The sequence below is a fragment of the Callorhinus ursinus genome, unplaced genomic scaffold (genome assembly GCF_003265705.2).
Source record: "Callorhinus ursinus isolate GAN/ISIS: 27379988/994484 unplaced genomic scaffold, GSC_fseal_2.0 scaffold20, whole genome shotgun sequence".
Lineage (NCBI taxonomy): Eukaryota > Metazoa > Chordata > Mammalia > Carnivora > Otariidae > Callorhinus > Callorhinus ursinus.
Window position 1 is genome coordinate 16,668,293 of NW_027397082.1, and position 60,571 is coordinate 16,728,863.

The 60,571-nt window shown below is 36.4% G+C and overlaps 1 protein-coding gene across 2 annotated transcripts; it reads right to left on the reverse strand.

The window, feature by feature from the left end:
* Positions 1-1,044: 1,044 nt before the first annotated feature.
* Positions 1,045-59,551, reverse strand: SLK (STE20 like kinase). 2 transcript variants are annotated; one of them, XM_025880528.2, is made up of 19 exons: positions 58,793-59,551; positions 37,712-37,876; positions 35,942-35,990; positions 35,445-35,594; positions 29,224-29,296; positions 28,864-29,058; positions 28,213-28,294; positions 26,677-26,805; positions 24,958-26,331; positions 22,445-22,575; positions 22,101-22,224; positions 19,644-19,823; positions 17,181-17,273; positions 9,990-10,119; positions 8,957-9,081; positions 7,807-7,995; positions 7,126-7,251; positions 5,861-5,974; positions 1,045-4,742 (listed from the first exon to the last, which is right to left on the reverse strand). In XM_025880528.2, the coding sequence occupies exons 1-19, from the start codon at positions 58,940-58,942 to the stop codon at positions 4,596-4,598; spliced, it is 3,726 nt and encodes a 1,241-aa protein (XP_025736313.1). In that variant the 5' UTR covers positions 58,943-59,551; the 3' UTR covers positions 1,045-4,595. The 2 variants fall into 2 exon arrangements, with proteins under 2 accessions (XP_025736313.1, XP_025736312.1); XM_025880527.2 differs by lacking the exon at positions 17,181-17,273 and having other exon boundaries at positions 58,793-59,550.
* Between the last annotated feature and the right edge of the window lie 1,020 nt (positions 59,552-60,571).

Sequence of the window (60,571 nt, forward strand, 5' to 3'; positions counted from 1 at the left end):
ACCCAGTGAAGCACCAAACATTCTGTGTGGTCCGCTGGCCTCCTGTTTCACACCCTGACAACCACCTCTTAGGACTCATCATGGGAATTCTGAAAAAGGAGTTCATAAGGCCTTCAGAATTTCAAACTTTTCACTACGTAATGAAAACTTCTTGGGTAAAATGAGTGACTATATCACACCTTTTAAATTGTTTAACCTAAAAGCTGAATCAAGTTATTTTTGTAATAGTAGCTTTAGGGGCTCAAGTATTAGATCCCCTTTAATGGTTCTTACCTTTATTAATCAGACTTGATCCGAGGGTTCCTTAGTTACTACACTTACCTTTCCAAGCTATCCGGAGTCTTCAGAGTCCTATGCGCAACTGAATTAGGATAAAAGTCCAAACCTGCTACCTTCTCTGGACAGAATCAGAAAGGGGATGGGCAGACATGAGACATATCCTCAGCTGGATGGCAATGGATCTGAGCCTCTTGTTTCACTTAAAAAAAAAAAAAGTCAAGAATGAGCTTGATAGTATGTGATGTTCCTGGGTTAGAAAAGGATACACTATGCCTCCCTCCAGCCAAGCTGAACACTTGCCAAATGACGGTGCCTAGTGTCTACTGAATCTTTCATGAACATATCAATGATGAAAAGAGGTTATTTTTAGCAGAAGTGAGGTCATATGGGTAAGTGAAATGTTTGGTGAGAAAAATAATCCATCCCAAGGGAAGAAAAATTGAAAGTATGTCTATTTTTAATATATATTACATATATAATACATACATGTAATATATATATTTTTTAATATATAATTTATTTTAAGCACCACCCAAAGGAGGGATTTGTATGCTGAAAGACACCGCCCTCCGAGTTACCAGTAAAAACTACATTCTTGTGTGTGGTGACGAGTCAGGTAGGAACACAGGCAAGTCTGGAAGGGTCCGAAGGCCTGGAGGGCTGTGAGGGTTATAAATGAAACTAGGACCAAAAAAACGCTGCAAAATGTTCTCATGAAGGACAACCCAGTATCAAAGATTCTTAATAAAAGACTGCTTCCCAGAATAGATTAAGAAATAACTTTATTTTTCTTTTGTCAATCCCATGATTGAAAAGACATGTTGCTCCCAAACAGACAAGAGGCATAATCAGAAACAAAATTCTTCCTGAAAATTTAGCTCATGAAGTTATTACATTGCAAAAATCAGCAAAGAATCACCAAAAGCTGCAGCCAACATTTAAAACTGGTGTAACATTCTACTCAAGCTTAGCAGAAATTTTAAAGCCATATCAAAACCATGTCAGCCACAGACTAGCAACAATGGAGGCATTAACTGTTGTGCCTTCAAGAAAAGCATTTAAAATATCCCATTTCCTATAAAAGATCATCTCCCCAAAAAGAGTGATTTATTTCATCGGCAGCCTCTCAGAACTGGTAAGTAACTCTCCTTCCTCCACCCCAGTTCTAGGCTTTCCTTTAATCAACAATATCTAGGACTCATCTTGGACAGAATTTGGCTTCTCAGAAGAGTCTTTGTCATGTAAGCACAGTGTGGGGAAGTGTGTAGTTACCAGGGAACTAACAGAGTACAAAAGACAGTCACTTCGGAATTCGCTGATGCTCAAGAAATCAGAGACCCTCCATTAAAGAGGGTCTCATATGCCTGAGAGCTTTGTGCTTGAGGAAACATTACTTAGAGGTAGCTCTGGTTCTGGTTTATATTCGATTACAATTTGCTGTATCCTGTCACAGGAAAGTTCTAATATTTTCAACGAAGTATAAGCACTCTCAATTTCCTCTTCATCCCCACCCCCCACAGCTCCCCACTGAAAAGGGTAGGAAAGAGCTTAAGTGTGACTCCGTAAAGAAGAGCAGCTAACTCAGCAATTCACACCCAACTACGACTGAAGGACAAGGAAAGGCAACCTGGTGCGACCAGCTCTGCGGGCTAGGCCTGCAGAAGTGCAGTGTGTGGCGTGTCCACCGCGCGCAGGGAGAACAGGGAGGCTGTCGTCAGGGCGCACGTGGAGAATTTCTTTTATGCGTTTCATAGCACATTCTGCCACAGCAACAAAACCACCACATCAGCAATGGATCTGATTGTACTCTTTCAAAGAAGTCTGTGCCCCTCCCCAACTCCCCAACTACACTTCACGCAAGAACAATTAGGGGAAAAAAAAAAAAGAACAAATGATCACTGTTATCTATTTGAATATAGGGCCCAAAAGACGTGAGCACGGATGGGTAAAAACAGCATATTCTGTAACAAAACACTTTTTGAAAAGATTTATGTAACTTTGAGCATTAAAATGAATGTTTCACCTCTACACATGTATCATTTTGCAGTCCTAACCCCACATGAATATGGTCATATTTGAAAGAGAACTCCAGCATGAACACTGAGTCCAAAAGGCAGTTTTAAGGGTTTTCCAAGATTTGCTAATAAACTTACCAGAGTGTCAACCGTTCTACTCTGAGCCTCTTTTCTTTATTCAATACTCTCATGTCAAGTTGAAAGGAATAAAAAGAATCAAATATTCAGACCAAATTAATTATGTGCCACAAACTATTTAAGACACAGGATTATCCTTTAAAAGATACTGAAAAAGTGTACACTACCTGAAATATTAATTTTTTATAAAGCCAATGAACTGAAAATTTCAAAGGAGAGATTGGTATGAGAACCTTCCTCCTCTCTCCCTCTGTAAATAAATCATTAAATACATTGGGTAACATTATACTGTCATTTTTATAACAATATAAACAATTTCCATCATCATCCTGAATATTACTTTATAAAGATATATACTTTAAAAGGCTTTCAAAACATTTCAACCCAGCATTTGAGAATAAAGCATTAAAAGAGTTTTGTATACAGTAACACATTCAATGTGATAAGTGTATGAATTTACAACCATATATTTTATATATATATGTATATATATGTATATAAAAAACAAACTTGGCCAGAAGTTAAGGCTACCTACAGAGTTGTCCAAGAAATTATGCTGGTCAAAACAATTACAAAATTAAAATCACATGCATTTTCAAATCATCTAAATCACTGACAAAATAAGGTTCGCATTCAAAATTTTCAAATTAACTGCAAGAAAGTGCTACAGATATTTACATTTTCTTAATATGAATCAGTGTTCCCACAAAATTACACTTAAGTTTTTCACCAGCCTCAAATGTCAAATAACTAAAAACTGAAACGTCTACAATTTGGTACTTAGTACTCTTAAAAGAGAATAGGTTGAAAATGGCAAACAGCAAAGCATCATTTACAAACGGGCCATCTACTCAGCCACCAGAGTACATTGCATAATACTATTTGACCTGACTAGAACTTGGAATTCCAAGTCACAAGAGGGACCAAGAGTGGACATTTCATTAATAATTACATGTATCAGCAACCACATGATAAAGGTTTCAGGCTTTTCCCACTCAAATCAAAGTAAATAATTTAAACATGGGACTAAATAAAACCAAAATACAAATGACTTTCAACAACAACGAAGTCATTTCTGACATTGCCTAAATATTTTATTTGAATGCTTTTTTAAAAAGTATTCTGAACAAATGCCTCTTTTAAGATTAATGTCAGAAAATACATTTATAAGTATAACAGAGCCTGCAGGCCTCAGGCAGAGTTTTCAATGAACAAAATGTGCTAGGATGGGAGAGGTCACTTAACCAGATCACGGATTATTTTAGGCAATAAGCTAGGACCCTAAGTCTATACTTCTTTCAGCTTGGTGAGTGTTGTATTTCCAATTTCAATATCTAAAAACTACCATTTTTTAAATCTTTCCAATTTTGTACAACATATATTTTAGGATGAAAATTTCTATCAAATGGTAATAGGAGCAAGATTTAAAACACAATAATGCTTAATGCTAAGGGTGTTTGTCCCTGTTGAATCAAAAAAGGAAATTCTACTTTAGACTCAACTGAAATTTAGTGTTTTAGGCACTATTTTAATAAAATTAGCACCCTTAATTATTAGCTCATGACTAAACAGGTGATTAGACAAATTATTTCAATAATGTTTCTTTTTCAAAAGTCTGTTGCTATTTAAAGACAAAATAGATTTATTTATTCAATCAATATGGTATTTTGAGCAACTCATAGCTTTGTCTTGAGAGCTGATTCAATTTCCCTTTGGTAAAAGGGAAATTATTCCAACTCTCTATAGCAGAGTTGCAGCTCTAGAATTTAGGCATCACTGAGAAGTTAGGCCAGGTAAAAAGATATTCACTAATACTCAAAGGCCTAACAGCTTTTTAAAAAAAAAAAAAAAAAAACTTCAAACACCATACTAACAGTTTTTCAGGTAACAGTATCTAAAGAACACAATTTTTAAGATTAATATACAAAATCACCTTAGGGAATTACTGCAAGATGCCACTTTGCCAACATGGCCCAGCATCTGTCTTGGTTCCTTTCCCTTCATCTTTGCTAAACAAACAAACAAAATAAACAAACAAAACACCTAGAAGGTGAGGCAGGTGATTGTCTTCATAAGCTCTCTGATATAGATTGTGGCAGAAGATGAAGAGAACAGAATGACATATTTAAAAAGCCAAACCCAATCACAGAACGTTTCCTATTGTTATGACCCAGTGGAATGCAAGCTAGGAATAGGGTAGAACTTGGAAATCCGGCTCTGTGTTGATGGGTTAAGGCATTCAGACTCCCCGGTCATTTTAAAGAACACCTCCTGTTCCTGCAGTTTCCTGGCAAACTCTTCTTCCAGTGTCTTAAAAAGGAAGGGAAAAAGAAATTATGTGTAAGTATTACAAACAGAATGTACTGACAGCCAAGAAAAAAAACTATTTGCTCAAAATGCTCTCTCTGTATGTTATCCTAAGGAAGACCAGAGTGCTCAACAGTTAGATTAGGCTGTGCACAGCCCTGGATTGCAGCCTGTGGCTCAGCCATACGAATGTGTAACTTGGGTCAATGACTTAACTTCTATTACAGGATCATCTCATTCTCCTGTTATAAATTAGGTAGAGTATCACCTACCTCACTGGGTTGCAGGTGAAGATTAAATCATGATGTACTAAACACCGACCAGGCACTCAATAGATGGCACCTACTATTAACTACTACCCTTCCCTCCCACATGGCATTTTCTGTTTTTTATTTTCATTTTTGATGTGCATGTCTTTTCTTCCACACTGAACTATAAGCCATTTGAAGGTAAGCCCTAAACCAGACTCAGCTTTACACCCCCACAATACAGATGGTATATAGTAAGTGCTGTAGTCAGGGTTCAATGACTATTGCCACTGCTATTACTGTTTCTTGTTTTGTTATTATTGGTTCATGCTCTAAGCACCCATTTCCCACCTGGATGTTCCATTCCTTCTTATTTCACTCGGGCCTCTGTTCCAACATCATCTCACCGAAGGTTCCTTTTTCTGATGATTTTATATATATATATATGTATATATATAAAATAGCTTCCATGTCCACCTCAGACATTCCCTATCCCATCACCTTTGTTTTCCTTCATAACATTCTTCACCACCGGACACAGTTGTTTATTGTCTGTCTTTTCTCACAAGAATGTATGCTCCTTGAAATCAGGAGCGTTATCTCTCAGTTCACTGGTATATGTCAGCTTCTAGAATAGTCCCTTGGCCTCAACACTGTGCTCCTGTCTCCTGTCCTTACCTCCCTCACAGCAGTGTTCCTATTGAACTGTAACTGCTTGTCACTACATTCTGAACCTTTGGGGGAGAGGGACTTTGTCTCTTCATCCCTTATTTCCTGTCTCTGACACTGTACCTGACCCATACTAAACAGCCAATAACTGGGTGGATAAATGGATGAACACAAACATATTTTATCTAAAGCTTTTAAAATTACCTTTTTTCTGGGTCTCAATTTCTCTCTCCATTCCTTTAATTCTTGGCTGTGTTCCTCATCTAACTCCTTCAGTTTCTGAGTCTCATGCTCAACCAATAGGTGGCATTTTTCATTCTGAAAATAAAATTTGGATTAAAAATTTTCAGATCAACTAAGCAATTTTTCACAAATGTAATTATCTTCAAATAATAAAGCATTCATTAAACATCAAACTATTTTTTTTTTTAGATTTTATTTATTTTTTGACAGAAAGAGATAGCGAGAGAGGGAACACAAGCAGGGGGAGTGGGAGAGGGAGAAGCAGGCTTCCCGCGGAGCAGGGAGCCTGGTGTGGGGCTTGATGTGGGGCTCGATGTGGGGCTCGATGCCAGGACCCTGGGATCATGACCTGAGCCGAAGGCAGACGTTTAACGACTATGCCACCCAGGCGTCCCTAAACATCAAACTATTACTGAGGTTCAGGCTCTCCTCTGAAAACCAAGGGCTCAAATGAGTTATAGCTTCATTTCTGCAGGTTTAGAAGCTAGATCTGTTACCATATTTAGAATTAGTTTGATCCTGTTTTTCCTTTCTAAGAAGGTTTGCTCATAAAATTGACACTTCAAAGGGCACCTTATATGGATTTTACCCACTGGTACTAGAATGTGGGATTAGGAACTATTCTACTCTAGTAAATTAAGCAAATATGTAGAGTATCCATAATGTTTACACTATCCATAGTAATGGATAATAATGTTTACACTATTCTGAAATTTTAAACATTTTACGCTGTATAATAGATGGGCTGCATACTCTAGGTAAGGCCCCAAAGCAGTCCCCCTAAAGTAACCTTTAAATTTCTTGGGAAAAAATTCTCATATATTTATCACTTTTTTCAAACACCTAGAAGAAAATGAACTATTTCTCCCTAAATAAAATTTTAAATTCAGAATCTGATAACAAAACCATCTACCTCATTTTGAAAACTTTGTTCATTTTCTTTGCGAAATAGACTAAAAATACTCAATACTGCTTTTGAAAGACTCAACTTCTTAGGCTATAATTTAGCCTCATGTTTCTATTAACTATGGTTATATAAAAGCTACATAAGTGCCTATGATACTAACCTGATCTTTATTTGGGTCTATACAGAAAACAAAACCTCTCAATCCCAGCATTTTCATGAGTAAAGTACAGTTTATTTTGGTTAGCTACTGTTCTCTCCAAACCAGCCACTCGTGCTGCCCCGTTGCCACCAGCTCAGTTTTCATGATCCTGTATCTGACCTGCAGCTGATGCAACTCGCGGACGTTGGCTTCACATTGCAACTGAAGATCCCGCATTTGATTTTCGTGTTTCTGATGCTGAGCCATTCTCTCATTTTTCTGCCTCTTTTCTTCTTGAGCAGCAAACTATAAATAAAAGAAAATATGGTTAACAAGCAATGTAATTTCTGCATCTTCCAAAGGAGTAATTAAGGAATTTAGCAAGACTTAAAGTACAATAAAAAACTGAAGTTGCAAGTAATAATATACTGTGACTTGAGCTGGAGTCTACATTATGGCTTTGGTGGGGAGAGAGGGTGCTTCTGATTAAAACCTTATTCCTCCCATCTGCTTAGTGACTTCAGTTCATTTGTGTGTGGGACCTAAGACTATAGAAGCAAAGTGAAGCCCTATGTTTTTCAAAAGTTGTCCAAGTCACCTAATTCCCAGGACTGGTCTTAGGACCAGTCTAGCCCAAGATCTTGTGTAGGGCATGGGGCAGAGGGCTTTGCCCTCTGTGGCCACCAACCTAGGAACACTAAGTTGGTATATGCCACATATCTAGCCCCAGCCCATAAAGCCAAAGAGAACATCAACAAGCCCAAGGTGGCTTGAAATGTTTACAACATAATTATGTGACACTTCTAAAGGACTTTCACATTTTTTAAATCTAAAAAAGAAGAAACTAACTGGCTTATTTACCTGTTTAATTTTGTCACGGTCCTGATCTGGTGTGGCCGTTGAGTTAATTCTCAAGCTTTTCTTAAACATGGCCATTCGAGTCTTGGCTTCACTGCGCTGAATCTTAGGCAGTCTTGCTCTTTCTTGAGTTTGTCTGTTTTTTAATTCCTCAATAAGTCGTTGATTGTAACGCTGCATTTGTTCTGTTTCCTAAGAAAGTATCAAACAGAGTCCAGTGATGTAGGTATAATTTATTTTATTTTTATTATTTTTTTAAAGATTTTATTTATTTATTTGAGAGAGAAAGAATGAGAAACAGAGAGCATGAGAGGGAGGAGGGTCAGATGGAGAAGCAGACTGCCTGCTGAGCAGGGAGCCCGATGTGGGACTCGATCCCAGGACTCCGGGATCATGACTTGAGCTGAAGGCAGTCGCTTAACCAACTGAGCCACCCAGGCACCCGATGTAGATATAATTTAATACTCAGTACTCACATATATGCGCAAACATGTCATTTTGTTGTTGTTTCTCAAAATTGCTCTTTCCCTTGTTGCATTATCAACCAGCAAACTTTTACTCAAAATATAATTTATAATAAAAATAAAGCTTTTAGTAATAAGGATCTTTTTTTTTTTAAGATTTATCTATCTATATTAGAGAAAGAGAGCACAAGTGGGAGGGGCAGAGGGAGAGGGAGAGAGAATCTCAAGCAGACTCCACGTTGAGTGCAGGAGCCCGACATGGGGCTTGATCCCACAACACCGAGATCACGACCCACAGACCTGAGATCACGATCGGAAACCCAACCGACTGCGCCACCCAGGTGCCCATAATGAGTCTTATATTAAAATTCTTTTACTAAGTCAGGGAGTCCACATTTTTAAGATATTTGAACCATAAATGGAGCCACAATAGCTACCTTTGAGAGACAAGATGAAAATTATAACATAGAAGAGAACTTAAAGCACTGTACTAGTCACCTTCCATGAAATTCATAGAAAGAAGTTTGCAGTCATGATAAGATACACTTAATTACTCCAAACTTCACCAAATAAATTTTAGGATTAAAAAAAAGAAAATATAAAATTCATTCTCTAAGAAATAGAAGTTTCAGAAATAACTCTATAAATTTGAAATGAACAAAAAGTAAACCAATCTTCCTTTCATTAACCTTCTCATGACGCTTAAGTAGCTGATGTCTTTGCATGAAATACTGATCTTTAAGTTGCTGTTTGAGCAGCTGGTGTTTTTCTTGTAAGTGTCGTTCTTCAAGCTCCCAAACTGCAGCTTCTCGAGCTAGAAGAAGAAAGCAATTTTCAAAACGTCACTTTGTTCTTTTTACACATGTACTTTGGTCTTCATTTTAATATTTACATTAAAAGTGTTCTATATACACTAACTTATACACACAATGACATTCTTTTTTTTTTTTTTTTAAGATTTTTATTTATTTATTTATTTGACAGAGACACAGCAAGAGAGGGAACACAAGCAGGGGGAGTGGGAGAGGGAGAAGCAGGCTTCCCGCGGAGCAGGGAGCCCGATGCGGGGCTCGATCCCAGGACCCTGGGATCATGACCTGAGCTGAAGGCAGACGCTTAACTGTCTGAGCCACCCAGGTGCCCCCACACAATGACATTCTGAAGTATAAATGAAATGCTGCCAGTGCACAGGTAATATTCATCACCACTTACCATTCTAATGTCCTATAAACAGAGTGTCCCACCCCCAACACCAAAATTCCTTTTAATTATCTTAATGATAAAGAAAAAAATCTTAACTTTTTATTAAGGGAAATAAGTGCTTAAAATCCCATTCCACTGTGTAGCCATTAAGTATACCAACAATTATAAGGCATAATGAGTATACCAAAACTATTCAGGTAAAGTTCTAGCATCATCTGAACAAAAAGATGTTTTAAGAATTATATGCTTATTGTTTACTTTTCCTCTCATAAAGGCATTTATTCGATGTCTTACAGTATTTAACTTTATAAAGAATTTAAAAATTTTAAATTCTTAAAATTTAACATAGTTTTTCCTCTTATTAACCTCAACTTTATCTTTCTACCACTCTAGCAAAGGAGAGCATTCAAATAATTTCCAATTATTTGATATTACGGATATCAGACATATCCATATGTCTCAGCCAATGTTCTTCAGGTATCATTTTATATACACACATATGCTCGTAATTTCATATACCTCTCATGAGTTGCTGTTTGTTATTCAGGCACTCTCTTTCAATATTGGCTAGCTCTGCCTTCTGCTGTTGGATGATCTTTTTCAGAGAGCCATCTAATTCTTGTTGTTGCTTCTGAACAAATTCCTGTTCCTATTAGACACAGTTAACCATCAGTTAATAAGCATCTACTGAGTGAAACATCCATTTATCTATATGACTATATTAGTGGTTAACAAGATTTCTAAGCCAAGTTTCTAAAAAAAAAAATCACCAATTATATAGCATATATAATATAAATGTATTAGTAACTCAATTCAAGCCCAGAAAAAAAAGTACTAGAATACATAATATTCTAAACTCAGTATTAAAAATAACACACAGAGGTAACCCTCTCAGGTCCCCTCCCTCTTCAGGAGCTCTGTACTATCACTCAGTAAACCTTACTAAGTTCTCAATAAACTTTGCTTTGCTGCCCACCAGAGGAAAAAAAAAATACACACACAAGACTACAATTCACTAATTAAAATGCCCTATTACACAAACAGCTTTAGGAAAATAACAAATTTAGAGCTTCAAAAACTGACAATTCATTACACTGTGGTGTGGATAAAACAATAATAAACAAGAAATGCCTTTTAGGAAAAAGAGAATAAAGAGCAAATAAGTAAAACACATATCAGAATTTTAAATATCTCTATTTTTCCAAGAAATAAAGAGTCAGGAAGAAATACCATGGCTACACTAACAGAGAAAGATAGTTTCTATATCTATACTATCTGCCTAAAAATAACAATAGTTTGTAGACAATGAGAAATAGTACATTGCTAGAGAAATGTGAACTAAGAAAAGTGAGTTACGTTTTATAAGTACATATATAAAATTCCTTAGGATCAGAGAATTCTACCAACATGTTTGGGATTCACTCGTTCATTCAACAAATATTTATTGAATACATACTATTTGCCCAAGTGCCAAATTTATGCTTTAAAAAAAAAAAATCCCTCAGTAACTGTGTAAGAAAAGGAAATGTTAAAGTGACTTATGGTCTTTGTGCTAGATCACACATGGAAGAAATACTATCCAAATTGAAGAAATATGTTGAAATAATATGGAAAAATAAGTTTTGCCAGTAAACATTTGGCTCTCCATCCCTCTTGGCAGTTAGAGCAGTCTGTGATTAGCAAAAGGGATATTCTGATCAATTTGAGTGTGGATTTAGAAATTTAGGATTGAAGCAGCACTCCACCTATAACCCCTCCTCTTGCACATCCTAGAGAAGATAAAAGCCCAAGATCCATTTGGATCTATTCTTTATGCCTTGGACAGAGTCTGACAGGATCTGGATCACTACCAGCCTGGTCTTCAATACATGAAGAGTGAGTCTAGCAGTGTTCCTCAAGGTGCTTGCCTTACTACTATGTCTCTGGAGGCGAGTATCACGTTTTACCATTCGTGATGGCCTGTTAAAGTAATCCGGAGCTATAAATACTACTGCTTCATCTGTGTCAAAGTTTGTACTTTAGCATAAATACAAATATATATTAGCAGAAAAACTAATGAATTGCCTCCATAAAATACAACTGTGAATTGACTACAGTCACCTACATAACTTTATCACAGAAAAAAAAACCCACAATGAATATTTAATTTCAACTATTTAGAATAAGGCCTTTTGAGTTTTTTTTTTTAAAGATTTTATTTATTTATTTGAGAGAGAGAGAATGAGAGATAGAGAGCACGAGAGGGAAGAGGGTCAGAGGGAGAAGCAGACTCCCTGCTGAGCAGGGAGCCCGATGTGGGACTCGATCCCGGGACTCCAGGATCATAACCTGAGCCGAAGGCAGTCGCTTAACCGAGCCACCCAGGCACCCAAGGCCTTTTGAGTTTTAAAGAGATGCAAAATCTCCATGCCTATCTTTTAGGCAACTATAACAAAGTTGCTTAAGCTTTATATTTTCCTACAGTAAATATCACCTATAATAAAAATTACATTGTTTCTCTAATTTCATTGTAAAATTTCTATATGCAAACTTGTATAATAAACTTAATATAGTCTGCAGCTATATCAAAGGGTTTTCTTTTGTTCAACATTTGTACTATTAATTTGCATAAAGGACTTTTAAAAAATATCTGTGTAGACAGAAACAATGGGCCCAATATTTAATTACTCTAAATATAAATATTACATTTAGACTCAAATCAAATGCAAAAGTGTAAGATGGGGGTGAATAAATATTTATGTGAAAATTAAAAAGGGCAAATATAAGCCAGTGCCACTAAAAAAGTGAATGCAATTTCCTGTCAATTCAATTCTTGGTTGTATTACTATAATACATGTATGTCTACATTAAGCAAGATAAGAGCTGGGTTCAAAGAAAACCTTTACTAAGTACTTAGTAAATGTTGGACACTGTACTAGTTATGAGGTTACTAAAATTAAAAAAAGACAGTATTGCCTTTAAGGAGCTTCTAGTGGTTCCAAATTGGTTTTGTCTGTCCATATAGCGAGCAGTGGGCCCCTTCCCTTAGTATCACATTTTCAAAAGTTCAAAAGTAAACCACAGAAAACCAAAAGCTGGATTACAGGGTCTAGAAACCATGCTACACAATGAGCAATGGAAAAAACTACAGAAGTATGCAGCAGCTAATACATACGGGGAAAAGAAGAGCTGAGACTATTATATAGAAGGAGGCAGAATTAGCATGTGCTGGTCCAGATAGTAAAATAAGGTTTAATAGGTAAGAGTCAAGGTAGGCTTCTGTACTGCAAGTGCTTCCAACAGTGAGCGTTAACGAAGACAGCAGTTGTCTTACAGAGTCACAGACTTAAATAATTAAGCAGTCTGGATAATTACGTAGTCAAAAATACTGTGCAAATAATTTTCTTTCTTTCTCTCTCTTTCCTTCCTTCCTTCACTTATTCATTTATTTAAGTAATCTCTACACCTAATATGGCTCAAATTCACGACCCCAAGATCAAGAGTTGCACACTCTTCCAAATGAGCCAGCCAGGCACCTCAAATAATTTTATTAAAGCTAAAATTTACCTGAAAGGTCCAGGTCCCTCACATACTAACTCATATATTTTATTACCTCAAAAGAAATGAAAATTTAATATTATTGAGCTTTCATTAAATTTCCTAAATTCCATTAAGTTTCCTAACAAAAGCCAAGTATAATATATTCACATTGGAATTTTTCATTAGAAATTACTCTTAGGATCTAAAAGGAAAGTGATCTTACATTCCAAAAAGATTGAACAAATTACATTTACCCTAAAAAAAAAAAAAAGATGTAGTTGATCACCAAAAGCAACAAATAATTTTAAATGAACACATAAACTGTAAAATGAGTACCCTTTCAAAGTACAAGTTTAAATGCTAAGAAATTTTATCATATTAATCAGATAACTATAAACATTAAAAATACAACTTTGGGTTCTAGAAAACTATAGGAAAGGTTTATGATATACTGGGCTATTTGTACAAAATTTGATTCTAACTCAAAAGAAAAGCTAAAAATGGTAATGATCAGAAAAGTGATAATTCATAATTTCTCCCTCTCATTAAAAAAAAAATTAATGTTTTGCCTACTCTTTAGAAAACTATAGAGCCCAGCAGCTGCCAATAATAAAAAAAAAAAAGTAAGTCTAATTCTAGGAGAGGGGAAGGGAGGGGTTGAAATCAAGCTGTATTCTATCTACTCCAGTTGTGTATATCAAACATCACAAACAAAAATTACAGTTAAATAAGCTAGTCACTTCCCTATAGAAACTGTGAGAAAGAATACAGCCTGGAATTCCAGACTTAATTTAAAACTACAGCAAGGAGAAGAGCAACTCACTATTCATTATGGACAATCTGAATAGTGAAAACTAGAGTTAAATGGAACTACAATCACTACTTTTAATATGGCTTTTCTGACCATATCCATAATTAAAACATGTATGTAAAACATAAATGCAATCAAAATGTCACTTCACACAAAGATAAAAATCTAATCACAGCATTCAATTTCTCACATGTGCAAAGCTTATAAAATACTACTGGGAAGGTTTTTCTTGAAAAATGAAAATCTCAAAATTTGTGGTGAGGGTAGACAGAAAAAAGAACACTATTATAAATGTTCTAATTCCAGCTCTACCATTAATGTCTTTTTTGACTTTAAGTAGACCACTTAGTCTTCTGTGCCTTGATTTCCTTACGTGTAAAATGGATACACTCCATCCCTGTATTAGGGTGGTGGCAGTGCGAATCAAATGTGAAAACTCTTTGAAGAATACTATACTATAAAAAGTTCGTTTCAGGTTATTACTATATTGTCATTACTGACATTATCATCTATCAATCTTCTAGATTTTAACAAATGAAGCGAACAATGAAAAGGCACATGTGAGCTGAAGAAAAAGCAGATAAAACAAAAGAAGGCATCCTCCCACAGACACGTGGGACTTACGTCCTGCAACGGGGCCTTGAAGACTGCACAAGATGACAACTGAAAAGACTGAATCATGACCTGAGCAACACCCTGTGGATTAGAATACAATGCACCTCCCAGGTGAGAATATAGCTGATGACTTTTTATAAATGGAAAGAATAATTATACAAATGTTGAGTTTCAGGAGGTGTAGAACAAGTTACTTAACAGAAAGGTCTCTTTCTCATCTGTAAAAGGAAGGTTTTGAATTAGATCAGTGGTTTTTGAACTCTAGTTTGTATTGTTGTTTTTTAAACCAGTCAAATCCTCTTTTAAAAAATGTACCATAATATTTATGAAACAGATGAAATGTCGTGCTGTGTGACATGAAGCGGAAGCAGGGCCCTCAAGCCCCCACAGTCCTCTCTTTTTGAAGGATTCTCGAGGTCCTTCTTCCAAACTCAAGAGCTCCTGGGAGTACAGTTTAAAAACCACTGAACTCGTTGATCAAATACATTCTGGCCCCATGACTATATAACTATTATTCATAAATTCTCAAAAAGTTAAAAATAGACTCTGCAAAGTTACTGTTTTAGCACCTTCACGAAAAGCAGTAGCACAAGAGAAATACTTTTTAATTTGTTAGATTACTAAATTCTTCATTAAATTTACAAAAAGAAATTTACTATTGCTTTCAGCTTTAGTTGAAAATATAGGCTAGTCCCCAAAATTTTATGAAAAGTCACCAACAAAGGTTTTTTTTTTTTGAAGATTTTTATTTTTTGAAACAGAGAGAGAGACACCGTGAGAGAGGGAACACAAGCAGGGGGAGTGGGAGAGGAAGAACCAGGCCTCCCACCGAGCAGGGAGCCCTACGTGGGGCTCAATCCCAAGACCCGAGGATTGTGACCTGAGCCGAAGGCAGACGCTTAACCAACTGAGCCACCCAGGCGTCCCATCAACAAAGTTTTATTAAAGCATAGGATCACCTAACTCCTTCAACACTAAATTCTCAATTTCAACTCTAGCATCTGAAACATTTACCTTTTGGAATTTAAAAAGTCTGTATTTCTATAGGAGGAAAACTCATATTGTTCTTGTTTGAAATCCAAATTATCCAAAATTAGATGTGTGGCAAGTAAGGACTTCCTCTTCAACTACTCACAACATGACCAACAACCACTGGACTAAGCTGACAGGAGTTTAAATTAGACACAGAAATAACAGTTTAGACATGAGAGGCAGTACGGTGTGGTGGTTCATGTGTGCTCTCATTTCCTCCCCTGAAGAACAGAAGTAGTAAGAGTAACTACCCTCATATGTTGTGAAGCTAAATGAGTTCATGCAGGTGAAGTACTTAGAATAGTGCTTGACACATGGTAAATCCTATTTGCTATTATCACTTTATTTTTTGAAAAGATTTTATTTATTTGACAGAGAGAGAGAGAGAGAGCGTGCGGGAGAGGGAAAAGCAGACTTCCCCCTGAGCAGAGAACCCAACACAGGGCTTGATCCTAGGACCCTGGGATCATGACCTGAGCCAAAGGCAGACGCTTAACCAACTGAGCCACCCAGGCACTGCTTACTTTAACTAGTAATCTCCAAACCAGGCCAAGACAAAATTTTTCACTGGCTCAAACCAAAAAAAAAAAAAAAAAAAACCAATTTATTAAAATAAGCTAGTTTTGTTAAAATTTTAAATTCCAAAATATTTTCCTTATTTTTCATGGTATTAAAATATTCTCTCCTTTAAAATGATGGTGACAAGTAAATAGCACTTTAAAATATCCTTCTAAAAATAAAATATCCTTCTGGACAAAAAGAAAAAATTTTTAAAATGTTATTCCATTTGTCATGGTCCCCAGTGGTTTTTGTTTCTTCTATCTTTTTTCACGGGTCCGTAAAAGTTTGGGAAGCACTTTTTAATCACATAAAACCACATTAAAATGATAATGGAAAACAGTCATTAACATATAATCCATGTCTCTTCTTCCTTTGACATATGTAACTACAAATTGTGCTCACTTCTCTTTGCTTCCAAACTGAGTGCAAACTTAAAAGAAAAATGACTCCTAGTATAAATGACCTTGTAGAGTCATATCAGATAATTCTAGAAAAATCTGCTTAAAATACTATCTTGTCTAGTTTTATAAAGAATTCACCCATCTTAATAGGCCCAGCCTTATCATAACCTAGAATCAAGTTTATACAGGCAGTATTTTTTAACTGCTGGATTCTGAATCAAAAAGAAAAAACAACATACTTAATATTCAAAATCTGGTTTTAAGTTACTTACGTTGTTAATATTGTAATAAACATTAGATCTCCATTTAACATTACCATTTACCACTGCTCTTTTAACTTCCAACTATGTAAAAATATTGGTCTTTTAAATAGGCATTCTTGTCATATGCACAAAGCCTATACACTCATCTTCTATATTTTGTCATAAAGTCTTCTATCAAACACTGACATCTTCTACCACTGACTACTTAAAAATATAAGCTTCCATCATTATTATAGTAAGAATACAGTGGATTATACATTAACACACTTGTTCATTTCATCTGGAGTCAGCCTTCCAAACATTCCACTTAATTTCATATTAGCAACTTAAATGTCACCATTAGTGTGATTTTAGTTCTATATAAAGAATGCCCTGGGAACCTTTGTATAAGCAGAAGTCAACATCATATAATAAGTACAGCAGGAGTTTGCCCTTACAACCATGGTTTACTGAGCTGTGAGAATAATGCTGCTTTCTGTTTTTAGTAGCATTAAGCTGCTGCTGTTACCTGAGCATGCTGGCTTTGTGCAAGCTCCTCTTTCCTGCGTTTCATGAGCTCTTTTCTCAGCTCTTTGGGTGCTTTCTCCACTTCATTTATAACCTACAGTGTATAAGCATGCAGGAGGTGGGGAAATAATACTTTCTCCACAGCAAGCACTTATGTGAGCAGACACACTACAAGTCAAAGATTAAAGCTGTTAAAAAGTTCCTTTCAACATGCAAGAGCATAGGTGTTAGTTCGGTAAAAAAGAATGAATGGACAGAACATGCTTAATCTCAGTGCAGAAAGGGACATCACACCATATAAAGGTTAATTAGATGCCTAATTATCCCTACATATTATTCTCTTAAAGATCCAAAACAATCACTAAAGGATTACTAGCAGCACTGATTATGAACTAAAGATGATAAACTCAACTGCCCTTCTTGAAAGATCATAAAACTATAAACATATCTACTGACACTGTTTGAAATGTTGAAAATAAGGAAAGTTAATGCCATTTATAAAAGTGCAAAATTTCATAATTGGCTTCATAAGACCAAAGAAATCACTCTACATTCATTTAATGAGACAAAAAAAAAAGAGAGAAATAAATGGACACTATGTTTTCTTTTCTCATAAAACACACCATTTTATACATGGTGTGATAAAAATGAACACATTTGATGATTTTGTGTTGGATCAGAATAACACTCTCCTTTGCTGACAATTTAAGCCAAACTTAATTGTCAATGTCAGTATTATAAGCACTCACAAAGTAACAGTTCACTATGCTAGGATTTATTACACCAGATAAAGTATGTAAGATGAAGTATAATTTAAAGCTCCTTCTTTTAATCATTTCAAAATCCTAGATATGTATTCCATCTAAGCAGATCTATAGTCCAACTATGAAAAACAATCATGTGTTTACAAGTAGAAGCACCAAAAGCAATCAGATTCCAAATCACCACATGCTACTGATGGTCTGTGAAAGAGACTGATTTTGATTGAAGAGGGTGTATTTAAAATTCCCCATCAGTAATCCCTCATGAAACCAAATCACCATTAAAAGGAAGAGACTCCCCAAATGCAAGAAATTTAGCGATAAAGAAGAAAATACATTAATATAATTATTTAAAATATGCATATCACGACTCAAACATGTTCACCAGCTAAAAATCTCCGAGCCCAAAACAGTAAAAATAACTACAGACTTTTATATATTTAGGATTAAATCATATATTTACCTATAAATTTTTAAAAATTTAATCTCATATTAAAAAATAACCTCTCAGTAAAAACTATCCATAGTTTCAAGAGAACTGATGGAGCCCCAGTCAAGTCATACATCATGGTATACAGAGCATCCCTAAATAAAATATTAAACAGTAAGAAAACTAATTTTTAGAAATGGTAGCTACATCAAATAAAATTATATACCATTTCATTATTTACCTAAAGAATTTATAGAACGCATTGTATTTATTAATGTTAGATCCTATGCTTTTAAAGTAGATCCTCAAGTTCAGCAATATCATTTCAGTTTTATGCATAATTAAATGTTAAAGCCAACACGAACCTGGGTATTTTAGATGTACAACAAAAGTGAAAATGCATTTGCAGGTTTGGTTGAGATTTTTATTCCAATTCTAATAGAATTAATCATACTTATTGTCCCTGGGGTCTTTTATATCATGAAAAAGTATATTCTTCCCCCACACCTTTAGTGTATTAGTATAAATCATAAAATCATATTTGCTAATATGTAAAACTTTTAATTTGGGAGAGAAAAACATTAATATATAAATCCTCTTTCTGAATCAATGACAATCTTTCATAGTAAATAACAGCACAGATTCTATAACAAAATGGAACAGTTTCAGGAAAAATTTAAAAATTCATTGTAAAGAAACCACTTTACGCAGATATTTTCCACATGTGATTCTTTAAGTACCTCTCAATTTGATGGATTTACAGATATAATTTCAAATTTCAGGGTACTCAGCTTTTGTTTTGGCACAATGTTCAAGAAAGGCAAGCTAACCAAGAAAAAAATTTTAAGTATGAATTAAATATTACAAATAATAAGATGAATTATTGTTGCCACCTGCAAACACAACATAGTAAGTTTTCTTGAAAGAAGCAATTTCTACAGAGGCCTTAACTATTGCATTAATAAAGGAAAAATGGTAGACTGGAAGGAAAATGAATTAGACTTAATTTGAAGACTTGGTTCAAGGTTTAGCTGGACATTTAATGGTAGTTTGTGAACCTGAACAGACCATTAAAAACCTCTTCTATTCCAGTCTTCTTGACAGTAAAATGGGATAACACCTGACCTTACTACTACCCTACATAACCGCTGGGAAGACCGAAATAAAGAATAAATGAGCACTATTTAACTCTCAAGTATTATTCCTAATTCTGTAGTTTTAAGTGTACATTAAAAAAACAGCTTTCGTAATTAAAAGCAGTAGTTACACTTACCTCCTTCTTCCGGTTCTTTAACATATTCTGGAATTTGGACAACTCTTTCTCTTGTTCTCCTTTAATGCGTTTGGCTTCATCTCGTAAGCGATTTGTGTGTTCTTGTTCTAGACGTTCAATAGTCTGTTTCTGCTGTTTTTCTAGATTCTCAATTTCTTGATCATATTGTCGCTTTTTGCTCTGTAAAACAATGTTGCTCAATATCATTTAACTTTTCTATCATTCATATTAACTCATTATAATGATAATGTTTACTAAGAGTACATAACCAGCATTTAAATTTAGTGATGTGACACACAACATCTGCAATACTGAAAAAGTTGAATGCACTAAAATACATTAAGGAATTTTTTTAAAAGGTGAGCATTTTGGGGCGCCTGGGTAGCTCAGTCGGTTAAGCATCTGCCTTCAGCTCAGGTCATGATCCCACGGTCCTGGGATTAAGCCATGCATCAGGGTCCCTGCTCAGCGGGGAGTCTGCTTCTCCCTCTCCCTCTGCCCCTTCCCCCACTCATGCATTCTCTTTCTCTCTCTCAAATAAAATCTTTAAAAAATGAGCATTTTATTTTTTTCTAACACAGAAAATACTTCTATTATACAAGGAGTAGAATGTTCAAAATTTTTAAACCATCAAGACAATACCCAGTTGCTATGAAATACTAAAGTTAGAAAAATTTCAATATTTATCCAATAAATGTTTGATAAATCAAAGGTCTTATCCAAAGTCTATTTTAATAATGTACCATTATTTATCATATTCAGATTTACTCTTCCTCATTAAGATTCTTTTTTAAAGATTTTATTTATTTGCGAGAAAGAGAGACAGAGAGAGTGAGCAAGAGCACAAGTGGGGTAGGCAGACAGAGAGGGAGAAGCAGACTCCCCACTGAGCAGGGAGCCCAACATGGGGCTCAGTCCCAAGACCCTGAGATCATGACCTGAACTGAAGGCAGACGCTTAACCAATGGAGCTACCCAGGTGCCCCATCTCCTCACATTAAGATTCTTAAACTTCCTATTTCACTGAGACAAATCGTTTGAAATTATAAATCTGCTTGCTTTCAACAAAAGATTCCTATTTAATACCTGAGTATTATATAATTTTGGATATAGGTAAAGTTAAATATTTATAAAGGGTATTTTAAAAACATAAGTAAAGGGGCACCTGGGAGGCTCAGTTGTTTAATCATCCGACTCTTGATTTCAGCACAGGTCACAATCTCAGGGTTGTGAGATCAAGCTCCACATCGGGCTCTGTGCTAGGCATGGAGCCTGCTTAAGATTCTCTCTCCCTCTCCCCCTACCCCTCCCTTCAGCTCTAAAAACTAAAAATTAAAAAAAAAAAAAGGAAAAACATTTCAGAAAATATTTTGGGGGAAAAGAGATGCAATTTTTATAAAGTTCTTGAAAATAGAATGTTGAGTACTATAAAAATAGTCAATGAGAACAAAAGTTCAGTATTTTCTTAAGAATTCTCAGTTATGGGGGTGCCTGGGTGGCTCAGTCATTAAGCATCTGCCTTTGGCTCAGCTCATGATCCCAGGGTCCTGGGATGGAGCCCCACATGGGGCTCTCTGCTCCATGGGAAGCCTGCTTCTCCCTCTCCCACTCCCCCTGCTGGTGTTCCCTCTCTCACTGTGTCCCTCTTCGTCAAATAAATAAATAAAATCTTCAAAAAAAAAAAAAAAAAGGAATTCTCAGTTATGATCCAACAAATGTAATCAACAATGCCACACTTCACAGAAAACAATCCTTACTACTTACAATTATAAGAACCGCAGAACTATAGTCAAAACATGAATACTGTAACCTCTGAAATGATCTTTTTTCTAACCTTCATTAAGCTAGATGTTTCAATAAATTACTGAAATTTTATAACACATTACTTATTCCTTTTCCAACTTTGGACACAAGGTAAAAATTGAAAGACTCCATGACAATTACCCTTGGCTAGTCGGCACCAATTTCTCTAGCAGCTGTGAATAAGGATGTGGAAGCTTAACTATAGGAGCCAGAGAAGTAAGCATGTTTTGAACAGGCCCCAAGTAGTTCTAATACTCAGACAGGCTTGAAGACAACTATCCTAGACTGCCTTAAAATCCTGGATCCTAAATCTGAAAGGTCAAATTGTAACACTGAAAAATTATCCAGAAATAGGCACACCTAAGAACTTTATAGACCATCTACTGGCTTCATGATTCAGGTCTTCAGGATAAATTTTAATCAAAGAAAACTGGAAGACAGCCATCACACTGTAAGTCAGTGACAGGAAGACTGAGATAGAAGACCCTTTCATGCAAAAGGAAAAAAGACACACTAGAACACCAAAGAGATAAAGGCCAGAAATACTAACAAAGCCAGAGAAAATCTCGTAATCAAAGAACAAATTCTAAAGGTGGGTTTTTTTAAAGCACTAAATTTCAGTATTAACAAAATCGTACAAAATCTAAGACCTTACCATCATTTCTTGCTCAAAGCGCCGGAAAATTTGTTCTCGCTGTTGTTGCAGCTTGCTATTGAGCTGCTGTTGAGCTCTCTGCTCTTCTTTTTGAAGGAATCTTAACTCCCGAAGCTCCTGACGTCTGATAAAATTTAACAGCAATAACAGGGAAGACAGCAAAAATTACACCTTTGAAGTAATGCTTTTTAAGAAAAAAAAAACTTTAACAATATTTTCAAATGTTAAAGTAATAAAAATAATCCAAAATTAGCCAAGACTTTACTCTTGTTTCTCTATTCTTCATACTTTGCAGAGACTGAAAGGAAGTCACAAAACCAGTTTTAATTATGTTCTCTACTCACCTAAGAAACCTCAACTCTTCAGTTTTGGAATCACTATCTGTAACTATCTTTGACGTTGTTACACTCACTTCTACACCATCAACAACAAATTTGCGTGTTTTCTTCAATGTCTTCTTTTGTCTTCTTGTTTCCTGAGTGAGATTTTATTTTAGTTAGGCTTTATATGGAAAATACTGGAGACGGAAAACATTTTCTTCTTAACAAAACACAACACAGAACTGTGCATGTATAATTTTTATGACACCACATCATAATTAGGCACAAGTGGTAAAAAACAATTCACATAAATGTCTCATTAGTATAACTTTTACATATTAATCGTTTTTCTTCCTCTTCTGATCTTAAGTTCTCAGATACCTCTGCTTTTCAGTTTTAGAACCACTAAGAAAACACTTAAAAATAAATGCCTGGGGCTCATCCCTTAAAGAATCTAAATTAACAGGGTGGCTGAGAATTTGCATTCCAGAAAGGCTCCCCAGGTAATTTTTACACACTGCCAGGACTGGGAATCAAATTCCATTTCATCAGCAACAATAATATCAACAGCCCCCCTCCATTTCAGAAAAAGAGATGGACTTGTGATTTTAGAGTTATTAGAAAGATAACACTTCTACTGCCTGATAGCTATTGTCTACCATTCTCTATCAAGACCAAATTCCATTCCTCAGCTGGTATCCAAATGCTTTTTAAATCCAAATAGAAATAACAGAAATATAACATTCCAAAAAATACAGTTGGAATACCTAAGTATTGAGAACAAATAATTACTTGGTTTTGATCTGGGGGGAAGGGTTTGAAAGCAGAGGGAGCAAAAGTGGAATATGAAAATACTAAATTCAAAATGCATTAGGATTTTAGTTTATCTCTGGCACTTTCCAATCACCTTTCTGCAACCTCTCAGTGTTCGACTCTCCAGGCTGCCAGTATACTCATGCTCCTCTTCCTAAGCCTGGACTATGGCACCCTATCTAGCCAGGCTTCCCCTAAAATCTAAAGTGGGCATGCCACCCTGTAAATCCAAATTTTCTATTTCTTCAGTTCCTACTCAAGTATCTACAATTAATATCACCTTAATCCTCAAAAAAAGTATTTCGATTTTTTTTAAAAGGCATTAAGTCAGTTCAAATTAACGGAATTTAACTGAAGACAATCTAGGCAATATGTGTAATAATTTGGTACACACAGGCAGACTCATCAGTCGTGCCATGGAGTCTTGTGCCTAAGGTCAGTTTCCTAAGTTGTTCCTGCTTTGTACAGTCTTCTCTTCTGCCGTCAATCCAGAGTATCTAAGCAGTCTATGGCTCACCTGTATCAGAATTCCATGGGATCTTCTGTTACAAATAATGATTCTTGGGCCCCTACCCCAGATCTCCACATAGCTCTCCCTGAAACTCCTTTTTAAAATAATTTATTCGGGGGGCACCTGGGTGGCTCAGTTGGTTAAGCGACTGCCTTCGGCGCAGGTCATGATCCCAGGGTCCTGGGATCGAGCCCCACATCCAGCTCCCTGCTTGGCGGGAAATCTGCTTCTCCCTCTCCCACTCCCCCTGCTTGTGTTCCCTCTCTCGCTCTCTGTCAATTAAATAAATAAAATCTTTTAAATAAATAAATTAATTAATAATAATAATAATTTATTCGGGGCGCCTGGGTGGCTCAGTCGTTAAGCGTCTGCCTTCAGCTCGGGTCGTGATCCCAGGATCCTGGGATTGAGCCCCATACCGGGCTCCCTGCTCAGTGGGAAGCCTGCTTCTCCCTCTCCCACTCCTCCTGCTTGTGGTCCCTCTCTCACTGTCTCTCTCTCTCTGTCAAATAAATAAATAAAATCTTAAAAAATAAATAAAATAATTTATTCATGCTGAGTATACTTGACATATAATAGTATACTAGTTTCAGGTGTACAACGTAAAGATTCAACATTTGCATGTGCTGATAAATGATCACCTTTAGCACCATTAAGTCTAGTTAATATCCCTAATCATGTATACCCCTGGTAACTCTTAAGCACATTAAGATTTGAGAATGGCTCTAAAGGCCCCAAGTGTTCTCTGTTTTAGTTTTTGATTTTTTGTTTGTTCTCCCACAGTGGTTCTCATGGCAGTATTAACTATGGCTGAGGAGGCAACAATGTATGGGTCACTGGTAAATCAAGGACCATTTATACTCTAAATGTGCTTAAAAAGAGATCATTCTTTCAATTCCTCAATTCTTTCATATATAATGGATTCTTCCTAAAATATATCTAAATATGTGCAGTAAGAGAATGCAAACAAACCAAGTAACTTCCACTGTTTACATCAAGTTGGCAAAAATAGATAGGTATTACCAAAAAATTAAAAGATTATATCCAGCACCTCTCTCCTTGATTCTTTATAGTTGATTACCTTCATGGGCCTTAAGAATTTTATAGGGTTAGTACTACACTGATTTAGTGCTATTTTCAGAATATCTGTTTCACATATACTGTAAATTGCCAAAACGACGAAATACCCAAACAAGGGCCCACATATACTTACTTGTAAAGATATTGATCCACTATCTTTAGTTTTGCTTAGGAAGCTAGAGATGGATAAATTCAAGTCAATGCTGCTATTATCAGCAGTGGAACCAGTGCCTGAATCAGTATCATTTTCCTTTTGATTCTCGGATTCTGGAAGCAGCATGGTTTCAGTTTTTGATAAAACACCTATTTCCCCTTTATTTTCTGCATCTTCAGAGTTGATATTAATACTGGGTACTGGGACAGGCTGAGGTTCACTGGGCTGTGAAGAGGGAGTCACTTGAGGTTCTGTTTTAATTGGCACTTCACATGGAATTGCTTTTTGCTCTGTATCTATCTGAGCAGTGGCTTCTTGAGCATTCTGAGTTTCACTTCCTAAAGCCTTCTGGTCAGTGTAAGTTACTACACGTCTGACCTCTCTTTCTTCAGTGCTACTGGACTCAGTAATTTCCTCACCTTCATTTGTCCCAGATTCCTCATTGGTCTTCACTATGTTCTCCAAACTGTTGATTAATTGTTCCTCATCTTTACCTTCCACGGATTTCTGATCTATCTCATTAGTTTCTACTACGTCTTTAATAGGAACTTCCTCAGTACCACCAGCCTTAGGACCCTCTGTGGGCTTACTTACTAATTCCTGGTCTACTTCAACCACTTCTTTCCCATCATTACTCTGAGCATCCTCAGCATTGTTTTCAACTGCCTTCTGAGCAACATCTCCTGCCTCATTTGTTCCTATCAAATGGCTTGTATCGCTGATCACATCTTCTAGAATTTTGTCATCTTTTCCCAATTTCTCTTGGGTGACTTCCTTTGTAAGCGCAACTTCATTTTCAACTGGCTGAATGTGTGCCTCTTTTTCTCCAGTCTCTTGAGAAACTAAATCCATTGTTTGAATGGTGTCTTTAATTTCTTCAGATTTCATAATCTTATTTTCAAATATCTGTTTATTTTCCTGATCCCTTTCTTCCACAGGTTTCAGAATCTGTTCAGTATCTGTTTCTAAAGTTATCATTATGTTATTCTCTTTTCCTTCATTGACTGAATTAATGTCCACTGTTTCTTGGTCTTCTGTGTCAGGCAAATTTTCAAGCCTGGGTCTCTTCTCCTCTCTCCCATTTTCCTCAATTACTGTCGTTCTATTTTGAAGTTCAGCCACAGCTTCTAAGTGAACATCATTACTATGTTCATTAATACCCTCTGCAGCTTTTTCAGGTTCATCAGTGGCGAGTTTTTCATTAAGAACTTTGCTGTTAAATTTATCTTCAGAAGCATTACGTTCTGTTTTTTCTGAGACAGATTCCAAAATACAAGCATTTTGTGAAAGTTTATCTTCTTCAGAGCTGGCAATACTGAGGTCAGATGAGGCACGCTTACTTGCAGGTATTGGCTAAAAAAGATTTTATACAATTTTAGTGTTAAAACATAACTTGAAGATGGGGATCAAAACAATATATATTTTGTATCTAGATAAATAAATGATTTAAATAATATATAATGATTTAGTATCTTAATTAAAATCTGATGAGGTTATAAAAATAATTTAAAGAACTGACAAATCTTCAAATAAATATGACAAAAATGGATAGCAAAGGGGAAACTTGTTAATCTTCACCCTTAAAATTGAAGATTTTATACTGCTACCTCCCAATTCATCTTTAGACACAGGTGCAATTCCACCTCAAAACCTGACTCTAAATATTACCTAAATAACATTTCCTTTCTAAATACTGACCAAAGAATTTTCTGTTTCTTCATCATCATCTTCCTCTTTGCCATCTTCAACTTCTTCTGTTACTTCAGCCTTTGCCTCTGCAATCAGCTCTCGAATTGGTTTGTTGGAATCAACGGTAACAAAGGGATGCTGTTTGATCATTAAGAAGAGCATACTTAATAACAGCTGAAATGCTTGTTTATAAAATTTCAAACACATAATACACATGTCATTATGTGGTAAAAATATAAACCCGTAGGTAACAAAAATATAAACAACTTCAAATAATGTTACATCTGGGCAAGGAAGGAGGAGAAGGGGACTGAGCAGGAATAGGGCTGCCTGCAACTATGTACTTTTTAAGAATCTGAAGGAAATATGTCAAAAAGAGTAACACATTTCTGGGTAGTAGGTACATGTACTTTTCTGTATGTTTGAAATTTCATAATCTAAATTGAATTTTAAAGCAAGTTTCAAATTGTACAGTTTTAGTTCTTAAAAAGTAACAACAATATATATAAATCCTGGATAAAGCCTCAATAAAAGAATTATAAAAAGCTTTAGAGTTCTGTTAAAAGTGTCTGCAAATAAGGGCACCTGCGTGGCTCAGTCGTTAAGCATCTGCCTTCGGCTCAGGTCATGATCCCAGGGTCCTGAGATCGAGTTCTGCATCGGGCTCCGCGCTGAGCGGGGGGGCCTGCTTCTCCCTCTCCCCCCTGCTCATGCTCTCTCTCAAATAAATAAAATCTTTTAAAAAGTGTCTGCAAATACCTGCTTTTTTGACAAGGTTCTAATATTCTTAAAAGTAAGAAGCCATTTTACTCATTTTTGTACACTCAGCAGCACTTAATAGTGCCTGTCACAGACTAAGATCTTCTTAAGGGGGGGGGTAATAAAATAATAAGAGAAAGTGTGTTCTAGGGATGTACCTCTTGCAAAGAGCAAGGCAACTTCTTCTTTTTTCTCCTGAGATAAACAGATCAACCTAAAATACTAGAATGCAGGAGTTACAAAGTAACCCAATCTAATAGGTAACTACCTCAAGATTTGTCATTCTGTTTGTCTACCTGTAATATTATATAACAAATTTCTCTTTCAGATATTACAAATAGGTCCTGCTATAAAACAAAATTATCCAATCACTTTAACACCATTTTTCAAAAAAAAAAAAAGTCAGCAGTATTTACTGAATATTTATCCTTACTGTAAGAGATATAAAAAAAATTAATTAGCTCATGAACCCTGCCCCCAAGGGGCTTACTATCTAGTAACTGGAGAGACAAACTGGAAATAACTAAGTGGAAATAACTAAAAGAATAAAAAGAATACAATTAAATGGAATCAAAAAAGCACAAAAGGAATGACTTATAAGCTAAATGCCTTTTGGTAATGGCAGCACGTATGTTTATAAAGCAAATGTTTACTACTACAATGTATTCTGAGTTTCCACAGGGAAACTCAAGTGAAAAGACAATACGCTGAATGAATCTGAAAGTGTATTCTTCTTAAAGAGATGTTAATTACATGGTCACGGTCGTCATATCACCCTTCTCTTACCTGCAGTAGCTGAGATGTAGTCCACCTGGAATCCACATTCTTTTCCAAGCATTTCTTTAGAAAGTCCTTAAAATTTGAAGACCTGCAAAATAAAATTTTAACAATGATATTTCTATTTTATTCTCTGTTATTAAAAATCAAACAAAACTGATAAGTTATGGTTGTTTTATTATGTATGTTAATACTATTCAACATAAGAAAACTAGTTAATGAGACTAAGATTTCATAATAATAAGATGAATATTAAGATATCATCTGTAAACACAAAATTAAATATATATGTATGTAGAGTCATAGTTTTAGACATTGAGACATAGTCATATATTCACAAGTATGCAAAAAATCACAGAAACTCTATTAAATTCCACAAATATACATCAACCACATATATCTCACTTTCTTACAGTACAGAAAATACTGTATTATATACAGTTGTTTCATGTAGACCTCAAATCACTGATACCTTCAAATTTATGGGAAAAGTTAGTTATAAGAGTTTGTATGGTCCTTACGTCTTAAAAAAAAATTACCAAAAATCAGTTTTCTACTCATAGTCTTTGTACCAGTAACTAAATTTAAATACCCTTGAAAAGCTGGGAGAATAAAACATCAAGTTTTGCTTCGTAAAAGGCTTCATTTAGAATATTTTACCATTTTGATGGTTGTGCTAATGTAGGGGGCTCTGATTTTGCTATTTTTAGCAGCACTCGCATTGGATTTAATTCATGATGAGGTGGTTCTATCTCAGCCATTTCTATTAAAGTGATACCCAGGGACCAAACATCAGCTTTGTAGTCATAGGGTCTGTCCTTAGATGTTTCACACATGACTACTTCAGGAGCCATCCTATGAAGACAGAGAATTAAAAGTTAAGATGTTTAACTTAAGAATAACGATTGCAAGCCACATAAAAGAGAGACAGTATAATCAATTATGTGGACAAAATTAATGCGTAATAGGTGATAAGAGCTTCTGACATAATACTATAAATCCATAAAGCTGAATACATACCAATATGGTGTGCCAATAAAGGAATCTCTTCTTTGAATTGTCCTTGTGTTTTTAGCTGATACTCCGAAATCCGCTTGAAATAAGCAATCATACAAAATATTAATAGTTTTTTAGCAAAGTTCACTGTATTTAACATAGGGAAAGCATTTCAAATCTTTAACAAGGCCATTCTTATTGAAGGGTAAACAAAACAGAAAGAGTAATTTCTCTACCATCCTAATTTTGAACACACTCTTTCTACCACAACCCCCCTCCAAAAAAACTGCCAAAGAAAATATCCTATCATTAATACACTTAATACTACCATCTTTATACATCTTCAGATCATGAATTCTTCCGAATTGATAAAAAAAAAGTAGTAAATTTAAAACAGACCAGTCTACCCACTTCAAAACAAATGCCAACTAGTGGTACATGCTATAATTAAATTGATAGACATAAACATTTTTTTCTCTAGTGTGAAAAGCAGAAATTACAAAGTAGCCTTGACAGCCTATGTCTTGCTAATTTCTTCATAAAATTGTATTACAAAGAAAAAAAACATATTTTCCGATTTAAATTATAGAGAACAACATTATAGCTTTATCAGTTGTCAACCCCACCTTTTCAGCTTAGAGAACAATTAATAGCAACACAAATTTGCTCTTGCTGCATAATTACCTCATACCATTTATACATAACTTTTAAGTTTCAGGTTTGACATGCCGTAATTCTCAAAATGAATATCAAAAATCTAATATTTGATGCTCAAACCGCAAGAAGTGGCACAGAATATATACTCAATAAATGGTAGCTACTATTAGTAGCCGTATCTATAATTTTAACCTTTGTGCTCTTTTGTTGGTAGAACTCTTAACGCTCATAAAATCCTGACTGTATTCTAATTATTTGTGTCTATTATATGGTGGGCGTTTTTTTTGGACCACATAATGCTCCCACTTAAAAGACAGTGGTAGCTACCTATTGCCTGTGGAATGAATTTTAAGCTTCCTAATGTGGTGTACAAAGTCCTTTATTACATTAGTTATTTCATTAATGTTTTATAATGAAATTCATAAATGAGTAAGCAAATAAAACATATTAAAGTTGGAAGATATATTTGTGGAAGATACAATGTAAATAGATTTATTCAGGACTCTTCACCACTATCCCTCCCCCCCGACCCCCAACCTCCTCAACTTACAACTTCTCTTATGTTTTTGGGAGGAAGGACTTGAGACAATTTAAATTCCTGCCAGAAGAGGTTCTGTACTCAGGTAAATTCAGCTCAGTACTTATTCTAGTGTTTTTCTAGAGCCTATTAATGCTCTTTTCAACTCTCTCCCCTCAGAATATGACTGGGGAAGGAGGTCCAGAAATAGGCCTAAACAACAACTGTCCCTTGTCAACATTCTTATCTCTCTAAGCACCTGAGGTAAACTAAAGATGGACAAAAAGGCACCTTAACTGCTGTGCAAAGGGGAAAATTAAAGTTGCTATGTGCTTTGTAGTTCTCCATATAATGATGCAGCATGTATATGTTGGTCTGTTTAAATAGCATTTTACACATTTATTTCCATTTGCAACAATATGACCTGACAAAATCATCATAAAAATTTTGTTACTGTAGTGTATTAAATAGTTCTTGAGGATAGTATGGTGCTTTACATCTGTGTACATGTAACAGGGTATCACAGAAATAGAAGATTCTCTAAGTATTTACAAATTAATAAAACAAAATTGCAACTGTTTCAAATGTCAACCAAGTCAAGACTATTTTGGCATTCCTAAATCGTCAATAATTTACTTACTTTTAAAGGTATGCACTATTTTACACAAAAGTATGTTCCTATATTGAAGATTCTAAATACATTTAGAGAAAAATGTGCACCAGAATGGATCAAAATGATAATGTACTATTTTTAAATGAGCTACCAGAGTTTAAAAAATGATATAAAACATAAAAGAGTAACATACATCAGAATTAAAAAACCTCAATTATGAGGTAACAGAACTCAAGAAAAATTAGAAAAATCATTTTAGAAACAAAGATTAAACTAGGAGAAATGCAAGAGCAAATAAACAACAAATTCACACCCATTACCACTTTACATTCATTAGGATAGCTATCATCAAAAATACAGAAAATGACAAGTGTTGACAAGGATGTGGAGAAATTGGAACCCTTGTGCACTGCTGATGGGAATGTAAAATGGTACAACTACTATGGAAAATGGTAGTTCCTCAAAAAATTAAATACAGAATTACCACATGATCCAGCAATTCCATTTCTAGAACACCCCAAAGAATTGAAAGCAGGGAGTCAAACAGGTATTTGTATACCCACGTTCATAGCAGCATTATTCACAAGATCCAAAAGGTAGAAGGTAAAGTGTCCGTCAATGGATGAATGGATAAACAAAATGTGGTACATGTAAGAAACAGAACACTGTTCAGACTTTAAAAGGAAATTGACATGCTACAACATGGTTGAACCTTGAAGACATTATGCTAAGTAAAATAAGCCGGTCATAAAAAGACAAATATTGTATGATTCCACTTACATGAGGTACCTAGAGTAGTCAAATTCATAGAGACAGAAAGTAGAATGGTAGTTGCCAGGAGCTGGGGGGAGGGAGGAATTGGGAGTTAGTGTTTAATGGGTACAGAGTGTCAATTGGGAAAGATGAAAAAAGTTCTAGAGATGGATAGTGGTGATGGTTGCATAATGATGGGAATATACTTAATGCTACAGAACTGTACACTTAAAAATAGTTGAAACAGTAAACTTTATATTTCACCACAATTTTTTTTAAATGAAGAAAGATAAAAGAATCTGGGAGAAAGTTTTTAAATATTGATGACTGGAAAAGCCAACAAACAAATAAAAAAAGTCCCTAAAAATGATAGTCAATGCAAGGGAACAGAACAAATACTCAAACCTGTAATTCCAGAAAACTTTCCTGGAAAAAAAAAAAAGGCTTCTATATTATAAGAACATATTAGAGAAAAGTCTAGTCAAATTATTGGTCCTTGAAGAAAAAAAATTCTTTGGCATCTAGGCAAATGAGCACATGACTTGAAAGAGAAAGAAAATCAGATTATCATCAGACTTTTCAACAACAACACTTTATAACAGAAGAAAACAGAGTAACATATTTCAGATACTCAAGGAAAGAAATGTAAGCCAAGGATCTTCTATCCAGCAAAACTGACCTTCAAAGTATAAATATGGGTAGGTAGTACTGTTGTCATTAGATAAGAACTGAGAGCCCCTCCAGAGTTATCTACCAGAGAATAAACTTCAGACAACCAACATGACCAGAGATAGCAACATAAGGACTAGTGGTGAGCATTAAATATAGAAAAGGGAACTAAAATAAGTAATTATGGGATGCTCTAAACCTATCATCAATGTCCTTCAGAACCAGGAGTCTCAGGATAGAGGGAGATACACATGTAATACCGAAGAGGTTACGTTAAAAACAAAAACAAACATCCTGAATTTGATTAGGAAATACATAGGCACTCATGAGAGCCTAGCTCTGTCCTCTGGAAAGGCCTAGAATGATGGCCAATCTAGAAACTGTTAATCACTTCTAAATTCAGAAGTAGTCTTGAAATACCATATCCTACTAAAAGAAACTAGGGCTTCTTAAAGAAATGGCTAAATTACAGGTTGGAGGCAGGAAATACATGAGATAAGCCTGAAACACCTCAACCTAATATATAGTAACAAAGAAGCTATCAAAGGTTACTAAAGTCATGTCAAAAGGATTAACATACCAACTTGAAGAGGCTACCATTGATCAAAGATGGTATAATGTGAGCTTTAATAAGGATAAAAATTATAGATTTCAAATCTATAAAATTAAATTCATGAATTAATAATATTTTTAAAAATACCGGTTACCAACTGAGGATGAGAGAGAACCAATTCATGGTCTTTAAAGCTACATAAATAAAAAGAAGGAATCAAGCATTTTTCCTCTCTTGTCCATATGAACTATACTCCTGAGTAACCAAATAGTTGAAGGGAGGTGTCATCTTATATAATTATCCCTAATTTTACAATGATAAATAAAAATAATGAAATAATTGGCAAATAATTATATCAAAATTATAATCAAAAAAATAAATGAAAACAAAGTGATAGAATTCATTTTGCAACTCAAACCAAAGAACAGATCTAGGCATTAAGCATCAACAGCTGCAATCCAAAAAAAAAAAAAAAAAAAGCAAAAGGCAGACATGTGCCTCCCCAGTGAAAGGACACAAAACCACCTAAATACAGTCTGGCCAAAGAATCAAATTTGAGACTGATGAGGCCTTTGCATTTATCTGAAAACCTGAAGGAAATATAGAGAGAAACTTACTAAAAATGATCATGAGTATGTAATTAGCAAAATGCAGGTTGAGGGAAACTCTACAGGTGCAACACCCAGGTCTCATAGTTCAGTGCTTCTCAACCTTTTTTTCATCATCATTCTCCTATGGAGCCTTTTTAGACACTTTTTTCTAATCCTCCCGTTCCCCATGAAATTTTACCACAGATATACTATCTGTTTGTGTACTGTGGGCCTTTGGAGGATTATTAAACACTGTAATATCTAAGATCTTTTTTGCCCCCTAAGAACCAATTTTGGCCCCCATGAAAATGCATGCCATAAATAAAATGTAAAGAAAAGAAAGAGATGGGGGGGAACCTATAAATTAAGAGACTTAGAAGAAAAATCAGGTTTTAAATATGGGAAAGTCTAAACTCTAAAGTCAAGAGATGAACACTGGATGATAGAGCCATAAAGAAACGCATGGAAAAAAAAAAAAACTCAAAGAAGTGATCACTATAAAGGTCAGCATAAAGGTTACCTGTGGAGAAGAGAGGGACAGTGATTAAGATGGGACACATGGAAGAGCCGTTAGTTCTATTTCTTGACCTAGGTGGTAGTTACAAAGCTATCATCTACAAAGTTACGAAATCACTAAGCTACACAATTACTTGTCTGGTTTTCTATATCTGTATTATTTCACAACAAAAAGGTTAAAATTTAGTATATCAAATTATACCTGTTTATTTTTTTAAAGGTTTTATTTATCTATTTGTCAGAGAGAGAGAGCACAAGCAGGGGGAGTGGCAGGCAGAGAGAGAAGCAGGCTCCCTGCTGAGTAAGGAGCCCAATGAGGGACTCTATCCCAGGACCCTGGGATCATGACCTAAGCTGAAGGCAGACACTTAACTGACTGAGCCATCCAGGCATCCCAATTATACCTGTTTAGATGTCATGAAAAAAGTGAAATGATTATGATCAATGGTATCACAAGATGGCCTGTGAATATATTTTATCTTTTCATCCTCCCAAATTACACAAATTTATTTTTTTTAAAGATTTTATTTATTTATTTGTCAGAGAGAGTGCACAAGCAGGGGAAGCAGCAGGCAGAGGGAGAAGCAGACTCCCCGATGAGCAAGGAGCCCGATGTGGGACTCAATCTCAGGATCTGGAGATCATGACCTGAGTTGAAGGCAGACGCTTAACCAACAGAGCCACCCAGCCGTCCCAACAAATTTAGACTTCATTACAAGATTTTTTTAAAAAATTCTTGTCTTGGATACACTTAAAGAGGACTGTATCTTCCATTTGTATGTGTACATTGGAAATTAATCAGTTTTCCATCTAAAATCTATATTTACTCCTTATGAAGTTATCATTTATTTCCTCAGTGTAAAAAACAAAATTAAAAATTCTAGTCCTTTATACTTACTTTAGACATTCTTTCCAGGCTTACTTTGTTAGTTTAGCCAGGATACCATATTTATAAAATGGAGTATAAAACTAAACATGGGAAAAGAAAAGCACTAGACATGAGTTTTGGAAATGAAGATAAAACTAAGTTAGCTCTTTTATGTATTATCTCATTCTAAATGTATTGTAAGTATTAAGTCTACAAACAAAAACTTAGGAGTAAAAAGAATTAACTGGTCTTTCTAAAGCTTGTCTTTTTGAAAATGAAATCCATCCTTTCTTACCTTCTTTTTAAAGTGTCTTTATATTAGTTGCCTATACTTAGGAATTCTGGGAGTTAATGAATTATTTATCCAAGGCAGTATTTAAAAAATTAACATGGAGTAATTTCTCCATGTTTTACACATCTGAGTCATAACAAAACAATATTAAGTCACGTACATACAGGGGAAAATCTCAGCACAAATTCAAATGTTTTATTTAAGGGAAGAAACTTACCCAACTTAATATCTCCATCTAAGGTAAAAAGAATGTTGCCAGCCTTTAGATCTCTGTGGATTATTTTATTATCATGCAAGTAGTTCAAGGCCTCCAGAGTCTGTTTACAAACTACTTGTATTTGGGACTCAGTTAATGGTCTCTCGAGTTCTATAAAGAAAAGAGTAAACAAATCTGCATTGTTATACAGTGAAAACACATCAGCAAGATGTATACCTTTACCATCAATGTCAAAGATCATATTTAGTAAATTATTTTAGAAGAACTAAATATTCGACAAAGATTACTTTCTTCACATATTATATTCAACATTTCATTTCAGGATTTTGTTACAATTATCTAAGAATATAAAATGTAATTAGGCTGATTTCTTAATTTATTGAGCTTCACCCAAGATATCTATTCAAGATATATATATATATATATATAGGGCTAAATGTTTGAAATCCTTTAAGTATAATTTAAGACACAAACATAAAGAACAAAAACATGTTTACCAAGCATCACAGCATCCACTGCTCCACCTGCACAAAATTCAATGAGGATCTGCAAGCAAACAAAAAAAGCATGTGTCTAACATGACACTGAGTTTGAGTACTTTTTCTTCAATTTAGCAAAAAAGCTAAAGGAATAACTAGGCTATGGAAACAATATTATGCTGATATCCTTATGCCATAAAGATTTTCTGTCAAAAGAGTTAAGAGTCTTAATGATACACATTTTGAGAAAGCACAAAGAGAACACATTGTAGACATATGTGCATTTTTTAATCACCATTTTTAGTGTCCCTGCTTCTCTAAAATTACTAGGTACACAATTTTTATTGAGGACAGTATCATATAACCATTTCATCACCACCGAAAGATTTTATTACACTCATTTTTAATGTAACTACTATGATTTAAGTGACCAAATCTATTTTTTAACTTTACTAATAGGAATAAATCCTCAAAATACTTAGACTTCTTTTAGTTAAAACACACACACATACACACACACACACAAAAGCTTCAGATCCTAGCTCAATTATCACATTCTGATGGATGCCTTCCCGGATCTCCCTGGGACAAACCACCATGTACTTTTCCATCTTACCCCATCACAGCTGTAATTTTATATATATAATTCCTTGAAGTATTAATTATAGATAATTAATTCTACATCTCTCACTAGCCTGTCCCTCACAGATGTCCAACTTTTTATTTTGCAACAATTTCAAGTAAAGATCTTACCTGTTTACTGTCCAGGAGTTCACTTTCATTATAATCTCTGAGAACACTCTACTAGAGCCCTGAACAACTATATTACAGGACACCACACAAAAATAATTATTAAAAATTACTTATCTTGTCAAATTATATAGCTTGCTGCTTTTTTCCCCTTTGTATATACTCTATTTTTTATAGGTGCTTGCCAATTACAAATTATTTTCAAATTCATTATATCATTTGAAAAATAATTTGGAAGGTAGATCACTCATCTTATAGATAAGTAAACAGACTCAGAGGTTAACTGACTTATTCAAGCTCCTACCTAGCAGCACCAGGATCAAAAAATACAGGGGTTTCAATTTCCAAAGTACTACTTGCACTACACTACCTACTCTTCTCTAACACTTCCATCATAACACTTTTCTTCAAGGAGTAAAACAAAAACTCCCATTTCAGGAAGGCGTCTTGGTTAAATTAGTGTCAGCAGAGAGCAAATGACTGACCAGTTATTATAATAAATATAATTTTATCTCTATATGTATTTGTGCCTAATATTTTCTACAAATGAACAAAATTTATACATGCAGCCTTAGCCACCGTATCATGTACCAAAGGTGAGTCTGATAATATAGAAGATAAATATTTAATTTCTAGTAAGTATTCTATAATTATTACATGATTTACAAAGAGTTTAGCGTAAGAAATTATAAACAATTTCTAAGAAAACAAACGAAATTTCCAAAAAAATTTTTAAGTAAATAACTAAATCTAAATTACAAACAAGACCATTTAATTTCATAATTTAGGAAATTTAATATTCTTAACCAAGTTCTTCCATTTGGGTCCAATGTCAATCATGAAATATTGTACAACTGGAAATACACATCTGAACATCTGTTGAAGCTAAGGATAATTATGTTGTTAATGACCCTCTCATCAGATAAATTCAAGTAACAAGTAATTAAACAGAAGTAGTAACAGGTTTTCACAACTTAATAAACCTCTTTCAGACAATTAACTCATTTTGGCTCTTACAGATCAACATAAAATAGTTACCCAAAGATTGTTCTCATAATAGAAGGCATCCAGAAGTTTGACTATATTTGGGTGATCACAAGACGCTAATATATCAATCTCAACCATGTAATCTTCAAGTTCTTCTTCAGATTTCGTGTCAATCACCTTTGCAGCAGCTAAAACATTGGTCTCTTTATTCTGGGCCTAAAAATGAAAGCATCACAAGTGTCACATAATGCATACTTGATTTTTAAAATTTTATTTTCCATTTTTTTAAATAAACTTATTTTTTTAGAGTAGTTTCAGGTTCACAACAGAGTTGAGCAGAAAGTACAGTGTTCTCATATGGTCCCAGCTTCTGCACATGCACAGCCTCTCCCACTATCAACATTCTGTACCTTAGTAGTATGCTTGCTACAACTGATGAACCTATAACAACACATCATCCCCAAAGACCACGGTTTTCATTAGGATTTACTCTTGGAGTTTACTGTATGGATTTTGACAAATGTATGACATTTATCTACCATTATATCATACAGAATAGTTTCACTGCCCTAAATATTCTCTATGCTCAGCCTATTCATCTCTCCTTTTTCCTAAGCCCTAGCAACCACTGATCTTGTTACTGCATCCATAGTTTAGCTTTTCCAGAATTCATATAATTAGAATCACACAGTATGTAGCCTTTCGAGATTAGCTTCTTGCACTTAGTAACATGCATTTAAGCTTCCTCCATGTCTTATCATGGTTTGATAGTTCATTTCTTTTTGGGACTGAAGTGTCCATCACATATAGATGTGCCACAGTTTATCCATTCATCTACTGAAGGCATCTTGGTTATTTCCAAGTTTTAGAAATTCTGAATAAAGCTGCTATAAACATCCATGTGTGCGTTTTTGTATAGATTTAAGTTTTCAAATTCTCTGGGTAAATACCAAGGAACACAATTACTAGATCATATGGTAAAAGTATGTTTAGTTTTGTAAGAAACTGCCAAACTGTCTTCCAAACTGCTATGTCATTTTGTATTCCCACCAGCAATGAACTAGAGTTCCCGTTGTTCCACAGCCCCACATGCATTTCCTATTGTCAGTATGAATTTTTTTGTCATTCTAATAAGTGTAAAGTGGTATCTCCTTTTTTAATTTGCAATTTTCTAATAACATATGATGTCAAGCATCTTTTCATGTGCTTACTGGACACCTATATATCTTCTTTGGTATCTATCCAGATATTTAGCTCATTTTTTAATGAAATTGTTGATTTTCTAATTGCTATGTTTTAAGAATTCTTCATATATTTTGAGTAACTGTCCTTTATCAGATATGTTTTGGCAAATATTTTCTCCCAATCATTGGCTTCTCTTCTCATTCCCTTGACATACTTATTCGTAAAGGATAGCCTAAACATATATATATTAACTAATAAATGCTATGCACTGTGGTAAGTGCTTTATATGCACATAAAATAGTGTTTCAAATTGCAGGCTCTACCGGGTCAGACTATTAAGGTTCAAACTCTAGTCCTACCACTTAATAACTGTGTTGCCTGGGGCAACTTACAAAATCTTTTCATTTCCTCATAATAAGACATGTTAACATCTCACAAGTTTGTGAGAATTAAGATATTAGCCAAGTGAAAAAAATACATATAAATATTTAATAAAATGCTTGCCATAGACAGTAAGGATTAAGTGATGTTAGGTATAATTATTATTATTATTTAATCCTCACAACAACTGAGTGATATATTATCCTTAAAAGAGGATATACAAACTTTAAGAGGTTAAAAAGCTTCCCCAAGGTCATGTAGTAAGAGACAGATTCAGGATTCAAATCCAGGTTTGTTTCCAAAGCCCTTTTTTTATCTGATTCATTACCCTTTCCAGTTTTCCTATACTTCCATCAATTGTTTTTCTTTGCACTTAGTACTTTAACTTTTCCATTTTCTTTCTTTGGTGAGTAACTTCTCATTTCCATTTATTATAAATGAAAGGCTTCCAAATACACTGTAGGAGCCAAGACCATTTGTTAAAAAGTTAAGAATCAGATCTTAAAATACTAATTAGGTTTTTAAAAGACATTTCAATATTTTATGTTATCATCGTTTCAGCAAAACTGCATCTAATACCTTAAAAAAAGAAAAAATACCAAACTCTTAAAACCTAGTAAAAGTTTCAATAAATAAATTAATGTCCAAATCCCACTTTTAAGAATTTATCATAAGAAGAGGCACCTAGGCGGTGCAGTCGGTTAAGCCTCTGATTCTTGGTTTCAGTTCAGGTCATGATCTCAGGGTTGTGAGATTTAAGCCCTGCATCAGCTCCATGCACCATAAGGAGTCTACTTGAGATTCTCCCTCTCCCTTTGCCCCTCCTCCTGCTTGTGCTCACTCTCTCTCTCTCTCTCTCTCTAAAACAAATAAATAAAATCTTTTTAAAAAAGAATTTATCATAAGGAGATAATTATACAAAATTAAAAATATGCATACATAAAATTATTCATCAAAGCATTATTTATAATAAGGAAAACTGAATGAACCTAAATATCCATTAGCAGGAACCTGCTTAAATAATTCAGCACATTTCTACAATGGAAAATGATGCAGCCATTAAAATCAATAACTAATCAATAAATATTTAAGATGGAACAGTAACTGTAACACAACACTGAATGGAATAAAAGGCAACTTACTAAACACAAGAGGTATGTAATTTTACAAAACCACACATCTACTTTCACAACTGAAAAGCTGCATAAGAAGTATCTGGAAAGACATCAACACCCCTGAGAATAGTGGAATTTCAGGTACTTTTTTGACTTTCAGGTATTTTTCGTATTGTTTGAATTTTTTAAATGAACTTATTTTTATAGAAGCAGTAAAGTACTAAAAAATATCAGCGTATGGGAGATTTCTTAAGGATCTATTATCTAACCTTGAAAATGATGATGAAAAGAATAAACAAAGCAGGTATCAGCCTGTATACAGAATTTTCCTAAGTAGACTGTTATGTTTTACTTCCTTAAGAAAAAACAAAAGTAAAAAGTAATACTAATTACTAATTAAGTAATTAAGTAACTCTCACATTTATGGTTCAGAAAATATGTTTGGATAAAAAGATAACTTTATACTCGTCATTGCTACCACTCCAGAAGAATATTCTGATCTACCACATTTTGTCAACTCTAGGATGCACTACTACTGGGGCACCTGGGTGGTTCAGTTGGTTAAAAGTCTGCCTCTGGCTTCGGTCATGATCCCAGGGTCCTGGGATGGAGACCCACGGCAGGTATCTGCTCAGTGGGGAGCCTGTTTCTCCCTCTCCCTCTACCTGCCTCTCCCCCTGCTTGTGCGCTCTCTCTCTCTGTGTCAAATAAATAGAATCTTTTTTTAAAAAATGCATCATTTTATGTTCCACTCAGGAAGGAAAAATGCCAATTAAACTACAAGATTTTATCATTTTGAATTCTTATGTTATACCTTTTTATTTATTTTTTTAAAGATTTTATTTATTTATTTGAAAGAGAGAGAATGAGCGAGAGCACAAGCTGGGGGCGGGGAGAGGAAAAAGGAGAGGGAGAAGCAGATTCCGTGCTGAGCAGGGAGCCTGACGCACGGCTCCATCCCAGGACCCAAGGATCATGACCTGGGCCAAAGGCAGACACTTAACAGACTGAGCCACTCAGGTGCCCCATGTTATACCTTTTTAAAGAGCTCATTTGGACACATTTAGACACATTTAGACAAGGATTGTTTAGACAAGGATTGTTACTGTATATCTATTCTCCTTGTACACAAATAAGAGGTTAAATACTTAAAAGTTTGACTCTTCTGAATCACTTTTTCACTCAGAGTTACCTAATGTCTGTGTTTTTCCACAGGATATTATTCTCTGGCCATTAAAAGCTTTGGTAAAAGACTGCTTCTCTACTACTGTCACCAAGATTTTCTTTGAAACGTATTTTCTTGATCTTAACCAAAGTGCTAAAAGATTTATAGGTAACAACCAGGTCTCACATTCTTTCTTCAAAAGGTACTTAAATAGTTTATTGATTGAAACATCAAGGGGCTGCAACTATATGACACTAAGGATACAACTAAGTTCACAATGCACAGGCAATGACAGATATATCACAACTGCCACTTGGCCAACAATACTAAAACATCTATGGATAAAAGACATATCCCAATTTCAGAGATGTTAAAAAGTAAAAACTGTCATAAATAGTGAAACATTGGTATCAGGTCTGTCTCTCAAAAAAAGAGACTACAGTTGAGCCAACAATAATTAGAACTCACCCTCCCCTGAGTCAGAGGAAATAAGCCAGTGAAAGATAAGCTATTCTCTCACCATTTTAATGTAACACTTTGGGAGGAAAAAGACCAGAGGAACTGTCCTTGAAGAGGAACACTATAAAATATGAGCCTTGGTAAGAGACCAAGTGGGGTTAAAAGTCATCCTGCTTCTGCATGCTTCTACTGATGTCCTCGGAGATTTTTAAGATATGTCATGTAAATGGATGACATAAAGGGGAAAAAATAATTAAACTAGATAATCTCTAAAGTACTTTATAGTGACAAATTCCATTATTCCAGTCCTCTGGATATAATGATTAAACCAACAACAGTACCATTTGGTTACTCTAAGTAATAAATAAAAGTTACATTAGAAAACATAATGCCGGGGCACCTGGATGGCTCAGTCGTTAAGCATCTGCCTTCGGCTCAGGTCATGATATAAGGGTCCTGGGATTGAGCCCCACATGGGGCTCTCTGCATAATGCCGGGGCACCTGGATGGCTCAGTCGTTAAGCATGTGCCTTCGGCTCAGGTCATGATATAAGGGTCCTGGGACTGAGCCCCACATGGGGCTTTCTGCTCAGCGGGAAGCCGGCTTCTCCCTCTCCCACTCCCCCTGCTTGTGTTCCCTCTCTCCCTGTGTGTCTCTCTGTGTCAAATAAATAAATAAATAAATCTTAAAATATATATAGTGCCTTTTATATTATTGCTTGAAAATGACTTGATTACTCTTCAGGATCTGGTTCTAGAGAACTCTGAAAATCAAAACTGAAATAAATATTGGCAAATGTGTGAAAATATCCTTTGAGCAAATATAAAATGTTAAAAAAGAAATAGCTTCATCTATCTACTACCTAAAAGCACGAAAATTCTTCACATAAAGATTTAATAACTAAACAAATATGAATAAAAACGATAATGGAATAATGAATATTGATTTAAAGAAGATATAACTTCTATTGATAAACTTTTCAAAGATCAACCATGATCACCTAAAAATCAATGTTTATTTGTTTTTTTTTAACTATTGCATTTATTTATTTGACAGAGAGAGAGCACAAGCAGAGGGAGTGGCAGAGGGAAAGGGAGAAGCAGGCTCCCTGCCAAGCAGAGAGCCCGATGTGGGGCTGGATCCCAGGACCCTGGGATCACGACCAGAGCCAAAGGCAGACACTTAACTGACGAGCCACCCAGGCACCCTTCAATGTTTTTATTTTCAGGAATCATGAATAGAGTGTGGCCACATTACTACAGGGAAAGATAACTTAGCTGAGTTTCCTGAACTGGTTTCATGTTCCAAAAGAAAAACTATATCCTCTTATATTACTCTTGTTTTAACAGTTTATTTCCTGGGTGGTGAGAATATGAGTAATTTTTAAATCTTTGTTTATTTTCTTCCTACATTTCTATATTTTCTAAAACTATTTAATATTTCCATAATGAGAAATATATTTTAATAAAATTGTCAGCTGGAAACTGAAACACCAGCACAGAAAATATAGATGACTTCTTAGTACCAGAGAGGTGTTAGTTAATCAAAATGGGAAGGCCAAAGGAAAAAAAAAAAGGATAAAGACAGAAGAAACCTAAAAGACAAAGAATAAAAAGAGAAAGAGAAGAATTCAATCACTTTGATAATCACTGAGATTGATTCTACTGATTTGGATGGTTTGAACGAAAAGGTTGAGAACTCAAAAATACTCCTCCTCCCACCAAGACAAGAGGTAAGACCCTAACTGTCCAGTGTATAAGGACATGCAACCATAACAAAATATAAAAACTAAACAATCCAAATCACAGTTAATCAACTACCTGCAGACATTGGTCAGAGCTGTAGAAACACAAACACAACACTCCACAAAAATCTGTTGTAGGAAAGAAACGCAGTATACAAATCTATTAAAATGTGCTCAAGAGCTGATCTGCTAAAATTAATTCATTCTTTCAATACTTATTGAGTGCCTTTTATGTCAGACACTGTTCCAGATGCTGACAATAAAAGAATATACAAAATCTCTCTGCCCTCATGGCACTTAAAATTGTGGGGAGAGGACAGTCAATAGGCAAATAAAGAGTATATTAGTAATTAGTACTATGGAAAAAATAAGGTAATAAGATGAAGAGACAGTCAAGTGGGTAGGTACACAGGAAAGAGGTTACAATTTAAATAGGGTAGTTAAGTTAGACCTCACTGAGAAGGTGATATTTGAGCATATCGATATTAATAACATCCAGTGATTATGTTTTTTGAGCTATGTAAACTGGAAATTTTAGTATTTTGCAAAGAAAAGGCCATAAAAATCTCAAGTTCTTTCAAATATGCTAGTCTATATAATAATATCCACTAAGCTATTAGATGTTATTCATTGAGCAATTACCTTGCACCAAACACTGTTCTCTGCACTCTCCATTTATTAAATTATTTAATCTTTGTACCAGAAAAGGCCCAGCCACAGAAAGAAATCAATGTATTTTAACAGAATTCAATATCATTATTAACTACGTTGGTATGTAGGTAACTAAAAAGATAAAGAAAGAACATGAGAGACATGGGAGGTATCAAGTGCAGGGAGAAACTACCACCCATAGGACCAGAGGAACCAAGGTAAAAGACTGGAATTATTAAAACCTCAAGGCTTTCAGGAAAGGTTCTACACCACTGAAACTCAGATCCCTGAGGAAAGAGTGCTACTTGGCTGGTGCCAACATCTCTGATTTTGGAAGAGGGGGTCCTGCTGAACTCGGGTGTCTTTAAAGGAAGAGCGGACTAGCCAAATACAGCCGGTGTTATGAAAGGCACTGATGAGGCCAGCTCTTGAGTACTGGAAAACTACAAACTGGATTCAACTGCTGCTACAGAGAGAAACCACTGTTGCTGGGGTGAAGAACTCCGCTAGGATGGTGGTCACACTAACACAAAAGCAGAGACAAGGAGCCCACAGGAGACAAAGAGAAAGTCCGTGCAAGCCCCTTCCTCCTCCTCCCTGCAGCCTCCCTCTAGTGCCCTGTACATGAGTGAGCAGCTGACAAGGCAGAAATGTGGTTTGCAAAATCTTAGAACAGGATTATAAAGCAGAGCAGAGAAGGGTGTGTTTGGAGCTGAAAGACAATAACTTAATAGTTGTTAGCATAATCCTTCTAAAACTGATGAGGATAACAGATGAGAGAAGGAAGGAACAGAGTAGTATGAAGTATTTGGGGAAAAAATACCCAGAGTTCCAAAGAGCTGTCAAGTGAAAAGAAAGGAAACAGCACTGAAAGAAGCATATACTTTTAGACTACTGCTACTGCTGTTACCTGTTTCCGTGATCTCTTCAGAGTCCTAATAAGATTTTGGTAGGAACAAGTGTCAGAATTAGAGTAAAATTACTAAACATGACTTAGTAAAGATATGCAGTTTATTTTCATTATTTGTGGTACTTATGTTCTATAAAGTCACTGCAAACATTGAATTAGCAAATACTGACCCACTGCCCCTAGAGAAATACGTACACAAACACATATATCTCATATAGATTATAATCCTATATCCTAAACACAATTCATTCTGGTAGATTCTATCCTTTTTATTATACAAAAGAGAAAATGAGGTTCAGACGTATTACGTGCCTTGCTTGAGGCTGCCCCAAAGTAGGTGCCAGAGTTTGGGATTCAAATCCTATCCAACCGGTACAAAAGCCAGACTTCTTAACACTACACTGCACTGCCCTCTACTGTCTGCCATCTTCCAGTCAAGCCTGTGTGAGGGCTGAAAGAAAGCAGAGCATCAGTTTGTTCCATCTCAGCTGGGAATGTGCAGGTCTAGGGACTCAATTTCCCCAACTCTGCACACATATGCAAATGAATGAAAGCATTGAGTACAGACTTTGGAGCTACAAATAAATTTTAACAAGTAGACAAATTCACAAATACAGAATCTGCAAATAATGAGGACTGACTGTACATGCTCTTTCTAAAATTTCTACAAAATATTACAGAAATCCTTTCTTAAAAAATCATTTTCATATCATTTTCTCAATTCTGCAGAAGTAAAAGGAATATACTTTATATTATCTTTATATTCCAAAACACTATTTTATTTATAGTGTTCTGGTTACTTATTCAAAACTTAGTCATTGGTCAGTCAACCACCAACAAAATTATGTCAACAATAAGTTAACATTGAATAAATCTGCACTTTCCAAAATGTTTTACGAATTCTCAGATCACACAGACTTCCCACTTACTTCAAGGACTTGCTGACTCTGATGAGTATGAATAAACTAAAATGTAATTGACAACTGTGTGATAGATAAGCTGATGGAATTTGCACAGATCCCATAGTTGAAAAGATGGAAAACTGAGAACACAAAAAGACAATTACAAAAAAAATTTAAAAGACAAAGATGTACTACTTCTGAAGATTCATTCAAGAAAAATAAAGGTGTTTAGATGGTAAAGATCATTTCCACACAAATATTCTCAACACTAAAATTATAAAGGACCAAAATGCATGACTGTTAAGGCAAGAAACTCACCATGAATTTTACAAGGAAAGAAAAAAGAAAGCCAGCACGTTAAAGTTATTTTTACAGTCCAAAGTTTCAGCTACCTCTTTAAAACATAAAGGTGTATGTGCTAGGAATTTGGACTTCATGTGGTATCGAATATAAAGCATAATATTTAATAAATGCCAAATAACTTTAACAGTATAATATAGAAATAGTCACCTGCCTGAAAGGAGACTCTCTCCTTTCATAGAAAAAGAGAGAAAAAAAATGAATGACTATATGGAGAGGGGAAAAAAATGTGAAAAGGAGAACTGTTAAGTGAAATAATAGTGCAGAGTAGTTAAAAGTATGACCCAGAATATGGGGGTCCATTTGTGACAACATAGATGGACCCTGAAGGCATTATGCTAAGTGAAATAAGTCAGACAGATAAAGACAAATACCGTATGATCTCACTTATATGTGGAATCTAAAAACAAAAACAAAAAACCAAGCTCATAGATACAGACAATAGACTGGTGATTGCCAGAGGGGTGTAAGGGGTGGGAAAAATGGGTGAAGGAGGTCAAAAGTACCAAACTACCAGTTATAAAGTCAGTCATGGTGATGGAATATACTGCATGGTGACTACAGTTAACAACGCTGTACTGCATATTTATTTATTTTAAAGATTTTATTTACTTATTTGACAGAGAGAGAGAGAGCACAAGCACAGGGAACAGCAGACGGAGAGGAAGAAGCAAGCTCCCTGCCGAGTAGGGAGCCCAACGCAGGGCCTGATCCTAGGAGGACCAGAACTGAAGGCAGACGCTTAACTGACTGAGCCACCCAGGCGCCCCTGTACTGCGTATTTAAAAGTTGCTAAGAGGGGCGCCTGGGTGGCTCAGTCGTTAAGCGTCTGCCTTCGGCTCAGGTCATGATCCCAGGGTCCTGGGATGGAGCCCCGTGTCGGGCTTCCTGCTCAGCCAGGAGCCTGCTTCTCCCTCTCCTGCTCCCCCTGCTTGTGTTCCCTCTCTAGCTGTCTCTCTCTGTGTCAAATAAATAAATAAATAAATCTTAAAAAAAAAAAAAAGTTGCTAAGAGACTAGATCTTAAAAGTTCTCAGCACAAGAAAAAAATTTTTTTGTAACATGTAAGGTAACAAATGTTAATGTGACTTACTGTGATCACTTTACAATATATACACATATGGAATAATTGTGTTGTACACCTGAAACTAATATAATGTTATATGTCAATACTCCTCAATTTAAAATTTTTATTACAAGTATGACCCCTTACTTTATTTTGAAGTATTCAAACCTACAGAGAAAATGAATGAACTGAACAGTGAACACTCATATACCTATACCCCTCACCTGTCGCCAATTATTAACATTTCATCACATCTCATACTCTTGCTCTCATATACACACACAAGTATACATACACGTACATTTTACATATAGATATGTACACACAGACACACACATACGGGCATTTCTTTTTTATTATACCATTTGGAAAGTAAACTGCACTTCAATTCCCAAAACTTCAGCATGTGTCCACCAAGAACAAAGATCCTCTCCAACAAACCACAGTTATCATGCCCAAAGAATTTAACACTGATATATCTAATATGTAGTCCACATTCAAATGTCTTCAAATGTCTTTTTTTTTTTTTAAGACTTATTTATTTTAAAGAGAGAGAGAAAGAGTGAGAGCATGCATGAGGGGTGCGGCAGAGGGAGAGAATCTTTCAAACAGACTCCCTACTGAGCAGGTAGACCAATGACAGGGGGCTTGAACCCATGACCCATGAGATTAGGACCAGAGCCAAAACCAAGAGTCGGATGCTCCACTGACTGAGAAACCCAAGTGTCCCTCCTCAAATGTCTTTAAAAAAATCCTTTATTGTTTACATTTTTAAAAAGATTTTATTTATTTGAGAGAGACTGTGATAGATTTGAGAGAGATTATTTGAGTGAGCAAGAGGGAGAGCACGAACGGGGCAGAGGGAGAAGCAGACTCCACTGCTGAGCAGGGAGCCCGACAGGGCTAGATCCCAGGACTCTGGGATTGTGACCTCAGCCGAAGGCAGGCACTTAACCAACTGATCCACCCAGGCACCCCTATTGCTTATTTAAAAGCCCAAACCATTTATCTGTAGAATGTCCCATTATCTGGATTTGTCTTTATATTAGATTCAAGTTAACTATTTTTGACAAGAATATTACATTAGGTGATTATATATTTCCCATCAAATTACATCAGAAAACACATAATGACAATTTGTCCTATTACTGGTGATTAACCTTATTTGATCACTTAAGACAGTACCCACCAGACCTCTCTACTGTAAAAAGTACCCTTATAGGGTGATACTTTCAAACCATGTATATAAATCCTGTTCCTCCAAAACTTTTCTCACAATGATCTTAGCATTTATCAACAATCTTTGCCTGAATTATTATCGTATGGTTGCAAAATAGTGGTTTTTCTAATTTTATCAATCTATATGTATTAACTACCATTCTTCTATTAAGTTACTATTTTGTCACTGATATTTTTGGTTCAAACTATCCTTAATCTTTGGCCTGTCCCCATTAGTTTTTGAGCATGTCCTTGCTTTCTGGCATATTCCAGGTTCTTTTGGGGAAAAAAGCACTAGTGAAAAGGCTTTCACTTTTCAATTTTATCCCTTCTGTACTTTCCTACCCTAGACCTGGATGAGCCATTTCAATGAGCTCTGGTTCTTTTTAGTGGGGAATGGGATTTAGAAGCCAAGAACTGGGAACACTAGTTACAGTATAATTATTTGTAGGCCATTTCAGGGAGAATGGAAATGTGTGTGTGTGTGTGTATTTACTATCTGAACAACTGAAACTGCTAATTCAAAAATCAACATCACAGAATTCTTTCTCATCTTTTCCCTATTCCAAGTTTCTAACTCCTTTCTCCCAGAACTTCAACCCTAGTTTCTAAAACATCAATATATCATCTCATTTGCTCCATCCTATAATATACACAAAGGTAGTTTCAGAATTATATTAATATAACTACTAGTAACAAACCTATTTAACAAGAATTCTTTCCCATTTGGAAAAAGAACTGGTGGGGAAGACTTTCATTTTTTAATCTTATCATTTTTGTACTGCTCAAATATCTAACCATATTAATATCCCCTTGAGTTTTTTTAAAAAACTGCTAACAAGGGCGCCTGGGTGGCTCAGTCGGTTAAGTGGCTGCCTTTGGCTCAGGTCAGATCCTAGAGTCCTGAGATTGAGCCCCACGCTGGGCTCTCTGCTCAGCGGGGAGCCTGGTTCTCTCTCTCCCTCTGCCTGCAGCTCCCCCTGCTTGTGCTCTCTGTCAAATCAATAAATAAAACCTTTTAAAAAATAAAATAAAAAATAAAAAACTGCTAATAAAGTTAGCTACATGGTAAAATTATTTTTATATATTCTTTATACTTTGCTGTATTTTCAAAACAATAGCACTTAAATTTCTGGAAATGATAAAATATACATTTTGGTTTTTTGGGTAGAAATAGAGCCTCATATCAATCCAAAGAGAAAATTAAATTCCAGACGAATTAAAATTCCTTATAACTGAACTATTAAAAAGTCAAGAAGAATGTATAAATATTTAACTATTTTCTGGGTAGGGAAGGTTTCTCTAAGCATGAAAGCAAAGAAAATACAACAACAAAGTAACACATTGACAGATTTTGCAGAATAAAGAATACTGTATGTCTTTATATCAAAAAAAACAACATAAACTAATAAGGTAACTATAAACTAACTGCAGCATCTATGATAAAGTGTTCATTTCCATAGTACATAAAAAGTACTTTCAGGGGTGCCTGGGTGGCTCAGTCTGTTAAGTGTCTGCTTTCAGCTCAAGTCATGATCCCAGGGCCCTGGGATCGAGCCCCCCAAGTCAGGCTCCCTGCTCAGTGGGAAGTCTGCTTGTCCCTCTCCCTCTGCCTCTCCCCCCCCCAAGTGCTCCTCCCTCTCTCAAATAAATAAATGAAATCTTTAAAAACATAATAATAAAGTATACTCAAATCAACAAGAAAACACTCTATTAGAATATGGATAGATTATTTTTTTAAATGTGTAATATCTCTAGAAATCAAAGAAATGTAAAATGAAATAAACTGATACTTTTGCCCATGAAAAAGCAAATACCTTTTTTTAAAGGATAAGAACAAACACCGAATTCAGGTTAAGGAACAAAGGCACAGAAATAGACCACTGTTGGGTTGTCTTAACAGGTAGAACTCATGTACTGATATAAAAGTACATATAAAAATAATCTGGAAACATATACATGAAACTGATAATAATAGGTACAACTATGGATATTAAAGGAGGAAGAGTAATTGGACTAATGGTCAACAAGACTAACTTTATTTCTGGTAAGTTAATTTTTACAATAAATAGATATTCTTTAATTATTTGCATAATTAAAAATTAATTGAAAAATAAATTTGCACAATCTTTCTAGGGTAATTTCACAGTAAGCATTAAAAAATGATCTTTATTTTGTCCTAACAACTCTACTTCTAGGAATCTGTCCTAAAGAAATAATATATACATGTATATGGACATTTGATATATGATGGAGGCACTGCAAAAGCAGTAAGGATGGTCTTTTCAGTAAATGGTGCCAGGATAACTGGGTATCTATACAGAAGAAATGAAACTATTGAGCAAAAGAAGCTAGACACAAAAGAACACATACATGATTACATTTATATGAAGCTCAAAACGCACCAATAACTTGCAGTAGTCTAGGTAAGAGGTAATGGCAATTTTGACTAGTACTGAAGCAGTGAAGAAAGAAGGTAATTCAAGAAATATTTAATAGGTAGAATTAACAGGCCTTGGTAATTACACTGGGTTTTGCGGGTAAAGAAGCAGAAGGTGTTAAGAATGACCTCCAGGTCTCTGGCCTATGTAACTGGTAGACAGAGATGTCAATTACTGAATGGAGAACGTAAGAGAAGCAAATATGAGGCTGACATCAAGAGATCAATCAGTTCGTGTTTTGGACTTGCTGTTTAAGAAAACTGTGAGATATCCAAGTGGAAATCTCTAATAGATACTTAGATGCGTGTGTCCGGAATTCAAAAGGGAGGGCTTGGAGTAGAGACATAAATTGCATTTAGACGGTAATTGAAGCCATGAGAGAAGATGGACTCTCACTGGAAAAGAAAAAGAAAACACAGCCTACACCCAAGTCCTGTGGAATCCCAACACTTAAAAGTCAAAAAAGGAAGAAAAGCCAGCAAAAGTCTGAGGAGTGGACACAGAAATGGGAAAAATATCAAGAGTGTGGTGATCTAAAAACTAAAAGATGAGCTTCTTAAAGAAAAGGATTGGTCAAATGTCTCAAATGTGCCTGAGAAGACAAGTATGGTATAAGTATCCACTGAATTTAGAAACATGGGAAATCCTGAGACCACAGCAAGAACCATTGCCTAGGGGGTTGGTCCAAATAAATAATACATAAAAATGTCACAGAACCAAAGGATACCGGTTTTTGGATTGAAAGGACTAACCAAGAGGCCAGCAAAATGAAAAGCACAGGGAAAACTTATATCAAAGTTCATCACCATGAAAAGGGAGGGGATTAAAAGAAATCTTAAAAGCTATGAAAAGAAAAAGATCACAAAGAATCACAAAACAAAATGGCATGGGACTTTTTTTTACTTACCATTTTATTTCTTTGTCAGAGAGAGAGAGAGAGAGAGAGAGAGCACAAGCAGGGGGAGGGGCAGAGGATGAGGGAGAAGCAGGTCCCCACTGAGCAGGGAGCCTGATGTGGGACTCAATCCCAGGACCCCAGGATCATGACCTGAGCTGAAGGCAGACGCTTAACTGACAGCCACCCAGGCTCCCGGCATGGGACTCTTAATAGCAACACTTGAAGATAAAAGGCAATGAATGGGAAAAGTCTACAAAATTCACAAAAAAATTATTTTTTAAATATTTTATTTATTTGAGACAGACAGAGAGAGAGAGTGAATGTACAAGCAGGGAGGAGGGTCAGAGGGAGAGGGAGAAGCCGACTCTCCACTGAGCAGGAAGCCCGATGTGGGGCTCGACTCCAGGACCCTGAGACCATGACCTGAGCCAAAGGCAGACGCTTAACCGACTGAGCCACCCAGGTGCCCCAGAAAAACTTATCTTTGAACTAGAATTCTATAACCAAACTATACGTCAAATATGACATTATAATAAAGATCTATTCAGACAGGCAATGTACCTTCCATGGATCCTTTCTCAGAAGACATACTGAAAACTGTATACAACCAAAACAAGCTGGAAACTCCAACAGGAAATACAAAGCATTTAAGACACTCTTGAAGTGCCTGGGTGGCTCGGTCGGTTAAGCGTCTGACTCTTGATTTCAGCTCAGGTCATATCTCAGTGTTGTGAGTTGGGGCTATGTCAGGCTCTGTGCTCAGTGGGAAGTCTACTTGAGATTCTCTCCCTCTCCCTCTGCCCCTCCCCGCACTCATGCTGTCTCTTGTCCTCTCTCTTTCTCTCTCTCTGTCCCCCCAAATAAATAAATCTTAAAAAGAAAAGAAAAAAAGACACTCTGGAAGCAGTTTGAACTCCCAAGACTTCTAGGGAGAAAAATTATAACCCGTTATTGAGAAATACTAAAAAAGGCCTAGAGGTAAAACATATGCATAAATAGGAAGACTCAATATCAGAGATGTTAATTTTTTCAAAACTGATTTATAAATTTAATAAAATCTCTCCAAAAAAGCACAGTAGGGTTTTGTGGAACTTAAGCTAAATCTACAATGTACATGCAAGCACTATGAGCCAAGGATCGACTAGATACTGTTAATGAAGAACATGGGGAAGTTGTACTCTAGCAGAGATTTATTTTAATGCTTTCCTAATTAAGATAGTGAAAAAATGGTACAGGAACAGAAACACATCAATGGAAAAAAGAAATCAAGATCACAAAAACAGGTATGCTATATAATAGACAGGGCCCTCTAAAGCAGTGAGAAAAAAGTTTACCCCGGATGATGGGTTCTGGGATAATTAGGCATTCGGATGAGGAAAAAAATGAAATTAGACCCCTACCTCAAACCATTACAAAAATCTATTCTAGGTGGATTGGAAACCTAACTTAAAGGCAAAATCAGAAGATTTTAGAAGACAGTACAAGGGGTTATCTTCATGATCTCAGGTTAGTAAATAATTTCTTAAACACAATACAAAAAGTATTAACTGAAAGGAAGAAACTGACAAATTGTACCACATTAAAATCAAGAACTTCCTGTTCATAGAAAGACACCATAAAGAAAATGAAAAGACAAGTCACAGAATGAGAATATATTTAGTAAATGATTAAAATCCAGAATACACTAAAAATAAACAAGAAAAAGACATCCAATAGGAACATGAATAAAAAACGTGAACACAAAAGAGGAAATCCATATTACCAAAAAACTTATAAAAAGAATTACTTAAGAAACATCACCAAAGGCAAGGGAAGCAACGGCAAAAATGAACTATTGGGATTTCATCAAGATAAAAAGCTTTCGCACAGCAAAAGAGTCAACAAAACCAAAAGACAACCGACAGAATGGGAGAAAATATTTGCAAATGACATATCAGATAAAGGGCTAGTATCCAAAATCTATAAAGAACTTATCAAACTCAACACCCAAAGAACAAATAATCCAATCAAGAAATGGACAGAAGACATGAGCAGACATTTTTCCAAAGAAGACATCCAAATGGCCAACAAACACATGAAAAAGTGCTCAACATCGCTCGGCACCAGGGAAATCCAAATCAAAACCTCAATGAGATACCACATCACACCAGTCAGAATGGCTAAAATTAACAAGTCAGGAAATGACAGATGTTGGCGGGGATGTGAAGAAAGGGGAACCCTCCTACACTGTTGGTGGGAATGCAAGCTGGTGCAACCACTCTGGAAAACAGTATGGAGGTTTCAACTTTCAAAAAGTTGAAAATAAAGATACCATACGATCCAGCAATTGCACTACTGGGTATTTACCACAAAGCTACAAATGTAGGGATCCGAAGGGGTACGTGCATCCCAATGTTTATAGCAGCAATGTCCACAATAGCCAAACTGTGGAAAGAGCCAAGATGTCCATCGACAGATGAATGGATAAAGAAGATGTGGTATATATACACAATGGAATATTATGCAGCCATCAAAAGGCATGAGATCTTGCCATTTGCAACGACGTGGATGGAACTGGAGGGTGTTATGCTGAGTGAAATAAGTCAATCAGAGAAAGACATGTATCATATGACCTCACTGATATGAGGAATTCTTAATCTCAGGAAACAAACTGAGGGTTGCTGGAGTGGTGGGGGGTGGGAGGGAAGGGGAGGCTGGGTGATAGACATTGGGGAGGGTATGTGCTATGGTGAGCACTGTGAATTGTGCAAGACTGTTGAATCACAGATCTGTACCTCTGAAACAAATAATGCAATATATGTTAGGAAAAAAAAAAAGAAGATAGCAGGAGGGGAAGAATGAAGGGGGGTAAATCGGAGGGGGAGATGAACCATGAGAGATGATGGACTCTGAAAAACAAACTGAGGGTTCTAGAGGGGAGGGGGGTGGGGGGATGGGTTAGCCTGGTGATGGGTATTAAAGAGGGCATGTTCTGCGTGGAGCATTCGGTGTTATGCACAAACAATGAATCATGGAACACTACGTTAAAAACTAATGATGTAATGTATGTGATTAACATAACGATAAAAAAGTAAAAACAAAAAACAAAACAAAAAAAAGAATTACTTAGCAGTCAGAGAAAGATGAATTAAAACCATAATGAAAAACGTAACATCAGATTGTCAAAAATTAAAAATTCTGACAATACCAAATGTCTGTTGAAAAGAAGATGCAGAGCAAGGAAATTCTTATACACTCCTTGTGGGAACGTTGATAGTTTGGTATCATTAGTGAAATTAAAGTTACACTACTCTATAACCCAGCAATTCTACTCCTAAGTTAAGTCTCAGCAAAACTTATGCATAAATACCAGAACTGGGTATAACAGCCCAAAACTGGAAATGAATGATATATCCATTAATAGTACAATGGTAAATAATGGTGATATAATCATAAAATGGAATTCCATGCAACAATGGAAATAAACTACAGCTCTAGGTGATAAACATGAACCTCACATACATACATTTCACTATTTTTTTTAAAAAGGCACATGCCCATCAGGGCCATAGAAAGAATCACTTTCATCCTAAGCACACAGTCAGGAATTCAGTTTCTATTCAATACATGATTTTACATCATTCTTTTTTTGTTAAAAGCAACAAAAACCCCAACATAAAAAACTGTGAGAGATATTACCTATCTTCGTTCATAAGTCAAATAATACTAGAGAAAATAAAATAGTGAAGAATTTTCAGGCAAGAAAGTAACTGTACAGAGTTGTATAGTGCTGAACCAAGTGGAAGGAATATAACTGTATGACAGAAAAATGTTTCAAATAAACTAAATATGTACATGAGATGATTGCCCATTTACCATTTAATCTTTGTAACAATTACTAATTTTCACAAACAAATTAGAGTCAATTTTAGAAACAGTTTTCTACTGCATACTACTACATACAATATTAAGGTTTGCTAGCTTATTCCTCCACAAAGAGGAAGTTTATATATTTAAAATTTCTAGAGATCTTGGGAAACAAAAAAACTTTTAGGAAAAAGGCAAAACAGGCCAGGTAAGCTTAAATTTTAAATTTTCTTTTTTTTTCTTTTTAAGATTTTATTTATTTATTTGACAGAGAGAGAGCACAAGCAGGGGGAGCAGCAAGCAGAGGGAGAAGCAGGCTCCCCACCGAGCAGGGAGCCCAACACGGGCAGGGGCTCCATCCCAGGACCATGGGATCATGACCTGAGCTGAAGGCAGACGCTTAACGACTGAACCACCCAGGAGCCCCTTAAATTTTCTTAAAAAAAAAAAAAAAAAAAAAAACTCAGATCCCATTCCTTGGAAGCACAGAATAGTGAAATGAAAAAGTAAAATGCAAAGAACTCATACTTTCAAATATCACCCTAAAATAATCATCAAGCTCACAAATATTACCTTTGACACAATTTTATAGTGCTCAACTACATGGAGTAAGTCTCTTATTTTTCAGAAAATTTTCAATTTATGTTTCACTATAGGAAGTATATGTTACATTTTGTAGAAAGTGTCATTAAAAAGTGAAATCCCCACAATCTGCCTGTGCCATGGGAAAACAAGAAAATGGTTTACTGTCTTCGTAGGCCCCTTTTCCTGTCCCATCCCATATTTTGCTTCTGCGCTCTAAATGGAATAACAGTAATCTCTACCACTCGCCGAGCCCTTTCCACATGCCTTACATTTATTCCTTTAATTCTCACACACTGAGGACCAAGTCTTACTGATGAGCAAAGTGAGACAGGAACAGTTAAGTAACCTGTCCAAGGTCACAGGCTGCTATTGAGAGAGCCCAGATACAGTCCAACTCCAGAGCCAGTGTCTTAATACTACACTGTTTCCATTTGATAAAACATGTATACCATGAAAAGTGTCCATAATCACCTACTGCCTTCTAACTACTGGATTCCAGATGCCCTGAGGATTTATGGATTTATTTTTGCCCTTCTTAGATAACTGCATACTCATAGTACGATAATTGAAGGAATCTAAACAAATGTTCAGGGAAATGCAGAATTTTTCAGCTAAGAAAACGAAGATCCAGAGAAGTGAAGTATTCTGTTCAAGACCACAAAGCTGGTTTGTGACAGCCAGCACTAAAAGACAATTCTTGACTTCAAAAGTGATCTTCCCACAGCACTAAAAGCTCTTCCCACCTTACATTGTACTGTAAGTTCTTGCTGCAACCCATACTCTACCCTCCACACAAACAGTGAAGTTTATTTTGCCAAGTTTGACAGCATACAATAGCTTCAATAGCATTCACCTGCAGGTAACAAACATTCTTTCAATTCAACAGAGAGATGCACTATGTGCTCGGGCAATAGATGAACGCAAACATATATCACAACCCAGGGCCCTAGTTTTATCATTAACTACAATATGTAACAAGTGCTATGGTAGCCATGTGACAATGTGTTTTGAAAGAATGCAGAGAGAGCTATTCCAACCTGAGTGAAAAAATGAGGACTGGGAGCTGTGACATGCACCTGAGGCAGGGAAAAGGCAGAAGTGTGATGATACTTAGGAGAAAAATGCTATCATTTCCACCAAAAGACATTAAGTGAAAAACGATAGCAAATACAGGGTCAGAAATCTAGACTGTGACTTAAGTGACTTTGAAAATTTGCTGAGTCTTAGTGTCCTCATCTGTGAAATGCAGATATTACTGACCTGCCTACCTCACAGGCTTTTTTGGGGGGCGGGGAGGGGATTACGTGAAAGTGACTTAAAAACTGCAAAATCCTGTATAAACATAAGTTATTTATGTTTTCACTTCTAGGCAACCTTGTGGGTCCTTCCCCCTGAACTGTGTCTCATAAAAACCTCACCCTTCAGGATGAAAATATTCCAGTGACATCATTCATATACCACTTATGAAATATAAACAGTTAACATTAATCCTTCACGTTGAGACATCAAAACTCTATTGAAATATATACAAAAATATGTCTGCATACATGGGTTTTTTTAATTTCTTAAGCACTAGTATCGACTTCTAGTCAGTGCTTGCTGTTAATTATATTTAGAAACTAGTACCAGATGCAGGTTTTCTTCTGGAAAATTTCTATGAGAAATTCCATTCCGTTTTATAGTATGTTGTCAAGCAACCAACTGAAGAAGAGCCTCAAGTAGCAATCACTTTGCTCTCATCCCAGAAGACTGGTTATGTATCAGCCATAGATAAAACCAAATACATGCCCTGGACCCTAAAAAGGGAGCTGCTTTAGTACAAGCATGCATAAATGAATGCAAACAGCCAGTAGACAAATATAAATCCACTGGAAAGCATACTGAGTTTCTAATTTTAAAACCAGACCCCTCCTTTAAATTAACGAACACCCTCATTTCCTTTAAAGTTTGACAGAGGAGACTCTATAAACCTGCTTCCCTTTAGCTATCTGTCTAAACTACATGCAGGCCCCATTTTGTTCAACCTTACACTCGTGGTCTTAGCTACTCCTTGGATGATAACCTAAATAAAGTTCTAATGTACCTTTACGAAGTCAAAAGAGGGGCAAGAGACTGGAAAGGAACAAGGGGAGCGAGAAATCCTCGTGCCACTGCAGACCAGTGGCTGTTTTCTTACAAGTGCAACTTCCCGTGTTCTCCTTCTTACCTTGTACACTTTCCCAAAGGCTCCGTCTCCCAATTCTCCTATAATTTCCCAAAACTCCTCGGGGTTCAGATCCCTCTTCACATGTTCGTATTGCTTCTTCTTCTTCTCAATCCCCAACTTGAAGATCTTACGGAAATTGAAGAAGGACATGTTTCCTCCCGGAAGAGTTCCTTGCACTTAAGGACTAAAAGCAACAAAAAAAGGCAAAGTTTCTCCTCCCTCTTCTCCGCGCGAGCCTGGCGGGCGGGCGGCGACGACGGGCGCGGGCTTTCCCGGCTCCCGCCGCTCCAGCCGGGCCGTGCCCGGGGAGGGCGGGGCGCGACTCGGGCTCCGGCCCTCGGGACGAGGGGGGGGTGCGGTTGCGGGTTGCACGGGCTGCCGCTCGGCTGAGCCCGGGCCGCGGGCCGCGCCGATGGGCGCCGGGCGCCCGGCCGGCCCTCCGAGGGCGGCACCTGCCCGGACGCTAGTCCCCACCCGGCCCGGCCCGACGGGTCTGAGCGGTCCGGACGTCCGCAGCCGCCGCGGCTTAGGCCCGTGTCACGGCGAGTCTCCTGGGGCGGCGGCCACTCCGGGCGAGGGACGCGGCGGCGGCCCCTGAAGCGGGCAGTCGACAGGCCGAGCTCTCTCGCCTCGGGCCGCGAGCCCAGGGTCTCCCCGCAGCCGTCTGCTCCCGCGGCTCGAGGCCCGCGCGTCCCCTCGGCTCCCAGGCGCCGCTGCCGCCTCGCTCGCTCCCCAGCCCACACAGCCTCGTCCGGGAGCGCGCGCAGACGCCGACGCCGCAACGCGCCCGCGCTCCCTCGGCCGCGCGCCCCGCTCACCGCGCGCTCGCGCAGGGGCGTCCCCTCTGGCCCTGCGCACGCGCGTTGAGCTCTGCTTGCTGGTGGCCCGGAGGGGCTTGCAGGCAGCCTGGAGGGGCGTGCGATGTGGGCGCCAGAGCTCGTCGCTCCCGGTTTGCCCTCCAAGCCCCAAATCCTTGGCCCACCGCTCTGGTGGCGTTTGCCGGATGGGCACGACCCTGTTGGTAGTGCTAGCTGATGTTGCCTCCGTTCTGGATCTGGAAAATTTGTAAAGAGTGAAAACTGAGCTGACGTTTGGAGCCCGAAAGTGGAACTTTTCTCTCTAAGCAATCCCAGAGTATTGTGAGAAGGGAGTATGTTTTGTGGCTGGGAACTTTGGAGCCAGAGCTTGACAGCTCTGTGACCTTGGGCGGGTAACCTCTCCGAGCTTTAGTTTCTTCATGGTGAAATGCAGACCTGGGGGAGTTGTGGCGAAGAATAAATGAGGCAATAGATGTTAGCCCTTAACATGCTGCCTGCACAAGTAAACGCTCAGTTTTAGTTCTTGCTGTTGGTGTAAGTGTGCAGCTAAGAGAGGCAGAAATACATAAATATTGCTTAAGCCCACTTCTCAAGTGATGACAGCGACACTCTCTTGAGGGTCATCTACCTTCTCCTATCCACTTCCACAGTCATAACCCTGGTGCCACCCTTTGTGACTCCATCTGAACCATTTACTAAGAATTTCACTTCTTGACCTGGCTCTGGCCCCCTTGGGCAGCAGTAGTGGAAGACTGCCTAGTGTGGCGATGTGGGCATTGGCTGGAATCTGCCGCTGGTGACCTGCGTTCCCCTCCTCCAGGAGAAGACAGCGCTTTCAGGACCGTGATTTGTTGCTCATCTTGGCATCCAAGAACCTGGCAACATTCCTGACATATAATGCGAAGGCAGATCCCAGGAAGGAAGGAAGGAAGGAAGGAAGGAAGGAAGGAAGGAAGGAAGG

Excerpts from the sequence above, each read along its gene's own strand:
- SLK (XM_025880528.2), bottom strand. The coding sequence starts at position 58,942 with ATGTCCTTCTTCAATTTCCGTAAGATCTTCAAGTTGGGGATTGAGAAG. Across the intron at positions 26,332-26,676 it reads AAGAAACAGAAAATTCTTTG|CCAATACCTGCAAGTAAGCG; the intron begins GTCAGTATTTAG and ends AATCTTTTTTAG. Across the intron at positions 19,824-22,100 it reads GCTTTGAGCAAGAAATGATG|AGCAAAAAGCGACAATATGA; the intron begins GTAAGGTCTTAG and ends ATTGTTTTACAG.